Source organism: Sorex fumeus, unplaced genomic scaffold (assembly GCF_029834395.1).
Source record: "Sorex fumeus unplaced genomic scaffold, SorFum_2.1 ptg000016l, whole genome shotgun sequence".
Classification (NCBI taxonomy): Eukaryota; Metazoa; Chordata; class Mammalia; order Eulipotyphla; family Soricidae; genus Sorex; species Sorex fumeus.
The window spans coordinates 111,721-172,668 of record NW_026606073.1 but is presented as its reverse complement, the minus strand read 5'-3'; the positions used below and the strand labels follow the sequence as shown (position 1 = coordinate 172,668).

The 60,948-nt window shown below is 59.9% G+C and overlaps 1 protein-coding gene across 1 annotated transcript; it reads right to left on the bottom strand.

Moving 5' to 3' along the window:
- Window positions 1–16,835: 16,835 nt before the first annotated feature.
- Window positions 16,836–39,396, bottom strand: CHST15 (carbohydrate sulfotransferase 15). The gene is made up of 7 exons (XM_056112235.1): window positions 38,812–39,396; window positions 36,787–37,126; window positions 35,381–35,527; window positions 32,025–32,181; window positions 21,149–21,305; window positions 17,795–17,942; window positions 16,836–17,096 (listed from the first exon to the last, which is right to left on the bottom strand). The coding sequence occupies exons 1-7, from the start codon at window positions 39,331–39,333 to the stop codon at window positions 16,906–16,908; spliced, it is 1,662 nt and encodes a 553-aa protein (XP_055968210.1). The 5' UTR covers window positions 39,334–39,396; the 3' UTR covers window positions 16,836–16,905.
- Between the last annotated feature and the right edge of the window lie 21,552 nt (window positions 39,397–60,948).

Sequence of the window (60,948 nt, the reverse complement as noted above, 5' to 3'; positions counted from 1 at the left end):
AACTTCCAGGAGTGATACCTGAGTACAGAGCCAGGCCAGGAATGAGCCCTGGGCACCCCTAGTATGCTCCTCCCCACCCCAAAGTGAAAACAAAAACAAAAGACCAGGCCTTTAATTTTGAATTCCTACTCACTGAATCCTGCCTGAATTATATAGGGAGTAACAACTAACGCCTCCTGTGAGGACCGTCTGCAGGGATGCCAAGGCAAGTCAAGGAAGGAGGAAACTTAGGAGCAACAGACATTTGGCCCCAACGAGAAGGTGATTCTTAAGGAGGGGCCAATAGTTTAAAGGGCACCTGGTAGGTTTTAAAAGAGTATTATGAAGGGAGATTGAAGAGGAAAAGCTAGAGTCTGGAGGATATGGAATTGGGGCACTTTCCGAGAGGCCAGATGCAAACGTCTGTGTTCTAATTTTACTATGCCACAGGATTTTGTTCTTTTCCCCCAAGTTTTCTCATCTGGATCGTTAACGCTTGAGGGAAATTTTAAACAAGGCCTAGATAATAAAGAATGACTTGAAGAAAGAAAAAAAAAAGAAGGGAGGGGTCGTGTCTACACAGACACTCAAGTACCCTCCACAGTCAGGAGGACCGAACCAGGGGTCTGTGTTTCGTGGATAAACCTCAAGTGTGATGAACAAAGTAAGACACAGAGAACAGGTGCAGGGACTCTCCCCATTACACAGATTTCCGGAGAGTCAAGTGATACATCGTGAGTAGCAGGTGGAAGCTGGACTGAACGTTTAATGGGCCCGAAAGGATATTGGGGCTGGGGGTGAGAATATACCCGTGGGTGAAAATCACTGAATTGTGTCTGGAAACGGCTGGTTTGTATAATATACAATTGTCTGAAAGCAGGAAGCCGGCCAGCTGTCACCGGCCCTGACCTGTGAACCCCCGGGTCTCCCCTGCACCTTGGCGGAGACCGGGCAGGCAGCCCTGGCGTTCGAGTGGACACTTAGACGTGACAACAATCAGTGGATGAGCACACACACAAGGATCTTGAACTCAGCAACTTGTTGCAGAGATGCCCCTGGACTTTGCAATAGGCCACCTTTGCCAGGCCACTCCAGATGGGGGTAGGTGCTGTCTCTTTCTCCAGACCCTAAGGTAAAAGGTAAAGGCCCTCCCGTTGATCGTCGATTTGCTCGAGCGGGCCCAGTAACGTCTCCATTGGAGACTTTGTTGTTACTGTGTCTGGCATATCCAATACTCTCTGTAGCTTGCCGGGCTCTCCGAGAGGGGCGGAGGAATCGAACTCGGGTCGGCCATGTTGGCCGCTTGTAAGGCGAACGCCCTACCCGCTGTGCTATCGCTCCTCGGAGAGCCCGGCAAGCTACCGAGAGTATTCGATATGCCAGACACAGTAACAACAAAGTCTCCAATGGAGACGTTACTGGGCCCGCTCGAGCAAATCGACGATCAACGGGAGGGCCTCCAGACCCTAATTATTAAAATCTTAGAATTTTCTAGAGCGCATGGCTGCTCTCACACACACACGACATTGTGTTGTGTCCATCACAAGCAATACAAAACACATTGTCTAGCATTGCCTTTTCAGCAGATCTGAGTGTTGGGGTAAAATCCCAAATAATAATGGTGGGTCTGGTGTCGAAATATTGAATGTGATCAAAGTAGAGAGAGAGTAATGTGGACATCATCTGTCCCACGGGTAGGGGGAGGGTGTGGGATGGGGGGATACTGGGTTGTTGGGGGTGGAGAATGGGCACTGGTGAAGGTGCGGGTGTTTCATTGTATGACCGAGACTTAGACCCGAAAGCTTTGTAACTGCTCTCACGGTGATTCAATAAATAAAATTATAAAAAAGGAAAAAAAAAAGCAAGGTGGAGTTCATGCCCAATTCAATCAGCTAATCAGTGGCTGAATAAATAGCAATACCTGTACATTAAAAAAAAGAAAAAAAATTCAATCCTTTAATTCTTTCACTGTAAAATTTGTCTTTGCACACGAAAAAAAAATAGTTTCCCCATTTTTCATAAAAAAAAAAAAATGCCCTCCCGTTGATCATTGATTTGCTCGAGCAGGCCCAGTAACGTCTCCACTGGAGACTTTGTTGTTACTGTGTTTGGCATATCGAATACTCTCGGTAGCTTGCCGGGCTCTCCGAGAGGGGCAGAGGAATCGAACTCGGGTCGGCCATGTTGGCTGCGTGCAAGGCAGACGCCCTACCCGCTGTGCTATTGCTCCAGCCCATCTTGTCTGATCTGATTAAAAAAAAAAAAAGAAAAGAAAAAAAAGAAATAGCAAATATAACCAAAGTAGAGAGAGAGTATGGGGGGAATTGTCTTCCACAGAGGCAGGGGAAGGATTGAATGGGGGTGGTATGTATGTGTGTGTGTGTGTGGGGGGGGGGAATACTGAGGATTTTGGTGGTGGACAATGTGCACTGGTGAAGGAATGGGTGTTTGATGATTGTATGACCGAAGCTCAAACATGATAGCTTTGTCACTGTGTCTCATGGTGAATCAATAAAAGGGGGGGAAAAAAGAATCAGCAAATGAAGGAATCCACCCATCAGTGGGTTGGTGCAAGATGAGAATGGATTGGATGCGACAATAAGAGTTGAACCCATGAACGGCGGAATCAGTGGACGGTCCTTGGCGGCGTTAGCCGACGGATGAATGATGGGTTGGTGTCCAAGTGCGTCTGTCTCTCCCTGTGTCCTTGCACGCTCTTTCTGCTCAGGGCCCAGCTCGACAGGACATGAGTGGCCAGCCCCCTCTCCTGGCCCCAAGGACAGACAGGGGCCCCAAAGGTGGAGTCGGGGAGCGGGAAGGAGGGAGACCCTCGGGGACCTCACCCGCAAAGGGCTGCATCACCTCCCAGGGCACTGTCCTAGGGGCAAACCCCCCTCCAGGGCACTGAGCATTGTCCAGGAGCCTCTCAGCCTGCACCAGCCCCTCAGCCCCGCTCAGCAGGGAGCTGGGAAACCACCCACCTACCCACCCATCCACCCAACATAGATTTGCTTTTTGGTGATTTTAGGCACACCCTGCGGTCCTCCTCACTTATTCTTGGCTCTGTGCTCAGGAATCATGCCTGGAATCCTGTGGGGTGCTGGGAATCGAACCCGGGGCAGTTGCACACAAGGCAAGCACCGTAGCCCTGCGCTCTCTCCCCAGACCCTGGCCACCCTATTTCTTTCTTTTGTTTTTCTTTTTGGGTCACACCTGGCGATGCACAGGGGTTCCTCCTGGCTCTGCACTCAGGAGTTACTCCTGGCAGTGCTCAGGGGACCCTATGGGATGCTGGGAATCGAACCCGGGTCGGCAGCATGCAAGGCAAACGCCCTCCCTGCTGTGCTATGGCTCCAGCCCCTCGGCCACCCTGTTTCTACCTGGCTCTGCAGCCCGGGCCCTCCGTGGCTAGCGTTAGTGCATGGAGCCAGGAGCCCGCCCGAGTCTGCACACTCCTTTTTCTTTTATTATTCCTTTTTTTCTTTCTTTCAATGAAGCAAACCAGATGGGGAAAGAATGTCTTAAGAGCAGTGGTTCTTTTGGTTAAAACCAAAAAAATCATATTCTTTTAAGAAACATTCAAGCAATATAAAAAGGACTAAAAATTTCCCTGCAAAGGGAGGAAGGACAGAGGGACAGAGTGGTAACAGGCAGTGAGGGTGTTGGGAGAGGCCTGTGCAGAGCCGGGCTCCCTGTGGGCGTGGGGGAGAGAGAGACAGAGATAGAGATAGAGAGGGAAAGGGAGAGAGAGAGAGGGGGGAGAGGGAGAGAGAGAGAGGGAGAGGGAGAAAGAGAGAGGGAGATGGAGAGAGAGAGAGGGAGAAGGAGAGAGGGAGGGAGGGAGGGAGGGAGGGAGGGAGGGAGGGAGGGAGGGAGGGAGGGAGGGAAGGAGAGAGAACAGAGAGAGAGAATGAGAGGGAGGGAGGGAGGGAGGAAAGGAGAGAGAACAGAGGAGGTGGGGGAGAGGAAAGAGGGAGAGGGGAGGGGAGATGGAACCCGGCTCAGCCCTGTGCAAGGCAAACGGCCTCCCCGCTGTCCTGCCACTCAGCCGGAGACCAGAGCTCTTGACTGGTTTCTCTCCGGAAGCCTCTCCTGGAGCCCAAAAGAGAATGAGCAGAGAATTGAGGCGAGCTCAATTCTGAATTAGTTCTGGTGGGTTCAGAAACCTTCGACTCTTGCCAGACACTTTGGTGATAGTCCGTGATCGAACCCCAGCTGGCGACCCCAGAAAGAGCCGGGAGCTGGAGGACCCCTCTGGAGTGGTGATAAGTGACAACTTCTCAGGGCGTGCACGGACAAGGGGGTAGAAGAGCAACCCCGGGGTCCCTGAGCCCAGAGCCACGCTTCCTGGCAGCCCGGGGACGCCGCGGGGAATCCAAGCCTGGGAGGTCCCTGCCGCCGCCACCCAGCCAGGACGCTGCCCACAGCTGCCCACGGCCTCCCAGAGGCCCCTCGGACAAGAAGCTCCGGGAGAAAAAGATTCCTGGGGCTTGTTCTCTCTCTCTCTCTCTCTCTCTCTCTCTCTCTCTCTCTCTCTCTCTCTCTCTCTCTCTCTCTCTCTCCCCCCCCTCCCCAGCTCCCCACGGCCACCCCACCGCTTCCTGGAAGCCTGCGGGAACTCGCCCCTTGGTCTTCCCTTGGGATCGCAGGGCGCCCGCGGGCTCTTCGGGGACCTGGTGGGATCCAATGTGGATCTTTTCTCTTCCTGACCGTGTCCACGCCGAGGATTCACGCTGGGCCTCTGACCTGGGCCCTGGCAGGCATTTGTCGGCTGCATGCAAAGTGCCAGTGAGGACGGCTGTGTCCCCGAGGGCTGGTGCCAGCCCCCTGCACTGGGCAGACGGTCCCAGGATCCGAACAGCTGGGCAGCTGCGGCCTGTCCTCCAGATCTGCGTCTGGGGCCCGGAGCCCCCACGAACAAGCGGCGCCGAGCCCTTTCCTGGTTCCCCTGGCACCCCCCTCCCCCGGCCTTCTCTTCCCGCCGCCTTCCGAAAACCGGGACTTCCTCGCCCCGACCTCGTTTTCTTCTCATCTCTCCTGTTTTCCTCCGGTTTCTGCACCTTCTGCGGGATTCGTATATCGACGCGGCTGTATTTTTAGCACCGTGTTTTGCTGGAACGTGCACACGGCGACAGCTGGCCTCAGCCCCTCCTCACCCATCCCTCCCCCCACCCCATGTCACTGAGTGCCACATCCTTCCCTCCCCTCCTGTGAGTCGCCCCCGTGGCGCTGAACCCACAGCAGGAACCGCTGGGGATGCCAGAGGAGGCGGTGGCAGGTCAGTGCCGGCTTCGGGAGGGCCCTGGGACCCTTAGGGGCGGGGGGTGGAGGGGTCTAAGTCTCCCAAAACTGGGGCACCAGCCCAGGGGCCCCTGGGTTTTGGGGGCCCCTGTTCCTCTCGGGATGACCGTGCCCAGTTCTGGGGACCCAGGACATGCCGACTTCCCCGTGTCCGGGACAGAGGGGCCGAGAGCTCAGGCCTGACTCCAGGAGACACTTTGATAGATTCTGAAGGTGCCGCTGCGAGCTTGAATTTGTGCTCCAGGGACCAGACAGGCGCCCCCTGCAGGCAGCCCCGCGCCCCGCCTCACTATCTGTGAAACTGGGGTTTCTCAAGCACTTTCCGATGTGGCACCTTCCAGGGTTGTTTCTTCTCTCGGGACCCCCAGATCCGCCCATCGGCCACCCCAGTCTCATGCCCCCCACTGACACAGCAGCCCCCAGGCCCCCAGGGACCACACACGCCGTTGAGAAATGCTTTTCTAGATGACTGCCCCTGTGCTGCTCTGGAAGAGGGGGATGGGGCTTCCGGCCTGAGTGTTTGGCCTGTTCGGCTGGAACAACAAACAGATCAAACTGCCGCCCCTTAGCCCGGGCTCGGCCGAGTGCCCATGGCAGGCGTCTGCTTCAGAGGGCAGAGGGGGCTTCTGGAAGGCTCCGTCATCCTGAGAGAGCACGTGGCCTCGCCCAGGGAACACACTTGTCTCTCGTTCCCACAATCCACGCTGGGAAACGGCTTTTTTAAAACTCGCACAAGGGACACGGAAAAACAGCCCGAGTGCAGCCTGAGCAGCGCCCGCTTGGGGGTCAGGAGTCCCCGTGCTGAGGCCCAGGGCTCCGCCCGCCTTCCAGGTAACCAGCGTGTGTTCCCTCACCGTCTGCAGACGGGAGTGAGCCAAGACACGGGCTGGAGACCCCAAAAGCTGGGAGCTTCCTGACACAGCTGGTTCCTGCCTCATACCAGGAAGGGAGGAAACCCAACTCCCCCACCCCCACCCCTGAAGCCCCCCAGAGGGTCAGCCTCCCTTCCTGCCTTTCTCCCGCCACCCCAGGGACCCCTGAACTAGGCTAATGTCCCCCGCAACTTCCCCAGTTTGCAGGGCTGGAGCGATCCCCAAACCTGGGTCCATTCCTCCCCGAGGACTTGGCAGGGCTGGCCCCGAGTGCCAGGCCCAGCCTGGGCGGGAGGGAGGGTCTGCGGGACCTCGAGGCAAACACCAGCCGGGCAGGAGCATCCGGATCAGAGGGGCCTCTGAGGCCTGACTTCCTGTGCTCCATCCGGGCACCACAGCGGCCGTGCCCCAACCTGCTGCCAGCCGCGCCCGGGCCAGCAGCCAGGACTGGCCGGGCCTGCACAGGAGTCCTGGAGTGACCCCGGATCATTCCAGGGTTTCCCAGGTTTGCCCAACCGGGGCGAAGCTGTCTCCCCTCAGTCCCTCTTCCCAGCATGTGGGCGGACAGGATCCTTGCAGGTACTCAACAGCCTCAGCGTGTGTGTGCGTGTGTGCATGTGTGTGTGCGTGTGTGTGCATGTGTATGCATGTGTGCGTGCACGTGTGCATGTGTGTGCGTGTGCATGTGTGTGTGATGCATGCACGTGTGTGCTTGTGGCTATGTGTGTGCATGTATGTGCGTGTGTGCATGTGTGTATGCGTGTGCGTGTGTGCAGCATATGTGTGTGCATGTGTGTTCGTGTGTGCATGTGTGCGTGTAGTGTGTATGTGCATGAATGTGTGCGTACGTGTGCACGCGTGTGCATGTGTGTGCATGTGTGTTTGTGTGTATGTGTGTGCATGTCTGCACGTGTGCATGTGCGTGAGTGTGTGTGTGCACATGTGTATGCGAGTGCATGTGTGAGAGTGTGTGTGCGTGTATGCATGTGCGTGTGTGTGCATGCATGTGTGTGAGCGTGTGTATGCATGTGCGTGTGTGTGCACGAGTGTGCACAAGTGTGTGTGGGGGGGTGGAGGGATATGGGGGTGGCTCGCTCTGCCCCTGGGCTCTCCAAGCTCAGGAACTGGGCAGGATTCTGGGGTGAGGCCCGAGGCTTGAGGTCCCAGGAGGTTCCTCAGAGTTCTGTCCTGAGCAAATGCTGTCCTGTCCCTCCCGAGGGCTCAGGGCACAGGAGATGAGCGGACACACGGCTCATACATGCGCCGGCCAGAGCCCCCCAGCCCCCCCCCGCCACTGAGAAAGCGCAGCAAGGCAGGTCAGCTGGAGGCTCAGGGGCAGGCCAGGGTCGAGCCCAGCCCACTGCCCTCTGCGCTGCTGACTCAGGCAGGCTCGAACCCGAGCATAGCCCGGCTGGGTGCCCCCTGGCCCCTGAGCAGCTGAGCGCAGAGGGGACGGGTCCAGTGTGTTGTGGGGGAGGCTGGCCCTGAAGGAAAGTGGGGGGCACCTCCCACGGGACCCCACGGGGCAGGCAGGGGCGGGGACCCAGGAGCACTCCCGAGAAGGTGGTCTCTCCACGGGGCCTTGCCTCCCTCTGCCGGGAGCCTGCAGGGACTGCCGCCTTTCCAGAGCATTCTCGGGCCCAGCCTGCCCTCTGCTGGGCTGTGGGGGGGACAGACCCCAGCTGGGATCTGGGGGATCTCAGAGGTGGGAACGTCCTGAGCACCGGTGAGGAGGGTTTGGGTCATCGCGGGGCAGGAAGGGGCGTTGAAGGGCAGATGCTGCCCCCTGCCAGGCTGGGGTGCCCCCTGCTTGCCCAGAAGAGGCCTGTTCTCTGCCCGATCGCCCTTTCAGGGGGCCTGGGCCACGGGGGGGGGGGGTGGGGGGGGGTGGACCCCAGCTGCAGGGGCTGGAGGTGGGGGGGGAAGGGGGTGTCCCACGGCGCCCTCTGGTGGCCGGGACAGGCGGCGACCGCGACGCTGCCGCCTGATGTTCACCGGGGCCCCGCAGCGAACCCGCCTCAGATGCCCAGTCGAGGTCCGCGCGCCCCAAGCCCCCGACCCAACCACCAGTCACAGCACTGCGTCCCTGCCTGTGGTCTCCTCCCGGCAGAACTGCCCTAGACACCGATTTCGACACTGCCCACCTCGCCCCGCCCTGCCCCAGCCCATCTCCTGGGACCCCTCGCGGCCCCTCGGGAAGGGCACGGGGGTTCCGGAGACCCCGGCCAGTGACCGCCACCACAGACCGGGAGACCGAAGCCCTGGGGCACCCACGGGACCCCGGAGCTGCACCCCAGCAGCCCTGAGGGGTCTCAGGCCTCTGGGTGACTTGCACCAAGGGACCCTTCCCAAAGGGGCGCCCCTCCGGCCGCACCCCTGGGCCACTCGCGGATGCCAGACTCGCCTCCAGGTGGGCTGCGGCCCCCAGTGGGTGGGGGTGGGGAGGAATCCAGCATCTCCCGAGTGTCCAGAATGACCATCAGGCAGAAGAGGGTGTGGACGTGCTGTGGGAAAGAAGAGCATGGCCCCAGGACATGGGCGGGTCCCCCCGAGGGCAGCTCTGGGCACCTGGGCTGGGATGCCGGTGAGGCCGAAGGGACCAGCCGGCCATGAGGGGCCTGGGAAGAACGAGCCTTCAGCAACAACTCTCCCACACATACACATGTGGCAGAGGCATGCATGTACACACATGCACACACAGCCGGGCTCACACACACATGCACATGCTCACACACACAGCAGATGTATGTGTACACACATGCACACACAGCAGAGGCTCACACACATGCACACGTACACACACTCACACGGCAGATGCACGCGCAGCAGACACACATACGCACACACAAATAGACTCTCACACACTTACATAGGGCAGATGAACACACAGCAGACATTCACCCATCCGTGGCAGACACACCCACAGCACACACACACATGCATACACCGACATGGCAGGGGCACTGTGAACAGTTGGGGGTCCCCAGGGGGTAGAGACCAAGTTTCCCTGGGGGGTGCAGGGGCCATGGGTGGTCAGTTTCTGGACCCAGATGAGGAGCCTCAGGTCAGTGGCCGGTGGAGGCCCGAGCGACTGAGGCCAGGGCCAATACTGGCCCCCGAGAGGATGCATGTCCCTTGTTCTCAGAACCTCCGGCCTCGCCCACCCCCGGGACACGCCTCCCCTGGACGGCCAGGTCAGAGGTGCGGTCAGCGGCATGGCTCCGACCCCACAGCCTGAGCAGGACCCTGTGGGAGTGTCCTTCCCCGGGGATGAGCCACGCATGCTTGTGCCCCCAGTGAAGCTGCGGCCTCTCTGCCATGTTCCACAAGGGTCAGCCCCAACAACCGCTCACACAGTCGCCAGGAGCTCCAAGAGCCACCAGGGTGCCAGGGAGTGGTGTGGAGAAGCCATAGTCCAGGGGCTGTGGCACCCTCGGGTGACCTCAGAAGGACACATCCGGGTCCTGCCTCGGCCCAGCGTGCAGCCTGGCCGGGCGCCCTAGCGGGCATCTGGCAGCACCGGAGCTGGTGAGGAGATTCCCAACAGCTACGGGTCTTTTTCTTTTTTTTTTTTTCTTTTGGGTCACACCCAGCGATGCTCAGGGGTTACTCCTGGCTCTGCACTCAGAAATCACTCCTGGCGGTGCTCAGGGGACCCTATGGGATGCTAAGAATCGAACCTGGGTCGGGCCACGTGCAAGGCAAACGCCCTCCCCACTGTGCTATCGCTCCAGCCCCAGCTGTGGGTCTTAAGCTGGAAGGATCATCCCCATCCCGCCCCCTGTCCCGCTCTGAGCGTCCACACCCGGCCTTCACTTCACTCTGTCCCTCTGCCCTGCGAGGCCTGGCCCCGGCGCCTGCGTCCGTGCTGTGGGCCTGTGGCGTGTCACTCTTGGCAGTGTCCACCTGTGCCAAGCCCAAGCTTGGCCGGGACCCCACTGTGTGGGGCCTTCGTGGCGGCTTCCCTGAGAACCAGCAGCCCCTGTTCTCACTTAAATATGCGTTTTTTAATACTTCTTTCTAAAGAGGGCTGGAGCGATAGCACAGCGGGGAGGGCGTTCGCCTTACAAGCGGCCAACATGGCCGAACCGAGTTCGATTCCTCCGCCCCTCTCGGAGAGCCCGGCAAGCTACCGAGAGTATTGGATATGCCAGACACAGTAACAACAAAGTCTCCAATGGAGACGTTACTGGGCCCGCTCGAGCAAATCGATGATCAACGGGAGGGCCTTTACCTTTTTAATAATAATAATAATAATAATAATAATTCTTTCTAAAGAGATTCATTTTAAGAGCTTCCTCCTCACCAAGTTCCAGCTCCTTCTCTGCCTTGACTTGGGCCCCAGAGTGACCCAAGTCCCTTGGGTGACTCGTGACTCGGCCCTTCCTGCCCTCCATCGTGATGGGCCTGAACGGCTGGGGGACTAACCACTGTGCCTCACTTCCTCCTAAAGCCTCCACCCGCTGGAAAGTGGTGAGGAGCGAGAACTGGGGCCCAGAGGCGCTTTTCCTGAGCACCCGCTAGCCGGGAGCTTGGGGTGGGGGCCCTGGAGAGTGAGCGGGAGGCCCAGAGGCGTAGGCCATGGGCCTGAGGGCCAGGATTCTGGAAGGAAAAAAAGGTGAGAAAAGGGAAAACTCTTTCTGTCTGTGCCTGATCTCAGCCGAAGGCAAAGAAGCCCCGTGAGCCGAACCCGGAAGCTGGTTTTGCTCAAGGCACTGGACAGAGGCGGTCATGCAAAGGCAGACCCAAGGGGCCCGTGGGCAGTGGACAGTGGACTGACTGGGCAGAGCCCAGGCCGGTGCTGGAAGCGTCCTGGATGCAGTGCCTTCTCTGACCACACGGCGGCAGCACAGGGCTGCTTTTCGGAGCCTCGGCACTTAGTGGTCGGGAGTGACCGCTCGCTGCCCCTGGCCCCGCCCCCGCCACCCTGCCAACTGCCCTGGGGACTGGCCGCCTGGGGAGAGTGGCCGTTTCCCTAAGAAAGTGGGTCTGAGAGGGTCCCCCACCCCATCTGAACCCCAAACAACCACCTGGCCAGCAGCTGGGCTCTGTGTCCAGGTGGAGCCCTCAGGCCCGACCTCCTTGGGCTCCCCGGTCAGTCAGTCCGTTCTCTCCCCATGCTCCCACTGTCCCCCGCACTTCACTGCACTCTGGGTCCCTGCTGGGGTTGGGGGCTCCCAGGATGCCTGTCCAGCAGGCTGGGCGCAGAAGAAAGGGAGAGACTGGCCCAGAGGTGGAGGGGTGGGATCCTGGAGGCCATCATGGAGGAGATGGTACCCACGACCCGGGCCTGGGGCTCACCCAGAACAAAAGGTGGGCACTGCAAGTTGGTACACAGGCCTGAGCAGGGCGGGGGGTCGGACAGTCGGAGCCTTTGGGGCTCAGACCACATCCTGTGCTTGGAGCCAGCCGCCTGCCCCTCCCTGGGACCGGGGCTGCTGGGCTGTGGAATTTTCCAGAATTCCATTGTACTGAACGTGCAGAAAATGGCCGAGCGCCCACTGACCTCATGGCTGTGGATGTGGGAGGGATTGAACCGTCTCCTTGGGGTGGCTGGCCAGTGGGCCGCCACGCCCACTCCTGCCTGCAGGGCCTGGTCAGCCCCGGGCCTCGTCCTGGTGGCAGGTGGTCCCGGGCTCTGGGAACCCGCAGGGTGTTGTTGGGTAGGGGGTGCCGGCTCAGCCTTCACCCCAAGGCAGGGTCGCAGCTGGGGGGTCAGGGCGGAGAGTCTGTGGCCCTGGAGTGGGCGGCAGGACCTGAAGGCCCCCCCTCCACTCTGCCCAGGTGGGCCGGAGGCCCTGCAGACCTCGGGCCCCACCTCACCCTCCACCTGCCCTGTCCAGGGTCATTACTGAGATGCTCGGTCCCTGAGTCCAGCGTCCCTCAGAGCCAGGCCCAACCCAGCCGCGGGGGCTTGACCCGAGACTCTGCCCCTGCCCAGATTACAGCAGAGCTGGACACACACCATACTTGGGGGGCTGGACGGGACCTGCACGTGCTGCCCCTCCGGGAGGCTCCTGGTCCCTCCGTGACACGATGTCCACAGCCCCGCCCCGCTCGGCTGTTGTGCCAAAGCCCACCTTCAGACCTGTCTGCGGGGGGGCAGGACTGGGCAGTGGTCGGGGTCTGGTGGATGAGGTGAGGCTCGAGTGGGCGGGTCCCACGCGCTGTGCATTATGGGAGTCACACACGGACAGATGGGCAGACGGAAGCACAGACGGACGGACGGACATGCGGCCGCTCCAGCAGCTGGGCAGCACACCCCAGGCCCCGGGGGACGGTCTGGCCTGGGTCGGGGTCTCCCGCATACCCCAGGCCCTGGGGAACAGTCTGGGCTGGGTCGAGGTCTCCCCGCCTGCCCGGGCCACCCCCCAAGCACCAGGTAGACCCGGCACTAGGGGCGGGGTGGGGTGTTGGGGTCACCATGCAGAGAAGGAGGGTCTCTGTCTGTCTCCTGGCCCCCACGCTCACCCCAAGAGCGCGTCGCCCACCCCCCAAGGTTCCTGCCCCCAGCAGCCGGAGCTCCCAGCCACAGCAAGACTCAAGACAGACGTGCGGCCTTTAAATAGTTTAAGTGAAAAAAATGAGACGTTGAAGAAATGCTTGTGAGCTTGAGTTGGATTTTCCTCTCGGACCGTCCAATTGGCCGTGAACCCCGACCGCTATGGATGATTCCAGAGCATTCCGGAGTCCAGGTCGGGGTGAGGAATCGCAGAGACAGGGAGGGCCGAGTCCTGCGGGGAGCTGCCCACGCACGGGCTCTCAGATGCCACATCCCCAGGCGCTTGGAGCTGGGGTCTGGGGGCACCCAGGGAGGGGGCCAGTCCCAGGACGGGACAGACAGACAAGACAGACAGACCCCCGCACTCGCGGCCAGGAGGCAGCAGCCTGGGAGGCTGGCATGGAGTGTCCTGGAGACCCAGAGAGAACGTTCCAGAAAGGGGGGAGCGGGACCCCAGGTGGACCTAAGCCTTCCCAGGTGGTCTTCTATAAGGGGTCTCACGGCACGCCGCCTCCGAAGCCCCCGGGGCAAAGTGTCCCCCACACCCCGTCTTCCCATGGCGGCTGCTGCCCCGAACCATGCCCTGGACGATGTGGAAAGTTGCTTTTTCTCTCGCTGAGCAAAACCACCGACTTGCTGCTCTGACTCTGGCCCCTGGGGGCCCATCTCAGCCCGGCAGCATCCGGGCAGGGGGCCGGAGAGTCCCAGGAGGGGCCCAAGGCGGGGGGGGGGGTGGCTGGCGCAGGCCCAGAGGCCACTGTGCGGGGAGGGGCGGCTGGCCGGCAGGGTGGACAGACCCCCAGGAGCGTCCCAGCTGTCCTCCCCGGCGGCTCTGCCGGTGGCTCTGTGGGCGCTCCCAGCAATCCCTGTCCATTCCAGGTCGTGCCTGCCTTCCCCTCGGGCCCCGCACAGAGCCAGGAAGGGTGGCATTCAGCCCGGACAGACCAAACAAGGAGCCGAGCACGCAGAGGAGCCCCCCCACACACACAGATACACACACACACAGACACACACAGACACACACACACAGATACACAGATACACACACACAGACACACACAGAGACATACACAGAGACACACACATACACACACAGAGAGATACACACAGAGACATTCACAGAGGTACACACAGACACACACACAGAGACACACACAGAGACATTCACAGAGGTACACACAGACACACACAGAGACATACAGAGACACACACAACACACACACACAGAGACATACACACAGAGACATACACACACAGAGACACACAGACACACACAGAGACACACACAGACACATACACAGAGACACACACAACACACACACAGACACACAGAGAGACATACACACAGATACACACAGACACATACACAGAGACACATAGACACACACACAGACACACACACACGCACACACACTGTGCTGAGCAGGGTCGCGAGGACACCCGGCCACAGCGCAGTGCTGAGCCAGCGCTTCCCGCGGAGCCCAGGAGAGGGCTGGGGGCGCTACGTCCACTCCCAAGGAGTCGCCGCCAGTCGAGCCCCGAGACCTGCAGGCCCCTGGCCCAGACAGTCCCGGAAGCGTTGCCCGCTGCCCTCTCCTGGGGCACATGAGACGGGGTGGGCCGGAGCAAGCTCCTCACTCAGGACACGCCGATGGGCTGCAGGGGATGCAGTTGGGGGCATGGGTGTGGCACGGAGGCCAAATCCATTTGAAGACCGGGTTGACTGCTCTCCCGGGGCGCAGTGCTGGGTGACCTCGGGCGGGTGCGTGCCCTCTCTGATCCCGTCCATGCTCTGCCACTCAGACGTCCACCCCCGGGATCACAGCTCAGGCTGCAGAAGAGCAAGCGGTGTCCCCAGTCTGCTGTGGGGGCTCCCTGCCCCAGGACCCAGGCCTGGGCATGGTCCAGCTGTCCTCAGGGCCCACCTAGCAGGCAACGGGGTTGCGGGTACAAGTCAGGCGTCCTTTGGGGAAGCGGGCGGGGAGGGTCCCTGGGTGTCCCTCCATGGGGAGGACCAGATGGGGACCCCCGGAGGCCGACAAAGGCCCCCACAGTCTCTGCTCGTGGCTGCCCAGGCGGGACAAACCAGAGTCCCTAGGACAGCAGTCCGGGGTCCAAGGGGACTGAGGGGCCCCAGAGTGGCAGGACGGGGGCCCTTCTCCAGGCCCACGCCAGGAAGCAGCCGGGACCCCGAGACGGCGGCAAAAGGCAAGTCCAGGGCCAGAGCACTGGAGACAGGAAGAGCAGCCGGCTGTGTGTGCGGGTGGGGGCCAGCTCAGGAATGTGCCCCCACACGTGCACACCCTGTTTCTGCAAATATTTCTGTACACACCGTATACACGTATGCACCATGTATCATACATGACTGCCACACCACACATGCTTGCAGACCAACACCCTGTGCAGATAATGCCCACATGCACACAAATCCCCCACATGCATGTACACTCCGTGCACACGTGCATACACAAGCACACACATACGTGTACACTCCGTGAACACACACATGCACACACAGTCCGTGAACATGTGCATACATGCACACACACCCCTCACACATGCATGAACACTCTGTGCACACGTACATACACATGCACACACATATGTATACACCCCGTGAACACACACATGCATATACACTCCGTGCACACGTGCGTACACAAGCACACACATACGTGTACACTCCGTGAACACACACATGCACACACAGTCCGTGAACATGTGCATACATACACACACCCCCCTCACACATGCATGAACACTCTGTGCACACGTACATACACATGCACACACATATGTATACACCCCGTGAACACACACATGCATATACACTCCGTGCACACGTACGTACACATGCACACACATACGTGTACACTCCATGAACACACAGGACATGCGCAGAAACTCCTTGCACACGTGCATACACAGCGCTCACACGCAGCCCCCTCACACACATCCCACATACATGTGTACATACTCCATGTACACACACACACAGCGCCCCAGAAAGCTTCCTGTGTTCAGACCAGGCTTCCCTCCTGCTAGCTGCTGCCCCCACATGGGGTTCGAGAAAAGTGGGGGGCTGTCTGGAAAGTGGGTGTTCAGGAGCGTGAGACCCCCTGCCAGTGACAGAACATCTCCATGCTGAGCGCCCAGGGCAGGAGGCGGCAGGAGGGTGACCCCGGCGGTCACTGCCAACACCCAGCCAGTGGGTATTGGGGGTCGCGGGGGCCCAGGTGTGGGCGCAGGGAGCACCACCGAGCTAGGCCTCACTGGGGCCCCTGAGAGCCGCGTGCCAAGGGGGCCCCTGGGTTTCTCTCCCGATCACACCCAAGCAGTGAGGACCGCCAGCCCCCGCCCGGGCCGACCCAGCTGCCCGGCGTCCGAAGGTCCTGTGAGGTCAGGGCTGCAAGGACACTGCCCACAGCTCCGGCCCCACCCCGGAGCCCACGGGCGCAGGAAAGGCAGGGGACACACTGGGGGTGAGATCGGGCAAAACAGAACCCCAACTTCAGACACCCTCAATCCTCGGGCCCGGGTGTGGGTCCTGCAATGCTGCAGGAAAGGCGCGATCCGGCCTCCGAGGACACAGTTTCTCTCCGGGTGAGCGACCGCTTTTATTTTCCAATAAGAAACGGAACAAACTCTGGAGGAATCACACCAGGCGGACGTGGAATGCGGGAGCAGCCGGTGTGAAACCGCATCGTGTTCTCGTTAAACCCAGGCCGGTGGGGAGGAGCGTGGCGAGAGGACTGACGGGTGGACGGATGGACAGGACGGATGGACAGGATGGATGGACGGACGGATGGATGGGATGGACCGCCCGCGGGCACACACTGCTCGGAAGAGAGACTCAGAGGCACTGCCCGGGCGTGGAGGAGAGAGAGAGGCGGCGTCTCGGAGCGCGGACACAGTGAGACGTTCACGTTCGGGGGGGAGGGGGGGTTTAAGATCCTCGGACCCTGGATGGCTGATTCCTCCCAAGAAGTTCTGCAGATGGTGGGTGCTGTCACTGTTACTGAGACCCTGGCACCGTGCTCCCTGCCCCCACGGAGGAGCAGACGGGACGCAGACAGGAGCCAGCGGAAGGGCCCGGAACGGCAGACAGGAAGTTCAGAAACGTCAGGCCGGGCCGTGCCCAGGAGGGCACTAAGGCAGGACTGGGCCCCTCCACGCCGGGCGGTCCCTCCGATGGCTCCCCCTCCTCTGCGGGAATTACTTGGCGAGGGCTGGTGGGCGCCGGGCCCCGCCTCAGGTCCCCCTCCAGGCGAAGGCGTCGTCGGCCAGCACCTGCGCCAGCCTGGCATTGAAGGGGCCGTAGAAGTCCCGCAGGATGCGTTGCGTGACGGGCCACATGGGGCCCAGGCTGCGGTCCTCTGGCCGCCGCACGTTGGACGCCGGGCTCTTGGTCATCAGGGCCTCCTGCTTCTCACTCAGGGGCCCTGTAGGAGAGGCCGAGCTGTGAGGCAGGTGTGCCCAGCCCGCCCACACCCGTGCCTGGGGCCTTCCCGGAGGGGACACGGCTTGGCTGGGCCCTGCAGGGAGGGGGGACAGGGCTGGCGGGGGTCACGGGCCCCTCGGGGCTCCCTTCCCACTGTCCAGGCCCCAAGACTGAGCCTCTTGCTCAGCAGAGGTGGGAAACAGCCAGAGGCTGCCCCCAAACTCTCATCCGGGGCCCTCTTGCGCACACAGGGCAGCTGGGGGGCCCCCGGGAACAAGGCCCAGGAGTTGCTCAGGGCCCCGGCGGAGCAAGTCGGTGGCCTCCAGGGACTGAGCCCCGGGGGAGCCATGGCCCCAGGGCCTGCCAAGAAGCTGCGGGTGTCCCAGGCCTCCAGGGGGCACCAGACACACACTCCAGCCACGGGCACAGCAGGACACCCTGGGGACAGGTGACCCCTCCCCAGGGCCCCCCAAGCACAGCCCACAGTCCTGCCGCCCTCCCAAGTGGCCTTCCCTCGGACAAGCCCCGTGGCCGACCCGGGTTCGATCCCCGGAACCCCAGAGGGGTAGTGCTGAACCAGGAGTGAGCACGGAGGGTGGGTGGGTCTCCGAGAGAAAGAGCCCCTCTGGGCCTGCTCGCTCCCCGTCCCCCCCACCCCATCCCCACCCAGGCTCCCTGCCCCGCCCCGCCCCCGCCTACCGAGGCTGAGGAAGCGGAAGACCCTGTGCATGGTGTCCCTGACGTTGGTGGCGTGGTCCTCCAGTCGCAGCACCAGGAACTGCTCCTTCCGGAAGACCGTGAGCCAGTCGAGCAGGTACACGACGTACAAGCCCACCTGCAGCCTCACCTGCGCCGGGAGCCCGTGTGAGCGGGGGCGGCCCACCAGGGACACACCCACCCCCCACACACTCCATCCCAGCAGGCGGCAAGGTCAAACCAAGATCAGGGTTGCAGGCATCCTGGGAACCTGTGCTTGCTCCCATGTCTCACCAAGGCCCCGGGGCAGGACACAGGAGAGGGGTGGGGTGGGGGGTCACAGCAGGAAGTCCCGCCTTCCCACAAATGCCCTCCGGCCAGCACAGGCCGGGCCCACCTGGGTCTGGACACTATCCTCTGCTGCTGGGGCATGCCCTAGAGGCCCCTGAGGAGTTCTGGGGGCCACACACGCCGCCCCAGGGCTGAGCATCTGCCCTGCCCAGTCCTCATGTCCGCACCCTCTCCTGGGACCACACGGGCTGCACCCCGGGACACAACAGGGCGGGGACTCCGGTCATTGTGGCTATAGTACTGGCAGGTGGGGAGACCCCAAGAAACTTGGGATGCAGCTGCCCACCCTGGGCTGACGCCAAGCTTGGGGTTCCCCAACTGTACATGGTGTCAGAGAGAGACAGAAAGAGACAGAAACAAAGACAGAGAGACAGAGAGAGACAAAGAGACAGAGAGACACAGAGAGAGACATTCACAGAGAGACAGAGAGAGACAGAGAGAGAGACACACAGAGAGACAGAGAGAGAGAGACAAAGAGACAGAGAGACACAGGGAGAGCGTGCAGTCCTGGGACCCGGGGGGATACGGCACAGTGCCTGCAGGAACAGCCGTGCCCTTGTTCAGCCCTGGAACCCTCTGCCCCATACAGGCCCTCGGACCCCACTTCCTCTCCTGTCCAGGCACTGGCACCCGCCCCCCAGACTTCAGGCCTGTCCCCACATGCCCAGGTGTGTCACCCCCTGACACCCCCCCTGCTAGGGAAGCTCCTGGGGTCAGCCCCCAGCACTGGCCACAGCAGAGAAAGATGATGGCATGGGCCCATTAGCTGCGCGTCTGCCCATTCTGGGGGCTGGGTCACCCCCCACATACCCAGGACACAGGGTGCCCCCCTGGGCCTCTGGCTCCCCCTCACCTCACTGCCCTAGACAGACCCCAGTCTGGTTCTGACCCTGTCCCGGGCGGGCCAGCTGTGGCCACATGGGCAGCACCACAGCAAGGCCAGGCCCAGCTGAGCAGCCACCTATGGAGCAGGTGTGGGCAGGTGTGAGTGGGTGTGAGTGGGCGTGAGCAGGTGGGAGCAGGTGTGAACAAATGTGAGTGGGTGTGAGTGTGTGCGAGGGGGTGTGAGCGGGTGTGAACTGGTGTGAGTGGGTGTGAGCAGATGTGAGTGGTTGTAAGTGTGTGAGCGGGTGGGATTTGGTGTGAGCAGGTGTGAGCTGGTATGAGTGGTTGTGAGTGGGTGTGAGCTGGTGTGAGTGCATGGAAGTAGGTGGGATATCGGGTGTGAGCGGGTGGGAGTGGGTGGGAGCAGATGTGAGTGAGTGTGAGCAGGTGGGAGTGGGTGTGAGCGGGTGTGAGCTGGTGTGTGTGGGTGTGAGTACATGGGAGTAGGTTGGAGCAGGTGCGAGTGGGTGCAAGCAGGTGCAAGTGGGTGTGAGCAGGTGTGAGCAGATGTGAGTGGGTGTTAGCGGGTGTGAGTATGAGCAGATGTGAGCGGGTGTGAGCAGGTGTGAAAGGGTGCGAGTGGGTGTGAGTGGGTGTGAGCAGGTGTGAGCGGGTGTGAGTGGGTGTGAGTCGGTGTGAACTGGTGTAAGCGGGTGTGAGCAGGTGTGAGCAGATGTGAGTGGGTGTTAGTGGGTGTGAGTATGAGCAGATGTGAGCGGGTGTGAGCAGGTGCGAAAGGGTGCAAGTGGGTGTGAGCAGGTCTGAGTGGGTGTGAGCTGGTGTGAGCGGGTGTGAGCAGGTGTGAGCAGGTATGAGTGGGTATGAGGAGGTGGGAGCAGGTGTGAGTGTGTGTGAGCAGGTGTGAGCTGGTGAGTGCATGGGAGCAGATGGGAGTGGGGATGAGTGGGATGGAGCCCGTGGGAGCAGATGTGAGCCAGTGTGAGCAGGTGCAAATGGGTGCGAGCAGGTGTGAGCGGGTGTGGGTGGAGCTTTCCAGCTCATTGTTTTTCTAACTGGGCAGATGCAAGACAGATAAGCTCGTGGCGAGAAACTGTCTCAACCGCCCGGGCAGTCACTGCTGTCTCAGGTTTGTCTGATTGTGCGGCCCTCCAGCTGGGCCCCAGTCGAGAGGATGGCCCCCACCCCAAATCTACAGACTGCAGCCCCCATCGAGGGTCTGTGAGGTCCTGCTGGGGTCCTCGGCTCGCACTGAGGATGCCCTGGCCAGACTGGCCAGAGCCACCTCCCCTGGGGAGCCTCCTTTTGATCCTGGAGAACTTTCTAGAAGGTGAGGAGCTGGTGATGGGGGGGGGGGTGTGGCTAGGGAGATGACATGGCCGCAGCCGGCTTTGATGAAGCCAGACCAGCTCAGGGGGACAGATGCTCCTCTCCAGTCTACAGTGTGGGGAAAGAGCCCCTAAGGCACAATCTTCCTCACAGGGGCCCGGGGAGGCTCCGGACCCCCATGACTCGCCCACAGAGCACGGAGGAGCTGCTGATGGTGCTCCCTGTGGCATCAGCCCAGCGCGCAGTGCGGTGAAGACCACCCCTCAACCGAGAGGGCTGAAGTCGCCCTTAACTGCATGCACGAGGGCAGAATCTGGGGGCCCTAAGCTCAGGAGGACAAGGGGGTCTGGGCCCCTTGCCCCTCAGTGCTCAGAGGCAATTCCAGGCTTCATACTAGGGTGATCCCTGGCGGTGCTCACAGGTGGTGCCCGAGACGGAACGGGGCGGCTGCCTGCCAGGTGAGTGCCTCAGCCCTGCCCCATCCGGCCTCCGCTCTATTCTTGAAAGGCAAGAATCAAGGAAAACGGGGGCCCCTCCCCCCCAACAAGCCCTCCTGAGGAAGCACTGGGCGTCGCTGGGGAGCCCAGTTTGCAACCAGCCCCCTGGGGAAAGGGCACTTGGAGCTCTCGGAGCACTGGACGGGCCCCGGCTGCAGATTCTGATTGCTGGGTATATTTCAGGCTCTCCTCTGGGAGAGGGGAGGGAGCACTGTAACTGGGAGCAGCCACAGGCGGGGACAGGGAAGGGGAGCCTGTGGCAGGGGCCCCCATGGTCTCGAGGTTTGCACAGAGCGGAGCGGGGTGGGGGGACGGGCACAGACGCCTTCGCGCTCACCGGCATGGCGTTGCTCAGGCAGTTGTTGTAGGCGCAGGCGCGCAGCGAGGAGTCCAGCACGCAGGTCTCGAACAGCTGCAGCGCCTCCGTCACCTTGTCGTGGAAGTCGTCCGCCGATTTGTTGGAGCTCGCGAAGTAGAGATAGTCCGAGTACAGCCTGGAGGGAGACACGCGAGATTCGCACGGCCGCGCAAGGGCCACGCGGGGAACAGGGACGCGCTCGGGGAGAGCACACGCACACATGCACACACGCATACACACATGCACACACATGCGCACACACACGTGCGCACGTACACACACATGCACGCGCACACACACTCATACACACGCAAACACACGCATGCACACACATGCAAACACATGCACACAGATGCACAGATGCACATGCACACACACGCACATACATAGGCATGCACACACGCATACACATATACACACGCACACACATACACACATGCGCGCGCACATGCACACACTTATACACACGCCAACACACACATGCACACACATACAAACACACACATGCACACAGATGCACAGATACGCACATGCACACACACGCACATACACAGGCATGCACACACGCATACACATATACATACACACATGCACGCACATGCACACACTTATACACACGCCAACACACACATGCACACACAGACAAACACACACATGCACACAGATGCACAGATACGCACATGCACACACACGCACATACACAGGCATGCACACACGCATACACATATACACACATACACACATGCACGCACATGCACACTTATACACACGCCAACACACACATGCACACACATACAAACACACATGCACACAGATGCACAGATACGCACATACATAGGCATGCACACACACATACACATATACACACGCGTGCACACATGCACACACTTATACACACACCAACACACACATGCACACACATGCAAACACACACAAACACACATGCACACCACACAGATGCACAGATACGCACATACACAGGCATGCACACATGCATACACACGCACATACATACACATGCACATACACAGGTATGCATGCACACATACACACATACACACGCACATGCACACACATGCACACACATGCACGCACACACATGTGCACTCTCAGCATAAGCGCTCTTCACCCAGCGTGCACAAACATGTACACACACACACGCACACATGCACACACACACACGCTCTTGGCACGCGTGCTCTCCCCCCGCCCCCAGCACACACAGGCACTCTCAGCATGTGCACTCCACCCAGACGTGCTCTCAGCACTGCAGATGAGCTGCCCCCCGGCCCCTCCTGGCCTACCCAGGACCACCAGGCTCTCCAGGACCCGGGCAGGTCCACGCCGGCCCCCGACACGCCAGCAAAGCCCGCTCTGTATTCCCGGGAGCCTGGAAGCCACCGCGGGTGGCAGGCACACACTGCCGGGTGTGCAGGGACTGCAGCATCTTCCCGTTCCCGTCCCTCGCTATGTGGCTGCGGCCCTCCCACCCTGGTCAGCTCGGGCCTCGAGCCCGGAAGCCCACCGTGCGTCTGTCTAGAACAGCAGGAAACGCCCCGCAGATGCTCTGAACCCCAGGGCCCCTCCCTGGCCCACAGAGGCCTCAGCACGCAGAGTCCCCGGCCCGGGAATGACGCATCAAGTCTCGACTGATTCCTCTACCCTGGCCCCGCCCAGGCACCATCAGCGTCCCCGGGAATCCTCCTCCTGGGTTGGCCCCATCCCACCTCTCAACGGTGGGTGGAGAGGGGAAGGGGGCCGGCCCGGGTGTGACCCCCGGGGGCACTGCTGAGCATTCGGCAGGAACCGTCCAAGCCCTGAGTACAGCCAGAGAGGCCCCACACGAAAGAGTGGAGGGATGGAGCTCACCATTGCTCCACCCAGCCCTCCGCCCCACAAGCTTTCCTCCGCTGTTCCGCCCGTTTTCCACCCTCTGCCCTCCTTCTCTCCCCGACACCCCTTCCCAGGGGCCGCTACCCTGCGACCAGCCCCAGCAGCCTCTGCCCTGTACCGGGAGCAGGCCGGCATGTGGTGCCACTCAGTTCCTGCACAGTCACTGCGTTAGCAACCAGCCTGATAGCCCCCCTCAGGATTCCTTGTCCACCTCAAACGCTGTTTCCAACCCTGGCCCAGGTGGCAGGGCCTTATTTGGAAACTGCAGCCGCAGTGAGAGCACCTCAGGGCAGGCCACAGCCCAATATCTAGGGTCCCCAGAAGACAGGCAGGGGCCGCAGACACACAGGAAGGGCACGGGACAGCCCAAACCAAGGAAGGCCGAGGGTCGCAGAAGCCACCAGGAGCCAGAAGAGATGCCCACAGCAGTCTCTGCCCCCACAGCCCTAGAGGAAGCCCCTTCCTGACCCTGATGAGGGGAGAAACTTGGCTTGTTCCAAGTACCAAGTTTGTGGCCATTTGTTACAAGCACCCTAGGAGCCAAACCTACGAGCCCAAATCCCAGAAGGCTGAGCTGGTCTCTGGCCACTCCCACCCGAGGGCCCGGCAAGAGGCAGGACAGCAGGGCAGGTTGGGGTGGGGCAGCTTGCCCACGGGGTTCCACAGAGACCACAGGAAACACTGAGACCACAGAGACCACAGGGACCACGGAGACCACGGAAACCACAGAGACCACGGAAAACTACAGGGGCCACAGAGACCATGGAAACCACAGAGACCACGGAAAACCACAGGGACCACAGAGACCACGGAGACCACAGAGACCACAGGGACCACAGAGATCACACAGACCACAGAGGCCACTGAGATCACGGAAACCACAGAGACCACAGATACCACAGAGACCACAGGGAAACATGGAGATCACAGAGACCAGAGGGAAACATGGAGACTCCAGAGACTATGGAGACCACAGAGACCACCAGGTATGTCCATGGGGTCACCTGTGGGCTGGAGAACGTGCCAATGTCTCGGGCACCCCGAGATCTCCCACTGTCTTGCAGTAGGTCATGCTCACCATGCACAGGGCTGTGAGCCGGCAGCCCAGAACAGGGAGGGAAAGTCTCGAGGAGATGGTGTCACAGCGGGTGGCACTGATGTCACAGTGGTGACACTGATGATGTCACAGCGGGTGACACGGATGTCACAGAGGGTGACTGATGACATCATAGTGGACGATACTGATGACGTCACAGTGAGGCTGATAATCATACCACACGGGGTGATGCTGATGACCATGTGACATGCCTGTCCCAGAGGGGACCTACGGGCCAGGCCAGCAGGGTCCACACGAAGCCAAGTCAGGTTTCTGTTCCACACACCCCCAAGTCCCCTTCCGGGGACAGGGGTATCCCGGAGGCAGCCCCAAACCTCCCCTGACTACGGGCCAGCACAAATGACTGTCTCACCAGGGCCGCACCTGGGTCAAGCTTGAGGCAGACAGGAACCTGCCAGCAGCTTCCTCAGGGACAGGGCCAGGCCGGTATCCCAGGACAGGGTGGACAGCAGGGCCTCCCCTGGACTCTCCGACTCCCTCACCAGGGAGTCCCTGGGCCTCCCTGGTGCCCGCAGCGGGCACCTCTCTGTCCCCCACCCCACGGCTTGCCCCGCTCAGCCGGCTTTTCCCCTGCCCCAGGGAGCCGCCCTGGGCAAACAGTCCCTGTGGACACAGGTTGGCCAGCACCTCTGCAGTGTCCGCAGAACCAACAGTGTGAACGGGGGGTGTCTCTGCCGAGCGAGCGATCTGTGGTCCCCGGCTGGACAGTCCCGAGGACAGTGCCAGACACCTCACAAAGGCCCGAGCTGTCCTGCGGCCCTGTGCGGTCTGGGCCACACCCGCCCCTGGGAAAGGGACCTCAGGCCACCCTCACGATGCCAGAGCGGACAGTCCACACTCAGCCTCCAGAGCCCCGCCCAGGACAACAGGAACTAACCCCCCACACACACAGGGGAAAGGAGAGATGGGACTTCTGATGCTGGATCCATGTGGATCAACCTCCGAGTGCCACGGCGTCCTCCATCCCTCTGCACCCAGGGCCTTCTCCAGCCACCCCTGGTGCTCAGTCACCCCTATATGGGGGTGAGGGGCTAAGCTCCCTCACTCTGACCTGGTTCTGGGGAAGGAGCTGACCCCTGTGAGGGCAGCGCTCCTGGGCTTCCGCTGGCGGAAGGCACTGAGTGGACGAGCCTGGAGGAGGGGGCAGGAGAGTGGGCAGGGGGACTGGGCAGGGCTGAGTAGGGCAGGGGGGGCTGGCCTAGGGCCTGGGCGGGGCCTGGCTGGAGAGCGGCCTGCGGGTTCCTCACATGGGGCCAGGTGGGGGTCGCTCAGGGCCGGGGCACATGCTCTGTTGTGGGGTCCCTGGCTTCTGTTCCCGGCACCACAAAGAAACTGGGGACCCTGAGTCTCAGGAGCGGTCAGCTCAGGTGGCTGCCGGACGCCCGGGCTGGCCTTTCACTCCGTCTGGTCTCACCGAACCTCACAGGAGTCCTGCATGGATGTGTTCAGTCCTGCCAGGAAACCCGCCCCCGAGGCGTCACCTCTGCAGGACAGTCCTGGTCAGCGGCTATGGGTGGGAGAGGTCAGTAAGCGTCTTGGGAGGCTCCCCAGCCCTCCTGCTCCAGGGCCCTGAGCCCCTCCAGGGAGTGCCCCAAAGCCAAACCTGCAATGAGGAGAAATCGACTTAGATGCCAACCCACAGGGGGTGAAAAGGACCCCTCAGCGAGACCAGGATCCAGTCCCAGTCTGGTCACTTAGTAAGCAGGTGACCAGGAGAGGCCATGTGCCTCCCCTGAGGCCCATCACTGAGCCTGCCTGCAAGGGTCAACGGTGGCGCTGACCACAAAGGGCTCAGGCCCACGCCAGGCTGGAGGAGAGGCCAGTGAAAGGGCCAGTGTCCACTCCTCGCGGGCAGACAGGTAGATAGTATTTGCTATCCCAAGACCCCAAAGTGCCCATTAATATTTGCCTGAGTCCAGCATAGTCCAAACACATTCATGGAGGGGTTGGAGTGATAGTACAGTGGGGAGGGCTTTGCTTTGCATGTGGCCAACCCGGGTTCGAATCCCAGCATCCCATAGGGTCCCCCAAGCACCACCAGGAGTCATTCCTGAGTGCAGAGCCAGGAGTAACCCCTGAGCATCGCCAGATGTGAGCCAAAAAGCAAAAAAAAAAAAAAAAAAAAAAAAAAAAAAAAATCAAAACAAAACAAAAAAACACACTCATGGAGTCTTTCAATTCTCAGAACCCTGCAAGGGCTGTGCTCCCATCCCAGTTATGGAATCGAATCGAAGCCAGCGAGGTTAAGTAAGTTGCCTATGGCCACACAGCCCGAGTGACCTTGGCGAGGATCACCTGCCACCGGGCCTGGTCCCTGCAGGCTGCGTCTCCCTGCCCAGGGTCCTGGCTCTCCCCTCAGCCCTCCCATGTGTGCGGTGGGAGAGAAACTCGAGCAGGGCGCCCTGGTCCCCACCTCGCCTCGGGCTCACCACTCCCCCCGCAGACAGGGTGCTGGCGGCAGGCAACCGGCCACCGTCCATTAAGAGCCTCATTCCCGTCCTAATTGATCACCATAAATAGATTATTTGGTCCATGCAGGGGGGGTGGGGACTGAAAATTTGGCTCGTATCAGCAGAAGAGAAGAACCAACCAAGTCCCCAGGCCTGAGCTGTGTGTGAGAGACAGCAAGCGCGTTCCAGGGATTCGCGCGTGGCATGAAAACCACGCGGAATGAAACCCCGACACGGGAAATCCGTCTCGAAGACACAGTGCATGGGGCCGGGACCCTCGGTGACGGAAGGGCCAGACCCATCTCAGAAATGCCGAGGCAGAAGGCTGAGGGGAGACAGGGTGGAAGGGATCCGTCTTTTCTCCTGAAAACTCAAAAGGCCTTGCCTGCGGCCCACCCTGGGCACCTCAGGGACCCTGAGCACCAATGGGGAGGCTGGGGCGGGGCGGGGGTTCTGGGTGATCCTCAACACCACCTCCTAGAACCCCTTTGGCCAAGAACCTCCGGGAGGGGCCTTAAACCCCCTGAGCTCGATTTGGGAGAACCCCCGCCCCACCTGCCAAAGCACCAAGTTTACCTAATTTGGCAAGATCCCCGTGACATCTTCATTATGCCAAAACACAGTCACAACAAATCTCATGATGGAGACGTTACTGGGCCCGCTCGAGCAAATCGATGAACAACGGGAGGACCGTGCTACAGTGCTACCTAAGAAAATTCACCTAAGAAAAATTTTGCCTCTAACAGTATTTTTTCGACTGACTGGCCTGATTCAGCAGAGACACTTCTCTAGAGCTTCCAGCGGTCACAGTCACGAACGCAGAGAGGCAGCAGTGGGCGTGCCGGCGCACCCTGAGGACAGCCCAGCCACTTCTTCGTGCTCTTCTGTCTCCACTCCCCACACACCCCTAAACAGAGTTGGACTCGGTGCTTTCAACATTCTCTGGAACCTTAAAAATATTTGATTGGAGGGGCTGGAGCGATAGCACAGCGGGTAGGGCGTTTGCCTTGCACGTGGCCGACCCGGGTTCAATTTCCAGCATCCCATAGGGTCCCCCGGGCACCGCCAGGGGTAATTCCTGAGTGCATGAGCCAGGAGGAACCCCTGTGCATTGCTGGGTGTGACCCAAAAAGCAAATATATATATATATATATATATATATATATATTTGATTGGGGCCAGAATGATAGTCCAGAAATTAAGGTTAAGGTGCTGGCTTTGCACACACTGACCACAGTTCTCTCCCCAGTACCACACAGGGCCCCTGAGCCCTGCCAGGAGTGATCCCTGAGCACAGGGCCGGGAGTGAGCCCTGAGCACAGAGCCACGGGTAAGCCCTGAGCAGAAAGCCAAGAGTGAGTGCTGAGCACAGAGCTGGAAGTAATCCCTGAGCACAGAGTCAGGAGTGATCCCTGAGCACAGATCTGGGAGTGATCCTGAGCACAGAGACGGGAGTTAGCCTTGAGCATAGCCAGAAGTGAGCCCTGAGCACAGAGTCAGGAGTCTGCCCTGAGCACAGGGCCAGGAGTCAGTCCAGAGCACAGTGCATAGGCTCCTTCACCCAAAAGAAGAAACAAAGGCAACGAGGAATCTAAAAATCTACAAACCAAGCTGTAAAGTGCCCTAGTTTGGCCAATCTGCAGGAGAAAACAGTCGGGCCCAGGGGCTTGGGGGCGTGTCCCTGGGGAGCCCAGCACAGAGGGGCAGGCCCAGGAAGTGACTCTCAGGGTGAGTGCCCTGGACCCTGTGAGACGAGTGGGAACATGAACTCCAGTGTCTGTCTCCAGAGTGACAACACCCACATGTATCACCCTCGCAGGCGGGGATGAGGGCCAAGAGGGCCGCAAGTCACGGGGCGACAGAAGGAAGAAGGTCGGATGGTTACATATTTGTGAAAGCGTCTCAGAGTGCCAGGACAGCTGCTGCTGTCGGTCACCCCCAAAGCACGTATGCCAACACTTCCAGGCATGAGGCAAGGGTCTCACACAGGAAGTCACCCTCCCTGGGCTCGGCTCTCCTCGGAGAGGGGAAGGGAGATGAACTAGAAAACATCTGCTGGAATGCTGTGTGCACCCCAATTGCCGCAACCTGACTAGAGATGCTATGTGTACCCCACTTGCCACGGCCTTGACGGGCCATGCCATGTGCACCCCGCTTACCTCAGCCTCACTGGGCATGCTGTCTGTGTATACCCCGCTTACTTCTGCCTGACTGGATATGCTGCTTGTGTGTACCCCATTTACCTCAGCCTGACTGGACATGTGTGTACCGTGCTGACCTCAGCCTGACTGGACATTCTGTGTGCACCTGCTTACCTCAGCCTGACTGGACATGTGTGTACCATGCTGACCTCAGCCTGACTGGACATTCTGTGTGCACCTGCTTACCTCAGCCTGACTGGACATGTGTGTACCATGCTGACCTCAGCCTGACTGGACACGCTGTCTGTGTATACCCCGCTTACCTCAGCCTGACTGGACACACTGTCTGTGGGTACCCCGCTGACCTCAGCCTGACTGGACACACTGTCTGTGTGTACCCCGCTTACCTCAGCCTGACTGGACACGCTGTCTGTGTGTACCCTGCTTACCTCAGCCTGACTGGACACACTGTCTGTGGGTACCCCACTTACCTCAGCCTGACTGGATATGCTGTTTGTGTGTACCCCATTTACCTCAGCCTGACTGGACATGTGTGTACCATGCTGACCTCAGCCTGACTGGATGTTCTGTGTGCACCCGCTTACCTCTAACCTGACTGGACATGTGTGTACCGTGCTGACCTCAGCCTGACTGGACATGCTGTCTGTGTGTACCCCGCATACCTCAGCCTGACTGGACACGCTGTCTGTGTGTACCCTGCTTACCTCAGCCTGACTGGACACGCTGTCTGTGGGTACCCCGCTTACCTCAGCCTGACTGGATATGCTGTTTGTGTGTACCCCATTTACCTCAGCCTGACTGGACATGTGTGTACCATGCTGACCTCAGCCTGACTGGATGTTCTGTGTGCACCCGCTTACCTCTAGCCTGACTGGACATGTGTGTACCATGCTGACCTCAGCCTGACTGGACATGCTGTCTGTGGGTACCCCGCTTACCTCAGCCTAACTGGAAGTCTGTGTGTACCCCACTTACCTCAGCCTGACTGGACATGGTGTCTGTGTGTACCTGCTGACCTCAGCCTGACTGGACATGTGTGTGCCATGCTGACCTCAGCCTGATTGGACAGTCTGTGTGAACCCTGCTTGCCTCAGTCTGACTGGACATGCTGTCTGTCCACACTTACCACAGCCTGATGCAAGCCAGGCAGTGATCCCCAGGGCCACAGATGAGCAGAAAAATCCAGCATCCCCCTTGGCTGCTCCACAGCTGCCCACAGAGGAAAGGGGGCTGGAGGGGAACTCCGGGGGCTCCTCAGAGCCAAGTGGTCAGAGGGAAGGACCAATCGTGCCTGCAGGCCCCCAACTATGCAAATCCAGACTGAGAGACCAGCGGGGCCAGGAGGAAGGGGGTTCCCACATCGACCCAACAGAAGTGAGAGGGGAGGGAGGAGGCAGGCAGGGTGCGGGGAGACGGTCCCCACAGTCCCCAGTGTCAGCAACCCTGGAGGTGGGCGGGGCCACAGCGGTCACATGACTGATACTGGCTTTGGTGATGCGCAAGCCGCCCTGCGACAGCCCCCTTTGATACCCCCAGTCCCACACTCACCGGTCCCTTTTCCAGCCCACTCCTGGGCTTCCCACAGAGCTGGCGGCGCCCCTTCTCAGACACGGGGCCAGCACGGCGGACAGGCCCCTCTGCCCGGCATGACCACCCAGAGCCCAGCGTGGAGCGAGCCTGGCGGGAAGTCGTCGCCCTCCTGTGCCCAGAGAGCACTTGCTCTCTCGAGCAAAGAGGACAGCTGGCGGCTAGCCACGGCCCCAGCCTTCTGGGGGAGTGGACTTAACTGAGGACAACTGGGTGGGTGCCACCACCGGCACCGGGACCGGCCTTCACTGCCTCCCCTCGGGGCCAAGCCCTGTGGGGTGTCCCCAATCCTGAGGCAGAGGCAGGAGGCAAGGGACTTGCATGGGGGAGCTGGTTCCTCTCTCAAGGAAACATCTAGGGGCCCGGAGCCATAGTCCAGAGGGTAGGATGTCTGCCTTATGGCCAACCTGGGTTCGATCCCTGCATCCCATAAAGTCCCCCAAGTGATCCCCAAATGCTGAGCGAGGAGTCAGCCCTGAGCATCACTGAGCGTGGCCCAAGCTCCCCGCTCCCCCAAAGGAAAACACCTAGTCTACATTGCTATGGTCTCTGTTCGTCTGAACAGGGCACTTCCATCTTCTCCTTGGCAAACTCCTATACAACCTTCAAAACCCAGTCTGAGGGCTGGGGCTAGAGCGATAGCACAGCAGGGAGGGCGTTTGCCTTGCACGCGGCCGACCTGGGTTCGATTCCCAGCATCCCATAGGATCCCCTGAGCACTGCCAAGAGTGATTCCTGAGTGTAGAGCCAGGAATCAGCCCTGAGCATCGCCAGGTGTGACACAAAAAGCCAAAAAAAAAAAAAAATGAGGCCATAACTCTTGCACAAAAGCCTTTCCAGACGGCCCCTGGGAGCCCATGGCCTTATCTGCACAGCATCTCTGCCTCCCTCTGTGCTCCCCGTGGGACACAGAGCCCAAGCCACCAAGTGGCCTTGAGCCAACTCCATCCAGGCCCAGTGAAGTGACCCAGTCCAGCCCAGACCCCTGCAGGGCTGAGTGGAGCAGGGCAAGCACCTCGGAGGCAGATGTGGGGGACAGGGAGGGCCCCCCAAGGGGAAAAGCACATTCCCGAAGGCCTCCGTGGGGGGCAGCAGCAGCTGTGCAAATACCCCAGTGGGTGGTGAGGGGTCAGTGAGTGTCCAGCCCTTCCTGCCGAGGCAGAGGGTTATGTAACCACACACCCTGGGCCAGCACCGCTCCATCCACCCTCTGGGCACTCAGGACAGCCCAGGGCCCGAGGAGAGGGCCAAGGCCCACGTGGGGAGCGAAGGGAGGTCAGACGACAGGGTGTGTGTGTGGGGGGGGGGGTTGCTGCAGGCTCCCACACCCCTCAACACATCACACAGCAGCAGGGCGGCTGAACCCCCAGAACCAGGCAGGGCCAGTGCTTGTTTAGACATACTGAAGATCACCCCAAGCATAACATTTACATAAGAAATACCACTAACCCTGCAAGCTAAACTTTTCAAAAGGAAGGAAAAAAAATGTTTAGGTGGCAAAATCAGTTGGCAAGAAGCAGGCCGTTTCTCCCATGAAAGTACTGAGCAAACCTCCCTCTGCAACGCCCCCCCCCGACCCCACCCCACCCCCACCCCCACCCCCGTCTCGGCACCCCCCTGGGCCAGAAAGTCAAAGAAGCGCCCACCTCTCCACGGGGTCCCTCAGCATGACGATGAGCTTGGCGTCGGGCTGGAAGGCGTGGATGAAGTCCTGCGTGAGGAACGGGGGCTCGCCGTCCGTGCTGTTGTCGTAGAAGAAGGTCCAGGCGTTGTTATCCCACATGGTAGAGGCGCTGGCCTCACCTGGGCAGAACATGGCACAGCGTGAGGGGCAGCGGGAGGGCAGCAGGAGGGCAGCGGCAGGCAGGGGGCCCCCGGGGAGGATGACGCCCTCGGACCCCGCCACTTCCTGCCCCGAAGGGAATGAATGTGGTCTGGAACTCAGAGGACTTCGTGACTCCGGGCACTGCCTCCCCCAAGACCCTCTCTCTGATGCTCAGTCAACGCTGCCGGGCGCCTAATGCCACCAGCATCAAGCGTGGCTCAGGACAGACCAGCTCAGGTGCCACAGAGCGGAGAGCCCACGGGACCCCCGAGATACTTTCCCAGGAGAGAGTCGAAGACACTTAAGCCCTCTGTGGACAGACGCTGTCAGTTTGGGGCTTTCTTTGAAATGGCACCAGTGGGTTCCCGACACTCAGGGTGAAAGGCCAGCAGGACCTGTCCCAGCCTGCAGCCTGCATACCCCCAGCCCGGGCCCAGCACATGACCAGTGTCCGGCCAGCTCTAACGGGGGTGGGGGACAGAAGAAGGTGCCGGCCTGTTGGTTCATGGGCCATGGGAAGGAGAAAAATTCAGATTTTTGGGGGCCGGAGCAATAGCACAGCAGGGAGGGTGTTTGCCTTGCATGCAGCTGAACCGGGTTTGATTCCCAGCATCCCATAGGGGCCCCTGAGCACCGCCAGGAGTGATTCCCAAGTGCAGAGCCAGGAGGAACCCCTGAGCATCGCCAGGTGTGACCCAAAAAGCAAAGAGGAAAAAAAAAAAAGGAAAGAATATTCAGCCTTTTCTTGGAGCTGAGGCCCAGATCGATGTTTGAACACATCTCAGATAACGGAGCCGCTTCTCCCTTTCTGAAAAAGACAATCCAGAGACGGACAAAGGCCAATCAGTCCGGCACACGCTTCACTTCCTGACATTTCCCGGGAGCGACGGGTGGCTCTCGGCGGCCTCATCAGGAGAGCCGAGTCTGAAAGCCGAGTCTGAAAGCCGCATCTTGGCCCAGCCCGGAGCAGTGCGGGAGGAGCCCCGGGAGCAATCACTGCACTGCGGGGAGCGCCCTCACGGCCCTTCCTCCCCTCTCGCTCTCTGAAAAGACTCTCCCATAGCACTCCGAAAAGGCAAGCCAGAGGGCCCTGCAAATCCCACTCACGCGGGATAAAGAGACATTAGTGTCCACGGCGGGTCCAAGCGGAACCACATCCTGTCAAATCTCAGAAGTGAGTGATTGCTCTCACCACAGACAGACGTCTGTCTACCTGGCTGTCCAGTCATCGTCCATCCCTCCCTCCCTCCTTCCCTCCCTCCCTCCCTCCCTCCTTCCCTCTCTTCCTTCCTTCCTTCCTTCTCCTTCCTTCTTTCCTCCCTTCCTTCCTTCTCCTTCCTTCCTTCCTTCCTCCCTTCCTTCTTCCTCTTGTCCATTCATCCATTATCTTTCCTTCTTTCCTTCCATCCATTTATCCACTCATCCATCCACCCATCAATTCTCCTTCCTCCCTTCCTTCCTTCTCCTTCCATCCTTACTTCCTTCCTTCCTTTCTTCCTTCCTTCCTTCTTCCTTCCTTCCTTCCTTCCTTCCTTCCTTCCTTCTTTCCTTCCTTCCTTCTTTCCATCTCTCCCTCCATCCAGTTCATCCAGAAAGCATTCATTTAATGCCCAGATTTACAAACAACAACAACAGGAAGAAAAACCCAAGACTGACAATCCTCCAATCTGAGAACCTTCAGGAAGACTTAGAATTCAATCAGCTAGCAGTGCCCTCCAGGAGAGGGGGCCTTGGGGACTCAGAGAAGCAACAGGAGCCCTTTGACGTGTCCAGAGACCCCTGGCCAATCCAGGCCCTTGTGACCCAGGCCATTATCCCTGACCACTCCCCTGACCTGCTGGGCATCAAGAGCTGCCCGCCTCTCCCAGGACCCACCTAGGAAGCAAAGCAGAGCTAATGTGCCTTTCGGGGCCAGAGATCCGGGCCCAGCTGCCCACTGTGCAGATGTGGAGACAGCGTGGGGACAGGAAGCCCCACGTGTCCCTGGCACTGCTGGTGGGGGACGGCAGGGCTGCCCTCCTAGCTCCCCTCCCCTCCCCTGCATTCCCCCAACACCACCATCTCAGCGGGCTGCTGCTTCGAAAAGACAGCAGCACCCTCGCTTTATTTCTGTTCCTCCTTTCTAAATCTAGAGGCAGCGAGGAAACCCGGGGCAGGATTCCCGGTGAGCACTCGCTGCCTCCGGTTTCGGCTCCTGGCCCTGGCAAGCATATTTTTAGCTCTTTCACAAGCACGTGAGGTTTCCCAGAGGCACACAGAGTGGGAGTCACGACAAGCATTAATTACAGTCGAGGTCTGGAGTGTTTGGACCCAGGGCCGTAAGAATGGCCGATCGCCAGTTCTCACTGATTTGGCCCCTGTGACTTGCTTCCTTGGAGTTCAAACAGCAACAAAACCTGGGCCACAAGCCTGGTCCCTCGGATCTGAAATTCACAAGAAGCGTCTTTCAAATGCTTGGTCACCACTTCGCTTGGTCATCAATGGAACTTGAGGAATCAGAATAGAACAGAAGAGAGACAGAGGCCTCGGTGGCCGTCGGGACTAATTGGCCGCTCTTCTGCAGAGGTGTGAGTGGATAAACACCACTGAACCCCACACAAACAGATGTTTGTATAAAGCATTGCTGTGAATGTCTAACGCTTATTCTCACCCTCATTCCTTATTCTCACCCTCATTCCTCGGGGTGTGGGGAAGGGCTGGGCTGCACCCAGCAGTGCTCAGGGCTTATTCCTGCTGCTGTGCTCAGGAGTGGCCCCAGGCAGTGCCCCAAGGCACCCTCCGAAGTGGGATGCAAGAGGTCAGCAGGATGCAAGGGGTCAGAGGGACCCAAGCAGGGGCGGGGCCTGGAGCAGGGGTGGGGCCTGAAGGAGGGGCGGGGCCCAGAGGAGGGCGGGGTCTGCAACAAGGGCGGGGCCTTGGGTTGGGCGGGGCCTGAAGTGGGGGCGGGGCCCGGAATGGGGCGGGACCCAGAGCAGGAGAGGGCTCGGAGCAGGGGCGGGGCCTTAGATGGGGCGGGGCCTGAAGCGGGGGCGGGGCCTTGGTGGGGCGGGGCCTGCAGCCGGGGCAGAGCCCAGGATGGGGCAGGCAGGGGCGGGGCTTGGAGCAGGGGCGGGGCCTTGGATGGGGCGGGGCCTGGGGCAGGGGCGGGGCCTGGGGTAGGGCAGGATGGTCCCTCACCTATAATCAGTCTGTTCATCTTGCTCTGCTCCTTTCCCAAGCCAGCCTGCAGGCCTTGATGAATCTGGTGCGCTGCCAGGTCGAACAGGTCCAGGTAGTCTTCCACGGGGTAGCGGTCCCGCAGCCCGTCCCTCAGGCGCACGATCCCTGCAGGGACGAGAAGGGGGTCTATCAGGGGCTGCAGGCACTGATGGGTGGGCAGGGAGGAAGGCCCAGGTGCACGCAGCTGTAGGGGTGACCCCAGCGGCAGGCATCGCTTCCTCTTAAGCCTCAGCAGCTCAGAACTTCAAGGCGTGTACCTGGAGGGCCAGGCGGTGGCCTCAGGTGAGACCAGGCCAGAAAGGACACCCTGGGAGTAGGGGCCCCACAGAGAGGAAAAAGGCAGCTTCAGGGTTGCGGCCACCTCTGAGCTCAGCCAGCACCCACTGGGCCGTCCCTGGCCTGGCTACCCTGCTCACCAACGAGGGCCCCTTGCTGGTCCCCACAGACATGTGGCACTGGCCACAAGCAGTCTCGGTTTCCCCTGATGGGGTGTATCTCACTTGCAAACAGCACGATTTGGTGAGAGTGTGGGTCAGAGGGAAGGGGACGCAGGCACCAGACTGGAGGCTCCCCTCTCCCACCCTCCCGCCCCAGGGAATCTGCCTTCATGAGGGAAAGTTGGCAGGGAGGGGCCCCAGGGATGAGGACGGGTCTGGGCCTCCCCCCCCCCCCCCCCCACAGCTGCCAAGCCCAGAAGACACTCGTATTTGCTCCAGGACAGCCCTGGAGAGATCCTGTCCAGCACGGCTGTGTGGAACGTTAGGGCCACCAACGAACCTCTTCTGATCCCCTCCCAAGTGGCCGAGTTCCTTTACCCAGAGAATACCCCAGAGGCGCGGCCAGCTGGGGCATCGGGCATTCCTGAGCACAGTGACTGCACATCCAGCAGCAGGGACAGGGTTGCAGAGCAGAAACAGTGACCCACAGCCCTGGAGAGGCTGGGCCCGGAGGCCCGGGGAGCAGGAGGGCTGGGCGGCGTCCCTGGTCAACCAGGGGAAGCAGGGTTGCAGGCAGGGTCCCCCAGTCTATGTCAACCCAACTGAAGGCAGCAGATGGGCAAGACCTGATCGCCTGGAGCTATAGCAGAGGGCCCAGACCCGTGTCCGCCGGGTCCCTGGTCCACCCCCCTCCCCCCCGCACAGGTGAGCAGCCCCTTGGGCACCTAGCCCTGCCCGGAAGTCATTTCCTGCGCAGGGGCTTCCTCGAAGGGGCGATCCCATCTCTCTGCCACCCAGCTGCACTCCTCGCCTTCCCTGCAATGCCCAGCTCCGCGCACATCGCACGTTTGATTAAGAAGCGAGTGAGCGTAGTGGGGGTCTGGCAGGCCTCACGGCCCACGGGAGCCCAGGTCCAGCCCCGCTCACCAAACCTCTTCCGCGTCCACCAGTGCGGCTCTTTGATGGCCGAGAACTTGACCTCGGGGTGCAGGCGGAGGCGGTCGTAGAGGTCGGTGGTGCCACACTTGGGCTGCCCGATGATGTAGAAATGGGGCAGGCAGCGCAGGCGGAAGTGGCGCCCGTGGGCGTGGGCCAGGTGGCCCCAGAAGGCCTTGCGCAGGGTGTCGAAAGTGGAGCGGAAGCGTTTGGAGTAGAGGGCGTACGAGTTGGTCAGGTAGGGGTCGGTGGCGTTCCGGCCCGTGAACTCCTCGTACCAGCAGGGGCTCTTGCTGTTTGGGAGAAATTTACTGGGGATCACGGAAAACATCTGCCACGAGAAAGGAGAAGGAGGGAGAAGCGCCGTGAGCGAGGCGGGGACCGGCAGACGCCCCTTCTGGCACGGCATGGCCTGCCTGGGGCTGACCCCAGCCTCGCCGGCCTCTCGGGAATCGTTCTCCGTGGGGTAGGAGAACGGGAAGCGTGAGCCGGTCGAGAGCATGTGCTTCCTCATCCCCAGATGAAACTAAAACTGGGGGCGAACAAAGGTAATCGTTTCAGGCAAGTCCGTTACCCCAGGATGGATAACACAGTGGGTAAGGTTTGTGCCTTGCACACGATCAATCCTGGTTCTCTTCCTGGAATCACATATGACCCCCCTTTAGCCCTGCCAGGAGTGATCCCTGAGCACAGAGCCAGGGGGAACCCCTGAACGTGGCCAGGTGGGACCTAAAAAAATGAACCAAAATAATAATTTGCTCGAGCGGGCCCAGTAACGTCTCCATTTTGAGACTTGTTGTTACTGTGTTTGGCATATCGAATACATCACAGGGAGCTTGCCAGGCTCTGCCGTGCGGGCGAGATACTCTTGGTAGTTTGCCGGGCTCTCTGAGAGGGGCGGAGGAATCGAACCCAGCTTGGCTGGGCCAGCTGTGTGCAAGGCAAACGCCCTACCACTGTGCTATCGCTCCAGCCCAAAATAATAATAATAATAATAATGTTAATTATTATTATTAAAAGGTAAAGGTAAAGGCCCTCCCGTTGATCGTCGATTTGCTCGAGCGGGCCCAGTAATGTCTCCATTGGAGACTTTGTTGTTACTGTGTCTGGCATATCGAATACTCTCGGTAGCTTGCCGGATTATTATTATGATTTATTTTGGTTTTAACATACTTGCTTGTATTCTCTTATATACATTCTCCATCCCTCTCAGAGAGCCTGGAAAGCTCCCCGTGGCATATTTGAGATGCCAAAAACAGTAACAATAACGGATCTCATTTCCCCTGACCCTGAAAGAGCCTCCCATAAGGCACCATTGGGAAGGACGAGTAAGGAGAGGCTGCTAAAATCTCAGGGCTGGGACAAATGGAGACGTTATTGGCGCCCGTTCGAGCAAATCGGTGAACAACGGGATGACAGTGATACAGTGAATAATAATAATGATGATGATATTGAAGGAGTTGGGGCCTTTTTACTGGCTGTCTAGCTAAAGGGCCCTCAGAGAAACACAGTCCTTGGGAGAGATGGGGAAAAGGCGGGTGGTTCTCTCTGTACAAAGGCGATGGGCAAAGGCCACCTTCTAAGCAGGCCGCCTGGAGGCCACCTTCTAAGCGGGGCTGGGTCAGGGCGCCTGGCCATGTGCTCACAGCACACCCAGCCCAGCACGTTGGCTGTGTGTTGGCGTCCCTGGGTGCCCACCCTGTGCTCTGACAAGGCTTCTGCTCCAGACCTTCCTGTTAACACTTGAGAACAATTTCCTTCACTTCCTTCCTGTGTTCCCAAGGACGGTGCTAAGTCAGGAAGTTGCCCATTTTTTCCCCCTGTTTATGCTTTTATGGGCCACACCCGGCTGTGCTCAGGGCTTACTCCTGGCTCTGTACTCAGGGATCGTTCCCGGTGGGCCTCGGGGTCCCTGTGGGACGCTGGGGGTGGGGGTGTCAAACCGGCGAAGCGAGGGTTTTACTATCGCTCTGGCCCCACAAAGCAAACTTAAAATTTTTTTTAAAAAATCCTCACATGTAGTTCCTGCTTCCGGAGGTCCTCGGGGTCCGGGAGCTGCCGGGGGGTGAAGGAGATGCGGGCGGTGATGCTGTCGATGGTGGCTTTGATGCTGGGATAGTCCTTCACGTAGGAGACGTTACTGACCTTTGAGTCGCCGGGCGGGCCGTCCCCGTCCAGCACCCCGGGGTTGCCGGGGAAGCCTCCGGCGTGGAAAGGCGGCGCCATGAGCAGCTCCTGGTGGGCCCCCGAGAGGATGTAGGACGCCGTCACCAAGGTCATGATGAGGAGCCCGAAGCCCAGGCTCCATCGCGTGCCCTTCCGGAAGCGCGGGAGGCCGGCCCAGCCCTCGCTCCCTTCTGCCTGCACCTCCAGCACCGCCAGCAAGTTCATCTGCTTCGCGTCCACGTGGAACACGAGTGGGTCCTCCACCTGACACGCGGGGCAGCCTCGGGGCCCACGCCGGGGGCCCCCGGGGCAGCAGAGCCTCTCCCTGTGTGCGGGCGGCCACTCGATGCAGCCGTCGGGGCAGTGCCTCATGCTCACGGCCTGGGCCCGCGGGCCCGCCCAGCCATGGGCGATGCTGGGGGGGGGGGGGGTGTGGAGCCGGGGACTGTGAGCAGCCCTGCCGGGGTCGGGGACCAGCGGGCGGCCGAGGGCTAGAAACAGGCCCCCGGGATCCGCCTGCACGGAGAGCAAAGGGCAGGGGCGCCCGGGGTCATGCTGAAGAGTCCCTAAAGGTCACAGGGCGAGGACGCGGGCTCTGCAGTGGCCGGTGGTCTGCATTTCAGGTTGTGCCCATGGCACGACGGGGCTGGGAGGATGGGGTCATTCCCCAGGTCGGCAGCAGTCATGTCTCAGTGAGGGCCGGGTGGGCGTGCCATCCCCAGGGATCCCCACGAGCCCTCTCCGATGCCCTTGGAGATGTGTCCTCTGCTGGAAGCCAAGTCCTCCCGCCGTCAGATGCCCTAGAAAGCAGAGAACAGATGTGTGGGACAGTGTGGGACAGCAGCCGGGGGCCGCCACCTTGCTTGACGGGACCCCCAGCAAGACGAGAGGGCTACGAGAGGGTTCAGGCCTGGGGTGGCGGGGGAGGGGATGTTGGGTTTCTTATCTGCCACCAAACGTGGCCCAGATGCCAAGAGTCACATCCAACGTCCTCTCGTTGGTTTGTCAGTTGTTTGGTTTTTTTGTTTTGTTTGTTTGCTTTTTGGTTCATACCCGGCGATGCTCAGGGGTTACTCCTGGCTCATGCACTCAGGAATTTCTCCTGGTGGTGCTCGGGGGACCCTATGGGATGCTGGGAATCGAACCCGGGTCGGCCGTGTGCAAGGCAAACGCCCTACCCGCTGTGCTATTACTCCAGCCCCAGTTGTTTGTTTTTTTGTTTCTTATTTTTTTCCCTGAGGGTTCTGCTCGGGCTTCTCTGCATTCCTGAGTCCCCCCAAGACCTAGGACCTCCCCCAATCCCGACGCTCAGACTTAGACAGGGCCAGTGACGCTGAGTCCGGAGAATTGGGGAAAATGTCAACACCTTTAGTCAACAACAAAGAAGACAGACAGAACAGATGGGGCAGGGTCTGGGGGGCGCTCCTGCAGCCTCGTACCCCAGGCCAAGTTCAGTGCTCGGCTCAGGGCACCAGAGAAGAGGCCAGAAGTGAGTCTCCAACCAACTCCCACCAGACTCCAAGCCAGCCGCCGGGAAATGCAAAGCACGGCATGCCCGAGGAACCTCGCCCTGCAGGCCTGCGTCCCCGGGCACCGTCCCAGGGAAAACTCGCTGCTGCAGCTCCACTCGTGACAGCCCAGGGCGGCTGTCACACACACGGGCGAAAAGCAATGGGGGAGGCCAGGGAGAGGGCTCAGAGGGCAGGAGCAAGTACTGCAAGCAGGAGCCCGGCTAGACTCCCCGGCCCTGCACACCCCCAAATACGAGGGGGTGACCCTGGAGCTCAATGCTGGGAATAACCAACCCCCAGGTGGGTCCGAAAACAAAACAAAAAGGAGCAGAGAGAAGTGAGCACACACGCGCACATGTACACACACACACACACACACAGACGCACACAAATGCACACACACTCATACAAATACACACATGCACATGCACACACAAATGCATGCACGCACATGCACATACGCACACAAATGCACACACACACGAACACACACGCACACACACGCACACGCACACATTCATGCACACACAAATGCACGTGCATGACCATACACACACACACAAACGCACACACACTCATACACACATGCACACACAAATGCATGCATGCACACGCACATACGCACACAAATGCACACACACGTACACACATGCGCACGCACACGCACACATTCATGCACACACAAATGCACGTGCATGACCACACACACACACACAAACGCACACACACTCATACACACATGCACACACAAATGCATGCATGCACACGCACATACGCACACAAATGCACACACACATGTACACACACGCGCACGCACACGCACACATTCATGCACACACAAATGCACGTGCATGACCACACACACATACACATGAAAGTGCGCTTGTTTTTGGTAGTAGCCGCTTCCTGCTCCCAGGCTGTGTGACCTTGGCAAGCCCGTTAACCTCTCTGAACTTCATTTCCCTCCCGGGGAACACTAGGAATGTCCCTCCCCTGGGTTTGTGACAAGGACTAAGTTAGTGAGGGCCTGGGGAAGGTTTGCAGGATGCCCACCCAGACCCGAGCAGGGAACTCAGGCCTGCACTGGCCACGCTCACTCTCATGAGCTCTAGCGTCCTGAGTCCCACGCACGTGGGAAGCGGAACCAAAGATGGAAACTCCCACGTCCGCCTTCATCCTTGGCATGTGCGCATGCCCCAGGTGCCAGGGCCCACCTCCAACTCCGCACACACCCCTCACCTCCCGGGCCCAGAGAAGGGGTCTTCACCAGCTACTTCTGCCCCTTGACAGCTGAGCAATCAGACCTGGCAGAAATGGTTCTTCTCTGGGAGGGGGTTTGCAGGGGGCGGGGAGGGAGGGGATGAAGACAGCCCAGGGTCCACCACACATGTGTCCCCGGGGATAGCACATGGGCCCCGAGGTGTCTGCTGGGCTTCCCACACGCTGCCGGGGGAGTCCTGTCCAGGAGTGATGCCGAGTTGAGGAGAGACGCCCTGAATTACGGACACGTCCTGACCACCAGAATCTCCGGGGACTTTGGGCAACAGGCCCGCGAGGAGCGTGAGGCGGTCTGGGCTCTGCTGGCCAGCCCAGGTCGGGCCGGACCAAGGGGGTAAGGCCTGTGCAGAACCAGCTCAGGCCCCTGAGGCCGCTGTGGGGGGCGGCGGGGGGGGGGGACTCTATGCCCCAGCGCAAGCCTCGATCTTGAACTTGTTCCATCACCCCTGACCCATTGCTTGCTGCAGAAAAAATTCTCCCAAAGCAAAGAGACAAAAGGCCACGCTCTCCTCCATGGAAAGCCCGGGGCTGAGCGCCAAGAAAACATTCGCCTGACATCTCCGGGAGGAGCCGGCTGGATAAAATGAGGCGCCAAGCAGGGGCTCCACGGGGATCCAGTTCACAACGGCAGTCTCGGGCCGCCCAAGGTCTGATTCCTTTTTTTTTTTTTTTTAAACAAACCTTGTCTTTGAAGCTCTGAGACAAGAATGTCCAAACCCCGAGCCCCACAGCACGGGCAAACCTTCCTACACCAGACTCCGGCGTCACCAACCCCCCAGGCATGGAGCCAGTGGGGGGAAAGCGGGCGGGACAGTGACGGGCTCGGAGGCAGGGAGGGCTGGACAGACGGACAAGCAGAGAGACGGACAGAGAACAGGAGAGACGGCCAAGACCTCCCGTTCCGTGTCTTGATTTGGAAACTTAACATGGGGAGCACAGAACAGAGTGGGGACAATTCCAGTTGCCTCAAAAAAAAAAAAAACCCACTGGTGGGGCTGGAGCGAGAGCACAGCGGGGAGGGCGTTTTGCCTTGCATGCGGCCGACCCAGGTTCGATTCCCAGCATCCCATAGGGTCACCCAAGCACCGCCAGCAGTGATTGCTGAGTGCACAGCCAGGAGTCACCCCTGTGCATCGCCGGGTGTGACCCAAAAAGCAAACAAACAAAACAAAACCCCACTGGTGGCCGGAGAGGTAAGACAGCGAGGCAGGTACCTGCCTTGCAAGCAGCTGGCCCAGGCCCCGTCTCTGGCCACAAACAGGGCTGAAGCAGGGTTGCTGCTGAGGATTAAGAAAAAAGGCAAATATAAGAGAAAAAGTGTGTGGGGGGAGCGGGGGGGGGGGGGGAGAGGGAGAATGTTATCCGCTTGAGGGCTGAATCCCATCCCCCCCCCCCAGTATTGCTCTAACCCAACTCATTAGTGGCACAAGGGGGCATTCTGCAGCCAATCGCCTATCTCTGCTAATCTAAGGCTAAGCTTTTACATATCAAAGGGTCCCCTGCCAGGGGAGGGAGGGGGCGTGATAAAGGTCTCTAAGCCGCTTATCTGGAGAGATGCTTCCTCTGCGAGAAAGAGCAGAGACAAGCAGTCACTGCTTTCCACACCGGACTTCAGGATCTTACTACCTGCTCTGCTCCTCAGCCTCTCTGCCTTATCCCTTTGTTGTTTGTTTGTTTGTTTGCTTGTTTGTTTTTGCTTTTTGGGTCACACCTGGCTCTGCACTCAGGAATCATTCCTGGAGGTGCTCAAGGGACCCTATGGGATGCTGGGAATCGAACCCCGGTCGGCCGCGTGCAAGGCAAATGCTCTCTCCACCGCGCTCTCGCTCTAACCCCTGCCTTACCCCTTTGTTCCCAACATCCCACAAGGTCACCCGAGCCCCACCAAGAGTGATCCTGACCCCCCAAACCCAAACCCACTGGGCTGGGGGTGACATCCCCCGCCAGGATCCCTCCCAGGGTCCAAAGCTGAGGCATGCGGGAAGCTGCGTGCTCCAGGCCAGGCTTACGGAAGCCGGAACCAGGCGCAAACCCTGGCCCTGCCCAGGCCCACCCTCCCGAAGCCCCCCGAATGCCCGGGCACGGGTATGTCTCCTTCCCTTCCCAGGGAGGGCTGCGCTGATGAGGGTCTCTGGGGCCCAGGCTGGCACAGGTGGTGAGCAGTGCTCAGACCGCAATTCAGAGATGAAACTCCCACCCGTCTCCCCGACAGGAAGGCGTCTGAGTCCCCCCCCCCCCGCCATCCCCCAGGAGACGAGCTGTCACCAATGGCGCCTGTGACCGGAAGGCCACAGACACCTTCAACTGGAGGTTTTGCAATTGGGGTATCCGGAGGGAAGTTGGGGGGAGCCAGGTCCCGGCCCCTCAGCCGGCCCCCCTCCTGCCCTGTTTGGTTTCTAGTAACCCGGGTCACTCTCGAAATCAGGAAGCAGCCCCCAGGGGGAATGCGGAACCCTGAGTCAGGGCTGAGTCAGGCAGGAGTGATGGCACCGAGGGAGGAATACGAAAGGTCACCACCCTGACTGGGTTGACGAGGGTGACCCACACCTGGGGTCGCCGGCCCAGTGCATCTGGATGATGCAACACACCTGAGTCCGGTGAGCTGGGGCTGGGGTCCCCGACGTGTAGAGCTGCAGTTTCAGGGATCTGGGCCACCCCGCCCCCCCCAGCATGGCAGGAGGCCTCTCCTGCCTGGAACTATGTCGCCACAGGGGAAGGGCGGAGTGGGGACAAAGCCCTTGAATGAACAACCCAGGGCTGACAGAGTCGGAAGAACCTAAAGAGAGAATACAGCCAGGAGAACCGGTGTGAAGAACAGCCCGAGAACCAGCATGAAACAGGTCCGAGAACCAGCATGTAACAGGCCCAAGAACCAGCATGGAAGTGGCACAAGAGCCAGCAAGGACCATGGAACTGGTCCGAGAACTGGCCTGAGAATCAGCATGGAACCAAGTTGAGAACCAACATGGAACCAGCCTGAGAACAAGCACGGAACGAGCAGGAGAATCAGCAAGGAACTGGCCTGAAACCAGTATGGAACCAGCCTGAGAACCAACATGGAACCGGACCAAGAACCAGCAAGGAACCGGCCCAAGAACCAGCATGGAAAAGACCCAAGAATCAGCATGGAACGGGCAGGAGAATCAGCAAGGAACTGGCCTGAGCCTGAGAACCAGCATGGAACGGGCAGGAGAAGTGGCATATGACCAGACTGAGAGCCCAGTGCGAGAACCACACTCATGTGCCAAAGCAAGGTCTCGGCACTGTAGCTGGGCCGCAGTCCTGGCCAGCACCCAGCCCTGTGACTGCCCCTGGGGACAGAGGAGGGGGATGGGCAGAGCGGCCGGGGACAGCCTGGTCTGGAACACAGCGAATGACGAGAAGCCAACCACGGGGGTGCCGAGGAGCCGGGGTCCGGGGGAGGAGGGAAGTTGGGAGACCGGAGCCCCTGTGACCACAGAAGGGAGACCCCAGGCCCCGGGGCCACGGGGGCAGGGAGCAGCCCAGAGCGGAGCAAAGGGGCCATATGCCATGTGCCCTCCAGAGAGCTTCGCCCACACCTGGTCATGCTCAGGGCTGCATCCTGGTTCTGCACTCATAGATCGCTCCTGGTGGGGCTCAGGGCACCCTGCGGCATGCTAGGGACCGGATCCGGGTCAGTCGCATGCAAGGACAGCGTCCCCCTGCTGTACGGTGTCCAGCTCAAAGGTCCAAGTCTCAACCAGCGTTAGTTAAGGAAACTTAAGGGAAAGAAAGAGCCACCGTGGCAAACTTGGGGAGGCAGACACCTCCCTGCCATCTGTGCTCCCCGATTAATTCGTTTTATTCCCTGCAAATAATCCCCGGCAGGGTCATTCCGAAACCCGACGCCCCGAGGGTCCTCCTGCGAACAATCAGCAGGAGACCCAGCCTGCACCTGTGTGAGTGAGCCCAGGGGTATGAAAGCCACCACAAAGGTGTGCCTTCCAGGGCATTCTCTTCCCAGGCCCCGGCTGCCCGCCTGGAACCAGGCACCGCCACCGGAGGGATCAGATAACGGGGCCCCCGAAATAGAAGCGTTCAATTACGCAGCCTGGCCAGGACGCCCCAATTAACCTCTGCACCCCAAGAATCATTAGCGAGCCATTTGTACCAAAATGGTAATCGAGAGACCCAGAAATCCCACTTTAGATTAAGTAATTGAATGCCCCTCGCCGTGAGATCGATAAAGGGCATCCAATTTCACCCGAGGAAAAACTTATTAAATTATCGTCGCTAGAAGCTGATAGAGCCCAAGAAAGATGGATGCAACTTTGAAAGGAATCTGGGCCGGTTCAAATAAATAGCTTCATTTAGGCAGAGCATTTTACATCTGCCCTCTGGGAGGGGAAAGGGGAAAATAGCTAATTACATGGGTTGGCTTCAATATTTTAGAGGAAAAAAGTTTCAAGGGGTCTTAATTAACCTTTGCTAAAACACAAAGCCTTCCTCTGACGAGTGTGTCTAACACCGACACTTCTCTCTGGGCCGTGTCAGTGGAAATACATTTTGGTTCGGAGAACATTCATCAGCCAGGAGGAAGGAAGCGAGGCCATCTTGGGTTGGAGGTATTGTGAGATCGAGGCAAGGAGCAGCTCTGGATGGGTGGGCCGGGGTGCAGCTGCCCCGTTCCTGTCATCTCCTGCAACTGAGGATTTTGCCACACGGGGCTCAGAGAACAGCCAGGAGCTGTCCTGGGACCAGCGCCAGCCCCGAGACCACCTGGGTTAGAAGTCAGCCTGGTGGCCACGAGGGGCTTCAGATGTGCCACCAACGTGGGCTGGGCCTTGGTAGTCTCAAAAAAAGCCTTAAAGGGCTGGAGAGAAGCCCACGTGCTGCAGTGGACCTCGGCGGGGACCCGGATATTTTGTCCTCCCAAGGAGTTTCCTGAGCATCCCCCGGGAGGCACTGGTGACCCCCACATCACAAGACTGTCACAGGCTGCAGGGGCCTGACAGGGTGTGTGCAGAAAAGCGCATCATGTGACTGGCTAAGCGCTGAAATATGTCAGGTGTGATTACATCTCCAGCATCCGGGGCCCCCCCGGAAGTGCGTGGTGAGCTGCGTCTTATCACTAGGCTGGGGACTGCACAATACCCTGATTGGTCGTTCTTCCCTGTGTCCACGCCTGACCCCACGAATGACCCACAGTGTCCCCCACACGTGAGAAGGAGGCATGTCTGCACCATCGACTTGAGTTGGGGGCTCTCTCAGCCGTCAGCCTGGGACAGAAATGACAGCTGAGTGTCCAGGCCCAAGCCCAGGCAGTTGGGCCTGCCTCTCGGGCCAGGGTAGAGGGAGCGGAGAGGCCGGGAGGAGGCTGGGTGCCCGAGGGGCAGTTGGGGCCCACCCCTCTCCCTGACCATCAGAGATCAGAGACAGCTGCAGTTTGTCACCCCCAGGCTTGGGGAAGTGGGGCGGGGTGGAGGGCGGTGTTTCGTTGTGCTCAAAGCTTGAATCCCTCTTGTCAGCAAGTTTACAATCAGCAAGCTCCGACTCTTGCTGCTGCTGGTTGAGCTGGGGTCGCTGCACATTTCTGAGCTCCAAACCGTGCGTTTGAGAATGAATCCACAGCTCCGGCCAATGAAAGACCTAAAAACTTACTGATTTGGGGCTGGAACGATAGCACAGCGGGGAGGGCGTTTGCCTTGCACGCGGCCGACCCAGGTTCGATTCCCAGCATCCCATATGGTCCCCTGAGCACTGCCCAGAGTAACTCCTGAGCATCGCCAGGTGTGACCCAAAAAGAAAAACAACAACAACAAAAAAACAACTTACTGATTTACCTTCAAGAAGCGGCTGGCGAGCTCCAGAGGCAGACGGTGCTCCCCCCTCCACCTCCAGAGGCCTGGAGCCAGGAGGCAGCCCACCCGCATCCAGACACACAGCCCAGACGCCACCCGGCACGCTCTCTCCTGGGGAAATGCATGTCCCTGGCAGTCACAGCTGCCCTGTTCTAATGCCAGGGGTGCCAACCCTCCTTCCCCACACACGGATGGGCAGAAAAGGTCTGGAGCCGGCAGCACCAAGAAATGTTTAGGACCAGCATTTGTCAGACTCTCTCTCTCTCTCTCTCTCTCTCTCTCCCCCCTCCTCCCCGCGAGAGCCCACTACTCCATGAGCTCCGCTCCGCCAGCCATGAAACTATACTGTTTCACTCTGTGTTTTCTCTGGAGATCAGGAATCCTTTTGCTTTGTTTTGGGGGCCATTGCACGCGGCGGACCAGGCCGACCCGAGTTCGATTCCTCCGCCCCTCTCAGAGAGCATGACAAGCTACGGAGAGTATCTCCCCCACGTGGCAAAGCCTGGCAAGCTACCTGTGATGTATTCCATATGCCAAACACAGTAACAACCAGTGTCACAATGTTACTGGGCTCGCTGGAGCAAATCCATGAACAACGGGAGGACAGTGCTACAGTGTTACTCACAATGCCCAGGGATGGCTCCTGGCTCTGTGCTCAGGGGTCACCTGGGCAGGGCTCAGGGGACCCTGGGTGGTCCTGGGGTGGAACCTGGGCAGGGAAACGCAGAGAACCCCATCCCTTCTCTCCAGCCCGCTCTGGAAACTCTGCTCTGAATGGCGAAGCGCGTGGACGCCGTGGAGAGTCTGGCCTCTCGTGGCAGCCTGAGAGCCACGAGCCACGGCCGCCTCCACACAGCTCAGACCCACCGCCATGTCCCAGGCCGTGGCGACTCCTGGGGCCACGTCTACTGGTGCTCAGGGGTGGCTCTGGCAGCGCCAGGGACGGAACGGGGCCTCCTCTCCCAGGCCAGTGCTCGCTCTTCCTGCAAATTGGACCAGCCCTGACCCCCCACTTCAGCAGCCCGGTGCCGAGCTAGGGAGGGGGGCCTCGCCCTCCCCGGCCCGCATGGGGCTCCCTCTCGCTCTGGGGCTCTCCCCCCCCCACACACACACACCCCTCCAACACCACACGCGTACCTCCCTTCCCTCTGGTTATCTGGTCATACTTTCTCCCTGATCAAGCCCTTCCTGTGGTCCGATCTTACGCTTCCGGCACCAGATTTCATTTTCCCCTGAGACGTCTCCTCTGTGCTTTGGCTGAAATGGGCATCTCGGAGACCAGCAACACCCTCCCGGCCGCATGGGACACAGGACACTTACCTAGGTCGTTTTGGAAGTCTAATTAATTCATCGTCACTTTAAGGGCACAGGATTCATCAGACACACTGTATCTGTAGTGACGACCACTTTGAAGACTTTATAGCATTCGAGGGGACAGAGAGAGGATGTGGGGGTAGGTGGGAGACACTGGCCTTGCATGTGGCCAGCCTGGGTTTGGTCTCCGGCACCTTCCACTGGCCCCCGGGGCCCACCGGGAGCGATCCCTGAGTGCAGAGCCAGGAGGAAGCCCTGAGCGCAGTGGGTATGGCCCCCAGGCCACAGTATCACGCCCATTAAAGCATGTACTCTGCACTAGGGTTTCCTTCCATCAACTCTCCCCATAATGACATAGTCGGGGTGAGTGTGGCTTCAGCAGGGCTTCAGCAGAGCAGCCACGGAAGGAGGGCTCTGGGGTCAGCCCCTGGGCTGCGTCCCCGTCCCAACGCCCCAGGCCCAGGGAGCCCAACAACTTTGAAATTAATTTTATGTTTTAAAAGATTAGACTTTTTTTTTTTTTTTGCTGAGATTGAATCCCCACACGAATCACCAGCACCTGCCTTACTCCTGGTCCCTGGAACCCAAGATTCTAAATTTGGCGCAAAGTTGGGAAGGAACAAAAAACATCTTCTGTGCCATCAAAATTAAGTCACACGGGTTTAGGGGCAACGGTACAGTGGGACGGGGTGGGATGGGGGTCGTGCGTTGCCTGTATTGCGTACCGAGCCCTGATAGGAGGGATCCCTGAGCACAGAGACAGGAGTCAGACCTGAGCACTGCTGGGGGTGGCCCCCCAAAAAAGGAACAGAAACAAAGTCGCACAGAGGCTGAGAGTCCAGAAAAACGCTAGTTCTACTCAGCCTGGCGCCAGCTACCAGTCTCATGGGACTTCACTTCCCCGTCTGTTAAAGGGGAACAGAGCTGACCCAGTTGCCCTCGGGGAGGTGAAGAGGAAATGAAATGACGTCGCTAAGATGCTTCCAGAGCAGAGCAAGGCTTGGCAGTGACGGAGAAGCCCAGGGCCCTCCCTCCAAGCCCACCTGGCCCGGGGAATGCCATCTGAGTTCCGCCTGTCTTTAACCTGAGGAAACAAACAGGAAGAGGCGGGTGGTGGGGCAGGCGGGCACGGGGACAAGTGACTGGACTGCAGAGCCATCAGGGTCCCACGGGAGACCCTGAGAGCCTGGGACATGGGAGCTCCGAGTCTCGGGGGCATGTCCCTGGGAGCAGCAGACATGGGCCGGACCCAGGGGCTAAGATCAGGGAGGTGAGGGCAGGAAGAAGATGGCCGGAGAGCTCCAACCCGGGACTGTCCTCGCTTCACTCTGGGACAAAGTCGGGACGCCCCAGAAAGGCCAACGAGTGCTCAGCCCTCTGGCCGGCACCTGACGGCACCCGATGGCCGAGGACAGCCAGGCCAGTCCCCCGGGACAGGCGTACGGGTGAGCTGCCTGCTCAAGACACAGGCGGGTCCCTCCCGACAGACCCCCTTCCTGGACAGCAGCTGGGCAGGTCTCTGAGACCCGGGGGTGGGGGAGGGGTCGCGGGGAGAGGTCACAGCACTTTGGGTGGGGGTGAGCAGTCACACAATTCTCCTCTCCCTCTTGTTTGCGGGGGGGTACACCCAGGGGTGCTCAGGGGTGATTCCTGGACCTGGGCTCAGGGATCACTCCTGGTGGGGCTCGGAGGACCATCAGCAGTGCTGGGGACTGAACTTGGGCCGCCCCATGTGAAGCCAACAGGTCACTCCTCCGGCCCCAGTACTTTCCCCCTTGAACCCTTGCCCACGAGGGACAGACGATGGGGGTGGGGGTGGGGGGTGCACCTTGGCTGGCAGCCAGTGTGGGAGGATGCAGTGGGGAGGGAGGCCGGGACAGGATGGGGGGCCCTGGCAGCGGGGAGAGATCTGTAAAGGACCTCACAGAGGGACAAGCCCAGACTTGGGGACCCAGAGTGGCCACCTCTGGAATCCTGCATGTTGTAGAGCTGCAAATGCGGCCCCTGCCCAAGGGGGCGGCCCAGGGCTGGGAGTGACCGTGGCGGCACCCGCCCCTGCCTCCCATTCATGGCAGGACAAGTCACTGCCTCCCTGGGCACGTTTTCTTACTCACCAGGTATGTGGCGAGAGTGTGTCCCTGAGCCCGGCCCGGCCAGGAGCCAGAGGGGAGGGCTACAAGCAAGGATCCCGGGACCAACGGGTTCTGCAAACCAGCGCAAAACTCACTCTGCTGGACCCAGACGCCAGACACACACACACACACACACACACACACACACACACACACACACATTTCCCCGATTGAGGTCCCCTGAGCACACATGAAGCACACACTGTGTTCCACAGAGCTGCGTTTGCTGAGCCCCAGACAGGAAGAATGCAGTGACCAGCTCTTCGGCCATCGTCTCTGACACAGAGCAAAGCCCTCCCGGGCCGGGAGAATGTCCACACTGCACACGATGGACCCCACTCAGAGCAGAGCCAGAGAACCTGCAGACCCAAAGCAACCATGACTGAGATGGCCAGGGCAGGGGGCACCAGGGGAGACCACTCAAAGAGCCCCAGATACACGGCCGGCGGCGTCTGTAGGGCAGGGCAGCTTCTGGGCACTCACTGCGTTCCTTCCAGCCCCGCCACCCAGCACGGGGGTTGAGTGCCATTTCCCGTTGGAGCCAGTTTCCCTTGCTGGGTGAGCCCCAAGAGGCATCTAACGGGGTCCCATGACTCCCGCCACCCCACCCCTGGTTTCTGTGGTCTTAGGAAGGAAACAGCAAGACTGATACGTGGAGTGTTTCAGGGAAGATAAAACCTAGTAACTGGAAGACTTGGAACTTTCAAGAGGAACCGAGAAACAGCTTGAGCGGCCGGGCCAGGCCTTGCCTAAGCCAACGGGGGTTCAGTCCCAGCTAACCTGGTCCCTGAGGACACTGGGCCTGCGGCCCTACAGCCCTCATGGATCACCAGGCGTGGCCCTGAATTCCAAGAGCATTCCCAGGCAATTTCTGGTACCATGGGCCTGAACCTCACCTCAGGTCGGGACCTAGCTCGTCTCGAAGCCAACGGGGTCCCCAGCACCCCAGGGAGCTTCCGCCGGAGAATTTCCGTGACTAGTGCCTGTGCCTTCGGGTCCTAACACCCCAACCGCAGCCTTCGCCTTCCCGGAGAAACGTCTGAGATGAGGGCCCGGAGCAGAGAGCAGAGGCTGGAGCCCAGGCTGCCTGGCGACGTCCTTCCTGCACGCCAGAACTCTCCAGAAGGGACTGGGATCAGTGCACAGAGCTGCCCACCCCCACCCCCCACCCCAGCCTGCATGCACTGGCCAGCAGCAAAGGGGGCCCAGCCCAGATGTCCCCTCCTCACCGGGAACAATGGCCACGCAGATGCACTGGCCCTGCAGCAAATAAATCAGCCACGGCGTTGAGGCAGGCGGGAGCAGCCGGGAACCCCCCAGCGAATGGCCCTGCAGGTCGGGACCACTTTAAGCACTTTTATTTCTGAAGATGAGCAAATATGAATCCGGTTAACCCCACCACGCCACTCTGCGTCTCCCTCTCCTCTCCCGGCATCAGCGGCGTCAGCTGGGGGATTGATCCGGCGGCAACGACTGTTTCTGTTTGGTTTGGAGGGTGTTCCGGGGCTGGGAGTGTTCAGGGACCCTGTGCGGTGCCAGGGATCAAACTGGGGTCAGCCCTGGGGGACTCCACCTGCAGCCCCCATCCCAGCTCTGGGGAGCAGCCCCCCTCCCCCAGGCGAGGTGGAGGGTCACCAGGGCCGGCAGGAAACCATCAACTCTGCTTCCGCAGTTCAAGTCCACACACAAGGAGAGCACGGCGCTAAGGGAACATGCAGACGCTTGGCCCAATGACTGAAACCAACCTGGAGCCCCCATTTGCCTTGTGCGGGGGGCGTGAGGGGTCTCCCCACATCCCAGGGCAGCCTGAGTCCCCCGCTGAGAACTTCCCTCCCAGCCACGGGGTTCCCTGGAGATTTCGGTGGTACTTAGAGCCATGTGGTGCCATGGAACCCCAACCACTGAGCCATCTCCTGGGCCCTCCTCAAGGGATATCGGAATGAAGCACATCTCAGGGCAGATGCTCAAAAATTACAAACTAGCGGGCCAAAAAGTTGGTACAGCGGGGAAGGCGTCTGCCTTGCGTGTTGCCGGCCTGGGTTTGATCCCTGGCATCCCATGTGGTCTCTGAGCTCACCAGGGGTGATTCCTGAGTGCAGAGCCAGGTGTAAGCCCTGAGCACCTCCACACCTCCGGGTATGGCCCCCATACTAAACAGCAGCAACAAAACTGTCCAAACTGACTGAAATCCAGCGAGCCGTGAACGCCAGACCCCAGAGGCACTTCTTTAGGGCCACAGGGCCTGGGGTGGGGATGTCAGCCTCCTGGAGAGAGAAACAGGGTAGCCGGGAAGAACGGGGGACCAGAGCCCAGGAGGATGTCAAAAGACACAACCCCCCCCCCCCCCACACACACACACACACACACACTTCAGGGCCGGAGTCTGCCCAACCTGTCCCTTCTCCTTCCGAGAGGCGAGGTAGATGGTCTGTGCAGGGGCTGGAGCTGCCAGCAGCCCCAAGTGCAGGAACCAGCCACGGTCCTTTTCCCATCCCAGCTCTACAGGACCCTCTGCCCAGGGGTAAGGCAAGACCAGCCAAGTCCACGTGCCAGGCGGGGACAGGCGCATGGCAAAGGCAGGCGAGGGCCCCCGCTGACCCAGGTCCCCTGACCAGGACACGCAGCCCCCGAGCTGCTGTGTGGGAGGTCGCAGCCCCCAAAACCAACCCTGGACTTCCACCATCGCAGGTTCGACCCCTCCGTCCACTTCCTTCAGCAGGTCAATAGCCAGACCCCGCCCACGCCGGGCCCCCCTCAACACCTCTGCAGCATAAATAGGTCAGACCCGCATTTATTTATAGAGTCTCCAAGATGCCGACGGCGGAGCGGCCGGGCCTGGGGAAGGAATTCTCTCTCCTCCGCCATGGAGCGGCCGCTGAGTCTTCCCCGGAGTCTGCGGGCGCCAACACTTGCAGCTGGAGACACTATAAATACCCTCGCGGGTGTGGTCCCAGGAGGCACCCGCCGAGAGGCTGTGAGAGCGAGCCCCCCGGGCCGCAGGGTCCGCATCTGCCAGCAGCTGCCCTACATGCGGGGGGGTTGCCTGAGGACCCAGAGCAGAGGAGACTTTCACGAAGACTCAGAGACCTCCCGGACCCTGTGTGGAGGCTTCCCTGCAGCGCGAGACTCCCTTGGCAGAGAAAGACTCAGAGCGGTGGACGTGAAGGTCGGGAAGAACTTCCTCCCCCGGCCTGCTCCCACCTGCCCCCCGCCGGGCCACATGGACCCCGTCAGCTCAGTGGAGCCAGGGCCATGACACCGGGCACCAGAGGTCACCCCAACCCTCCAGCGGCCCTGCTGAGGCTGCCGGGCCATGAGGAGCACTGTGATGGGAGTCCACGGGAAGGCCTGCACCACGCTGGACAATGGCACTGACCAGCCAGGGGCCGTGACGCTGTGTGTGGCTGTCGTGGGGATGCTCGGGGCTCCCTGATAATCCTCCGGGGGGGGGGACACAAGGAAAGTGCAGTTCCCCCCTCTGCTCCCACCTGCTGTGTCCCGTCTGCCTCTTCCTCCCAGCAGTCTGCCTGGCATGAGAGCCCCTGCTGTCCTGCAGAAGTCAGCCAAGAGGTCCCCCAGACCCACATTCCACCCGGCCTCGTCCATCCAGCTCTTCCCTTTCTTGCTGGGCCAGAGGGGGACCCCTACACACACATACACACACACATATACACACACATACACATACACACACAAACACACACATACACACATAAACATACACATACACACATGCACACACTTAAACAGATGCACACAGATGCACACACATACATACGTATACACACATACACATATACACATACACACATATACACAAACACACACATACACACATAAACATACACATACACACACTCACACACATACAGATGCACACACATACATACATATACACACATACATGCACATACACACACACACGCACACATGCAGCATCAGCTCCAGAAACTGTCCCCAGAAAGGAAGCAGAACAGGAGAACTGCGAGCCAGGGACACTGGACCCAACACAGCACAGCGTCTTTAGTGAGACCCGGACGTGGGTGCCCATCCTTCGTGAGACCCGGACGTGGGTGCCCATGAAGGCTCTGAAGGTGGCAGCAGCCCCACCCGGCTCTGCCCGGCCTCTCAGGGCAGGACGCAGGGTCCTGGGAAACCAATATCCAGGGTCCGACCCCAGCTGCCCCAGGCTCTGGAGTCCCCCACCCACCCAGTTTGCAGGCAGAGCGAGGGTGCGTGGGCCCATCTCCCAAGGGCGCATCTGCCTCTCCCGCGCTGTGTGTGGCTGTGTCCGCCTTGCCCGGCTTTGCTTTTCTCCCAGTCTGGGCTCTGAGAGCTCCCTGGTCCAAGGCCCAGAGGGCGCTGGGCCGGGAGGAAGAGAAGCCCTTCCCTCTGGGCCTCATACTCGCCACGGAAGGAAATCTGGAAACCGTTCAAAAACACCCCAAGGGCTGGAGAGATAGCACAGCGGGTAGGGCATTTGCCCTGCACACGGCTGACCCGGGTTCGATTCCCAGCATCCCATAGGGTCCCCCGAGCACAGCCAGGAGTAATTCCTGAGTGCATGAGCCAGGCGTAACCCCTGAGCATTGCTGAGTGTGACCCCCTCCTCTGCAAATAAAAGCAGAAAAAAAAAACACCCCGAGCCCAGAGTCGCTGACCCCGAATCGCCCTTCCCCTCCTCACTCTCTTTCCCTTTTCTTTCTTGTCCTGCTCTGCTCAGAAGCCACAAACACCACTGATGCCTGAACGGGACAGGCTCCCCCACGCTAGCTGCTGTGGAGGGCGGGGGTGGGGGTGCTAGGCTGGGCAGAGAGACAGTGCCAAGGGCAGGGTTCGAGCTTTGCGTGTCTGTCAGAGGTAATCCCCGAGCACAGAGCCAGGAGGAAGCCTTGAGCATGGTCGGGTTTGCACCCCCCCAACAAAAAACAAAAAAACACCTAAAAACAAAAAGTGCCTCTGAAAAAAAAGGGAGGGGGCTGGAGCAATAGCACAGCGGGGAGGGCATTTGCTTTGCACGCAGCCAACCTAGGTTCGATTCCCAGCATCCCCAGGAGTAATTCATGAGTGCATGAACCAGGAGGAACTCCTGTGCATCGCCGGGTGTGACCCAAAAAGAAAAAAAAAGTGCCTCTAAGGACCGGGTTTAGGGACACCGACTTTGCATCAGCCAAGTTGGAATCCTGGCACTGCCTGGTCCCCGAGACCACTGGGAGTGGCCTGGCCCTGACGGGTCCCCGTGTTCCTCCTGCGTGGACACAGGGAGCTCCAGCCCCCAGGCCGAGCCTGAGCCCTCAGTCTCTCGACAGGGTACAGCCTGGGTGCACTCAGGAGCCCCTCACCCCCTTGGGGAGAGCTGGGCTGGGGGAGTTCTTTCTGAGTGTCCATCAGGAGTAGGGAACATGAGTGAGGAGGGGCCCTGGCCGGTAGGAGCCCTGGGCCCGGGATTCCCCTGCCCCGGCCATGTCCAGCTGACCTTCCTCCCCTTCTGAAATTTGCTGAGGGAATCAGGCCACGCCGACTCCAAGTGTTCAAACGCCAAGTTTTCAGATTTTTCCAAAGTCCTGCAGTTGCAAAACCTTGAGGAAAGCCCCGAGATGCCTTTCCCAGGAAGTGCAGGGGTGGGGTGGGGGGGTGGGCAGGAGAAGGGCAGGGAGTGGGCAGGGCACAAGGGCAGGGGTCATCGGCCCCCACAGCGTGTCCCCCAAGGAGGGACTGGGACACTCCGTCTTCAGGGAGCACCCCTACGCTCACTGTCTCTCACTCGTGGGAGGGGCTGGTCTCCTTCTTCTCTGGGTCCCGGCGCCCCAAAAGGCTGACTTTCCTGCTCCCCACAACTTCCTGAGACCCCCAGGAGTCTGAGGACAGAAGGCAGAACCAGCAGGAGCAGACACAGGGCGGTAACCACTCTCCCAAGCCCTGCTCGGGTCCTACCCCAGAGGGAATCTGCAGAGGGCGCACAGGGGCTGCCCCCTCACTCAGAGCAGGAGACCCCCAAGCTCCCCGACCCGGGGGCCCACATCTGATGAGCACCTGCTTTACAGCCTCTCCGGTCCTCACAGAATTAGAGTGCAGCATTTTTAATTTTATTTATTTATTTTTGCTCTTTGGGTTACACCCAGCGATGCTCAGGGGTTCCTCCTGGCTCTGCACTCAGGAATTACTCCTGGCGGTGGTCCAGGGACCCTATGGGATGCCGGGGATCAAACCTGGGTCGGCCACATGCAAGGCAAACGCCCTACCCACTGGACTATCGCTCCGGCTTCAGGAGCACTTTTTTTAAAAGGCAACAGGAGGGGCTGGAGCAATAGCACAGTGGGTGAGGGCGTTTGCCTTGCACGTGGCCGACCCAGGTTCGATTCCCAGCATCCCATAGGGTCCCCTGAGCACCACCAGGAGTAATTCCTGAGTGCAGAGCCAGGAGGAACCCCTGTACATCGCTGGGTGTGACTCAAAAAAGCAAAATAAATAAATTAATTAATTAAAATAAAGGCAGCAGGAACTTTGTCAATATTTATCATCCACAGATATTTTCCTGCTGGAGATTCACCTTCACGCCCTCCAGTAAAAACCACCGGCATTCCCCAAACGCTTCTGACGCACGAGACCAAGGAAGATGGAACATAAACACCGCAGCTAACTTCTGCCTGAGTGCCCAAACCTGCCAGGCAGATGGGCCCCAAAGCCCCCAGAATGGAGCCCCAGAGCCATGCCTGGCACCCAAAGACCACCCTGGTCAGTGTCCCTCTCCCCAGGCCTGACCCGCAAGCCCGATGCTCGGGGCAGCCCCTCGCCAACGACTAGAAGTTGAGCCATCAAGAACTTTGGGCAAATCAAGTTAGAAATCGAAGTGAACGTGTTTCCCCAAGGAGCGCTGGGTTTTCAAATTTCATTAACGGTGGTGTGTAGACATGTAAAACGAAGATGATGAACAGAACCAATAATCCAGATCCTTCGTGTCAGAACTCCCAGAACCTTTGCTTCAATTAGCGAATCAGCTGAAGCGAGACCGGACCAGATGGCCGGCTCGGGCTTGGTGGCTCCGTCCGCCCCTTCTCGGGGTGAGACACATCCAGCCTCCAGGCCGGGAGAGCCCAGAGGTGACCCGGGCTGAGCCGAGCCCCCAACCACCATCCTGCCCAGGCCGTGGTGCCCAGGGAACCTCCCTTGCTGCCCGCTCTTGCTCGTGGCCCTTCCTGGCACACCTGCTCCTAGTGGTCCTGAGCAAAGGCACCGGCGCTGCACCCACCGTTGTACCTCCCGTGGGCATTCTCGAGGGGACTCTGGAATGAACTCCTTCCCTGCCACTGGCAGACCCGGTGCTCCACACCCCTGCCGGGAAAGGCAGCTCCGAACACACGCGGTGTGTGTTTTTCTTTTTTTTTTTTTTTTCTTTTTGGGTCACCGAGGTGTGTGTTTTTCTTTTCTTTATTTTTTTTTTCCTTTTTGGGTCACACCCAGCGATGCACAGGAGTTCCTCCTGGTTCATGCACTCAGGAATTACTCCTGGTGGTGCTTCGGGGACCATATGGGATGCTGGGAATCGAACTTAGGTCGGCTGCGTGCAAGGCAAACGCCCTACCCGCTGTGCTCTTGCTCCAGCCCCTGGGGCGTGTGTTTTTCACCTCCCGAGTCAGTTGTGCAGAGACTCCACCTCGCTGTGCTCTGACAAAACATCCCGCTTGCACCTTGCAGTCCCGCCAACCCTGCAGACGGCTCCACTTTGCATGGATGGAAAGATGGTGGAAGTCATTTGGGTTTAAAGAAGAGGTCTGGCCTGGGGTGGAGGAAGAGCCTGGCCTCTGGGGGTGGGGGGACTCCGGAGGACACAGCTCAGGGTGGTTTGCTTTGGCTGCTTTGTTCTTGTTGGTGCTCAGGGTTGACTTCTCGCTCGGTGCTCAGGGATCACTCCTGGAGGGGCTCGGGGGACTCTCTGGGGTGCAAACCCGGCTTTGGTGCGTGCAAGGCCACAAAAGCTCCCCGACAGTGCACCTGAAGACCACCCTGGTCAGTGCTGCTCTTCCCAGGCCCGACCCGCAAGCCCGATGCTTGGAGCAGTCCCTCACCAACGACTGGAAGCTGAGCCATCAAGAACTTTGGGCAAATAAGGTTAGAAATCGAAGTGAATGTGTTTCATTCATGTGGGCTTCCCTGCTTGTCCTGCAGCTCTGGCCCTGCGGGTGGATTTGCTCCAGTCTAGAGGGTGCAGGAAAGGGGGTCTCCAAGTGTCAGGCAGAGTCAGGAGAGACCCTCAAGGGGGAGTTGCCCAGCCGGGGGGAGTCACGGACACGGGAGCAGGGTGGGGACCCCTTACATAGCAGGGGCATAGCCCCAGGCCCCTGACTTCAGGTGCCTCTGGGACAAGGGCTCAAATTCTCCCCCCGAACGTCCCAGCCGGGGTCCCACACGTGGGAGGATGGGGTCCCACTGATTCCTGCTCTCTCTACTCAAGGATAATTCAGTGCCCTCTTCCCCAAGTTCTCTAGGCACTGGGGAAACGTGAGGTTCAGGACAGATAGACAGTCCCTCTCTTTCAGACCCACGGGGCACCTGGCCTAGATGGAAATAGACCGAGGGGTGAAGAAGGTAGTGTCCCTCAGAGATGGCTGGGGGGTACTGGGGATCTGGGGGTGCCCTACCCCACACTGTGCTGTGACGTCACCATCCAGAGGGGCGCGTGGAGGGAAACCAGATGAGAGGGACAATGCTGATGGCTACATGGGTTTTTGTTTGGTTTGGGGGCACCTGCTCCGTTTCCGACCTGGGCCGGCTCACCCCTCCTTAGGCAACCTGGTGGTCCTCCGCTCCCGGAGGGTCACCATATTGATGCCGAACTTAGTGCGGACACCCAATCGGCATAGCGCACTACAGCCCAGAACTCCTGGACTCAAGCGATCCTCCGGCCTCAGCCTCCCGAGTAGCTGGGACTACAGGCGCGCGCCACCACGCCCGGCACCAATCCCAGCATCTTCCAGAGGGGCTTGGGGGTCCCGAAGGGGTGCTGGGGATTTGAACCACGTCGGCTGCATGCTGGCCAGCGTCTGAACCCCGTCCTATCTCTCTGGGCTGGGCGCGTGGCTCTTTGGATATGGAAACTCTGAGTAAGCCTGAAGGAGGGTGTGATTGTCGGGTTCCATGGGGCCCTGTAAATTACCCCGTTATCTGCACTCTGAGATGACAGAGTCTCCTGATCCGGATTAAAGGGGAGAGAAAACACACGCACAGAGCGACTCTTCTTCCTGAGACAGGTGATGGAGCAGAGCTGGAGGATGGGGCCAGAGAACCGCCGCCCTGGGCAGCCCGGCTCCACACACTCACTCCAGGACAGGATGTTTAAAACCCCACAGCCCGGCCTCGGCTGAGCCCCTACCTGCAGCACGGCACATGGGGACTTGGCATCTTTCGGAGATCAAGGTAAGCCAAAACACACCTGGTCCCATTCCATGGGGATCGAGGTGCCCGTCCCACTAACCGAAGCAGCAGAAACGCCTCCCGACCGGGAAGGGGAATCTCAGCCCCATCTCTGAGTGTTGCTCCCTCTCTTGGTAAAACGGTTCGGACCAGTGCAATCCACTGCATTCTGCAAACACAGGCCCCTGCCAAGCCTAGCGTGTGGCCGTGGAGGACGGGGGGCTCGCAGAAGTCCCCAAAACTTGGAGCAGAGGGTCCGAGAGAGCACCCAGGCCAACACTCACCAGTCACCAGAACTTGGGCAGGATGCAGCCCCCTGGCCTTGACTTCCCCATCTGTAAAATGGGCGGGCAGCTCATGCTGCCCTCCACAACGGCCCAGGGGTGAATGAAACAATGTCCAGAGCGTCTGGCGGATGCAGAGACTCAAACACTTGGCACTGGCAGCCGGGCCCCTTGTGCCCGGCACCAAGCCTTTCTCCACACTTGTTCCTCTCTGAGCTGCCAGGGCTGGAGGAGA

Coding starts and splice junctions, on each gene's coding strand:
- CHST15 (XM_056112235.1), bottom strand. CDS start 39,333: ATGAGGCACTGCCCCGACGGCTGCATCGAGTGGCCGCCCGCACACAGG. Junction 32,182..35,380: donor GATGAACAGACTGATTATAG/GTGAGGGACCAT, acceptor TGTTCTGCCCAG/GTGAGGCCAGCGCCTCTACC. Junction 17,943..21,148: donor GCCTGAGCAACGCCATGCCG/GTGAGCGCGAAG, acceptor CTCCCGGCGCAG/GTGAGGCTGCAGGTGGGCTT.